At 46.0% G+C, this 60,948-nt stretch overlaps 3 protein-coding genes across 7 annotated transcripts; 2 read left to right on the forward strand and 1 right to left on the reverse strand.

Moving 5' to 3' along the window:
• The first annotated feature begins 12,470 nt into the window (after positions 1-12,470).
• Positions 12,471-38,219, forward strand: STEAP3 (STEAP3 metalloreductase). The gene is made up of 5 exons (XM_065841007.2): positions 12,471-12,759; positions 24,886-25,369; positions 25,843-26,370; positions 28,287-28,451; positions 34,860-38,219. Exons 2-5 carry the CDS (start codon positions 24,887-24,889, stop codon positions 35,148-35,150), a joined length of 1,467 nt encoding a protein of 488 aa, XP_065697079.1. The 5' UTR covers positions 12,471-12,759; position 24,886; the 3' UTR covers positions 35,151-38,219.
• Positions 38,220-43,901: 5,682 nt separating this feature from the next.
• Positions 43,902-57,057, reverse strand: C7H2orf76 (chromosome 7 C2orf76 homolog). 5 transcript variants are annotated; one of them, XM_071810794.1, is made up of 6 exons: positions 56,959-57,056; positions 55,075-55,227; positions 53,335-53,385; positions 49,716-49,753; positions 49,497-49,578; positions 43,902-46,504 (listed from the first exon to the last, which is right to left on the reverse strand). In XM_071810794.1, exons 2-6 carry the CDS (start codon positions 55,205-55,207, stop codon positions 46,428-46,430), a joined length of 381 nt encoding a protein of 126 aa, XP_071666895.1. In that variant the 5' UTR covers positions 55,208-55,227; positions 56,959-57,056; the 3' UTR covers positions 43,902-46,427. The 5 variants fall into 5 exon arrangements, with proteins under 5 accessions (XP_071666895.1, XP_071666891.1, XP_071666893.1 ...); XM_071810790.1 differs by lacking the exon at positions 43,902-46,504 and adding an exon at positions 46,514-47,953 and having other exon boundaries at positions 56,959-57,057; XM_071810792.1 differs by lacking the exons at positions 43,902-46,504; positions 56,959-57,056 and adding exons at positions 46,514-47,953; positions 56,706-56,876.
• A 147-nt stretch (positions 57,058-57,204) lies between these two features.
• On the forward strand, positions 57,205-60,738 carry DBI (diazepam binding inhibitor, acyl-CoA binding protein). The gene is made up of 4 exons (XM_065840395.2): positions 57,205-57,363; positions 57,501-57,618; positions 59,451-59,513; positions 60,444-60,738. The coding sequence occupies exons 1-4, from the start codon at positions 57,355-57,357 to the stop codon at positions 60,515-60,517; spliced, it is 264 nt and encodes an 87-aa protein (XP_065696467.1). The 5' UTR covers positions 57,205-57,354; the 3' UTR covers positions 60,518-60,738.
• Positions 60,739-60,948: the final 210 nt, after the last annotated feature.

A 60,948-nucleotide genomic window follows, 5' to 3' on the forward strand; every position in this document is an offset into this window, starting at 1 on the left:
GGGCTGCTGCAGCACCTGCAAGTGATTCCAGCAGAACATGTTCAAGCAACAGCATAGCTGCACAGTGGTACCCAGAAAATATTCAAAGTCCTTCCTTGTCCCTCATGCCAAACTGACATTTCAGAACCGTGATATCAAGTCATTTAAATAATGACAGTTTATGCAGCATCTCAGTTATCCTTTAACAGTATACTTACTTTTTTTTTTTTCTAAGGGAGAGTGGTGTCTAATCATGTCAGGATTTTCTTAAGTAATTCTGCCTCAGGGTAAAGAGTATTTTTTTATACAACAGCAATGGATCTATACGGCTTTAAGAGGCAGATTCTCCTAACACTCAGGGCCTGGCTTAGAGGAGGCTTCTGAACTGATTCTGTCAAAAAGTGTTTGCATTTTCTTCAAGGCAAGTTAGAAAAGGGAAAAAACCTAAATGTGTTTTGACATTTGTATTTCGAGTGTTCTCTGTCAAATTTGCCAGGTCCAGATCACAAATTTCCTAAAGATTGTCGTGGCTATCCAGCCTATCAATAGCAATCTGGAGTTCATATACAATCCAGGCAGAAAGGCATATTGATAGAGTGCAATGACAGATATCACATTAGGATGGAGGAGGAATAGGGGGCAGCTAACAGCATTCTTTAAAATTGCACAGGGTCTTTTTGGTAAGTGAGATCTGACAGGCCAGTTTGCAAAAACCAGAGAGGAAAGAGAAACCAGAAGGTTGCCTGAGGCCATGGCTGTGCTACCTGGAGCTGATCAGTGGCTTCATGACACCAGGCTTTCGTCCCTTACGTTTTCTGCTGCTGTGGGCAAAATTACTCCCTGTGGGCAAAATTAATCCGTAGGGAGCCTTGACCTTTCACTTCCAATTTATATGTTATTTTGGAGAAACGGATCTCTTCCAGTCTTCATTTCCCTGAAACCAGCTGGGGGCAGGGGGACTACACAGAGAAAGGCAAGCAATGCCACTGAGGGATGCTGAGGAGCAGAGTCATCCCAGGATGGGCATCCCCACCTCCTGTAGAGCCCCAGCTTGGGACCAGCTGCAGCATCGGCCTGGTTACCTGCTCCGGCAGGACAAACAGCACTTACAGAGGACATCCAAGAGCAGCCTTGCACATGCCCATTCAAAATCAGTGCCAGCAGAGGACAGAGGCTGCTTGGATCTTACATTGCTTCATCTATTTAGTCCTCCAGGTTTGTTATTGATTCCACCTGTGACATTATGCAAAAGCCCCCATCGACTATAGCACCATTTAGGATGATTTCTGATACTTCAGCAGCATCAAATTAGATCTGCTTCAAGGTGATCTGCGAGCTCCACCTCCCCATCACACAGAGTAGCTATTGACACAGCACCCTATTCTAATACTCTGCTTTAATACCACGTGGAGAGGAGATCTGCAGGTCCCATTATTATATGAAATTAAACTTCTTTGTACTGGTTACATTCCTAGGTTTAATGTATTGGTACTGCCAGCAAAACAGCGAGAGCTCACCAAATACAAGATGCTGCGTGTTGGGTTAGCTACATTGATTCCTAGATGAGAAATGCACAAGTTGATGGCACACTGTACTCTAACATTACAATGAAAATGCCAATGAAAGGTAAAGCTGTGTAGAAATACATGAGCTGTTCACAGGTGTATTAATAGGCTGAGCTTGGGGGAAAAGGCGTTGGTGTGTTTGTTGCTGAATGTTCTTGAGATCCCATGTGACAAAACAATGCTGGTCTGTTTGACCACGGGTGACATTATCCTTACCGAGAGCATGCTTGTCCCAAGGTTTTCCAGGGATCGTCAATACCCTGAGTCCTGCTACAGATGCTGTCAACCATTTAATTATGGATGCTTAATCACTGGTGGTGGATTAGTCTCTGGTCTCCAAACACAAGCATGTACGTGCAGAAAAACACGAGTTTCAGAGCAGTGCGCTCCCAGGTAACTTCGATTTCCCATAAGGTTGTCCCTGCATGATGAATACCTTTCAGTCACATCCAGGTAGATGGGAATGGGCTTCAGAAGGTGTTTGCTTCTCACACAGTGAATCCTTTTCAGAGCCAGGGCAGGGACTGCAGGATATATTCTGCAGTGGAGTGTATTTTTACAGGGTTTGAGAGCATCCGATGAGCAGAAGGAACAGTTCCACATGCGATATTTCAGGAGGCACCAGGATTCCCCTGTGCCATGTGACATTGAGCATATATGTCATACGCATCTCACCTCCCCCAAGCTTTCTGTGAAAGATGTTCTGCAAAGCACTGAATCTTAAACCAGTTGACACTGAGAACCAGCCCCGCTTTTCCCTACCAGTTTAATTCCAGCCTGGTCCTGGTAGCTCCTGCCCTCGCAACCTGTAACTTACACTGCACACAAGCACTAAGCTTTCGTAATCCTTCCTCTCCAGTGGTTCAAGATATTAATCACTGATGCCACAAATGGGAATCATTGGCCACCACAAGATTGATGGAGTCCCCAAAGGATAGGTGGGAAGGCAAGGTGGTACACTGAATGACTCTTAAAATATAGCTACCATCTATTTCACAGTATTGATAAATTGGGGTATCAGCTGTGTACCTGTTATGAATAGTTTACTAAATTTAAGGGACTTTTAGTACCCATGTTTTAGCTGTAATTCCATTTTCCTACCAAAATTAAATGTCCTCTGTGTCATTGCTGGCAAAAACAGTTCCTGTTTTGACATTCAAAAGATGCAAAAAAAAGCCCATCAATAACAGGAGATATAAACGGTAGATTCATTTTTTAGCATCAGGATGCTGGAGTCAGGATATAGAAACAGATGCAAGTGCTATGGCACAGCCCCATTGCCTCTGCTCCTCGGAGGCATTGCCACAGAGCAGAATAGGAACATTTCTCTGATTTTTAATTGGGTTTGTTTGTTTGGTGGATTTTGTTATTGTTGTGGTTGTTTTGCTTTGTTTGTTTGGGGTTGCTTTGTTTTGTCTGATTGGTTTGGGTTTAGTTTGGTTTGGGGTTTGTTTTGGTTTGAGGTTTTTTTGTTTTGTTTTTCATTGGTTGGTTGGTTTGTATGTTTTTACTTTGGAATCAGGCATCATAACCACTGGGAATAAACTGTGCAGGGCAGCAAGGGGCAGTCCGGTGGCTCGGCGGGAGCAGCCCCAGAGAGCAGCAGGGATGCTTGCTGGAGCAGTAAGCCAGACTGCCCCGGGCTGGGGCAGCCTGAGCACTCAGCCCTGGAACAAACCTCAGCACTCCTGCTCCAAAAAAGCTCCCAACGCATCCCAACACATCTCGAAACCTGCACCTCCCAGGGCTGGCCTGACATCAGCCCAGCACCAGCCTCCGGGCTCACCTAAACAGACCTGCAAGATGTGTGCTGACCTCCAGAGAGATGTGTCAGCGATGAGGAGTGCATCCACAGCCTAAAGGGAAAATCAGGGCCAGGGCTGGGCGTTTTTGGACACCTCACTGTCACCAGACGTAAATACCATCTTCTCCCAGCTGCAGAAATGGCACCTCACCCAAGATCCTGGGGTGCAACCCCTGAGGAGCAGGGCTGATCCCGAAACTTCAGGAATTCCCTTCCATCAGAGCATCAAGCAGGCTGAAAACAATGCTGACCACCATAAATGTTCTGGGTGTCCTTTAGTCCAGATGCAAAAACGCACAACACGGGTTCCCTCCAGAGATGAAATCACACAAATAAGACTGCTCCAAAACCCTCAGCAAGGTCATCCCAGGACTTGCCATAACCACCTCTAGTCCCTTGCTAATGGGTTGGATAAAAATTTCAATCACATTTAGCTTTCTCACCAGCTGCTTGCAAAGCCCCCAGATCAGCAGGAAACTTGAGCTTTGCAGCCCACCATGGATTTACCAACCCGCTGGGCAGCACAGAGCTTGTTCCTGACAGTGGAAAGGAGAAGCAGGCACCACAGGGGATGAAGGGGTGTCCAGCAGTGTGCCAAGAGCTGGGTGCTCAGCACCCTGTGTCAGCACAGGACCAGCCTCGTGGGCTGGGACATGGTCCCTGTCTCCTTTGCCACTGCAGGGCTGAGCCAGGCACTCGCAGAGGTACTTTAGTATCTGCTTGAAAATACATTAAAGTCTTTCCTCTTGATGGACACATTTGCAGTACAAATAGTTATGTCCTCTTTATTTCACTCTGAGGTTTAATTAATATATAAATCAAACGCTTATAAAACTCACAAATGCTTGGGAAGATGTAAAATTTAATTAGTTTGCCCACACAACTCCATATGTCAACTGTTAGCTCAATTACTCTTTGCCATGAAATACTGACTGCACTTTCCCATATTAGTAATTTCCCTCTATCTCAGAGTCATGGTTAATCAACACCCTGAACTCAACACACACACTTGTGCTAAATTAAATATTGAGCACAATGAGTGAGAGCCTCCTTAATGAAATCACAGCTGGATTTTGCTCATAAATGAGATCCTCATGCAATAGTGGGGCAGATTATAATCTCTGGGGTGCAGAGCAGGTTATCACCCTGCTCTGGGATGTGCCACCAGACCAGCTCACAGGAGCTCACGCTCTTGCATGGAGTGCTGGAGGAAATACATCCTTGTCCGGGTTTTCTCAGAATGGGAGGTGGATGGAGCAGATGCCAGTTGGGCAGGGACCAGAGGAGACGAGGGAAGGTCAGGGATGAAGGATGTGGCAGGGATGGGTGAAAAGGGGTGTGGAACAGATGCACTGTGATCAGCTCATGCACGTGCAAAGTGCAGCTGTGCAGCAGTTAAAGAGGGTGACAAGCTTCTAGTGTATACATTGAATAAACATTAAAAGCACGTTTAGGTCAGACCCCAGTCTGGCAGCGAGAGTCACTACAAATGAGCACTGCCGCTGCATTTATTCCTATTTCAAAATTTTCAAGCGGCAACAAAATGTCAAAATTATCATCTGGAAAAGGGCCAGCAAACTCACCACCCCACATCCCACCAAGGTCCCCCTCCTACTCACCCCCATCCCTGGCACAAGGGCTCCCAAAGCCCCCTCCCCTCTCAGGCTTTCCCCCCAGCCACAGGGTGACGAGGGAGTGACCTTTGCTGGCTCGGCCACGGCACCTTTTGGCTGCTCCCTACACAGCAGCCGATCGATGGCATTGCATGGGCTCCTGCCGAGCCTGTCCTACCGAGGCTGGGCCCTGTCTGCCCATGGGAAGTGGGGGGACATGTCCGTGACTGTGGTACCGTGGTCAAAGGGACCGTTCAGTGGGGAGCAGGGTGCAGGTGGCAGGATGTGCTGTAGCACCAGTGGAAATTGAGAAAGCTGGTGAGGGGACGCACTAAACCACTTTCGGGCCATCAGGAGAACTTCCTTGGAATAAACATGTCTCTAACTCTAAAAATACTTTAAATTAAGCTCTTATTCTTCCCATTTGTACCACTTGCCTGTATATAATTTTCCCATTTGTGCTGTGAATACAGACTATTCATTTTCCCTGAACTATTTTCTTAGCCATTTTGCTTTCAAAAGCTGGTTCAGGAGCCCAGCCATGACTGCCATGCATGAGCCTCAGTCCTGCCGGCCCCCGTGGCTTCTGCTCAGAGCCATTTCCACTGGGCTTTTATGGTCCTGGAAACTTTCCCACCCACTTTCTTTCCCAAGTCAAGGGCCTGCTTGTCACTGACGCCCTGGTTTGCCCTCTGCAGTTTGGGTTTTTCTCCTTTCCCTGTAAGGGGGAGCTGCAGACCTTGCTGGGATGATGCTGGGAAGCCGTAAGCCTCGGATCAAGCCCACATAGTTTACCATACGTAGTTAAATCTCCCCTTATCCCATGAGATGAGATGAGAGTCTTATCTCCCTGTGCATGGCGACCGTCTCCAAAAAAATCATAATTTCAAGTGTAAAACCACTTTGGGGGTGTGGTTGTTGGTTTGGTTTGGTTTGGTTTTGTTCTTTTTAAGCTGTCCTGATGTAAACAGAACTGGAATCCAGATGCAGAATAAAATCATTTTCATTCTTTAACTTCTTTCTTCAGGCAACCAGCTTGTTTCTTTAATTCAACTTAGCTCTTCATACTCAACTCTCATTTTATTTAATCTTCTTTTTCAATTAAATTCAATTGTCTATGATCTTCTTAACTTCCTATGCTTTCCTGCATGCCTAATACAGAAAAAATTTTGCATTTGTTCCTTTCACTTTCCTTTTTTTTTCAAGCTGGTGACGTTTTGCATAATGAAACCATCTTTCAGCAGAGACAACCGGGTAAGAGCCACAGCTCTGGTCCTGAAGCACATCTGTGTTGCCCACACGCAAGCAGTGGATGCTACACTGGTGCTGCTGGCAGGGGGAAGGTATTTTCCACTATACAGCTGCCTCTGCTTGATGTCAGGGCGTTCATGCTCCCCATGGGGAGGGAAGAGCCCCAGAGCTGTGGGGTGGTGCCACTGGGGCAGGCTTCCCCCCTGCATCAGCCAGAACTGTGTTAGAGGAAATAAAGAACATCCCTCTGCTTTTTGAAGTGTCCCTTCAAAACACAGCCTTTATTTCTTTAGCCTTTCTAGAAGGATAAAAGTATTTCATGCAAAGCATGGTGTTAAACATGGGTTACAAGTACCCAGGGAATTCAGACCAGGTCAGATTCTTGATTTCAGGCGTCTAATATTCAATACAACACATGTGATGGAGCCGCAGGGTAGCTCCAAGCTACATATAAAGTGTTTTTTTCTTAAGAAACCCTTTCACAGAGCCTTCTCCAGCACTCCAGACACATGAACACAGCCCACCGTCCCGCAGTGGGTCCAAACTCTTCCCTCCTGCAAGCTGTGCACCAGTAGTGAAGTGCCACATGGGTCTCTGCAGCCAGATCCCACCCCTGGTCAGGTTGGGGGGACGTGAGGAAAACTGGGGCCATCTGCCAGAGAGGGAAAGCAGCTGGCAGCAGGAAGCAGAACTTTTGGGATAGTTTTGTCCGAGGCTGTGAAGCATTCAGGGAGCAGAGTGACAAGGTGATGCTGGGAGGCCCTTACCTTTGCAGGTGGTGAAGTTAATACCCATCAAGAAAATGGTTGGCAGCGGGCAGACTTTGGACAACACTTAGAAATGGATAAAGTCGATAAACCTGCAGGAAACCAAAGGATAAACCTCAACATATAAGGAGGTGATGTATATTGTCAGCCACATCTTTATCCAACCACTTCTCCGATGCAAGAGTGTAAAAGGCAGCTGGGAGCTTCCAGCCCTGCCCAGGGGCCACCAGACCCTGCATTGGCAGGGAAGATGCTCCTGTGGGATTTGCTCGGTTATCGCATTAGGGGTGTTTTGCTGCTTTTAGGCTGTAGCAAAGCCTGGCTGTTTCCCCATCGATGTCGTCATGGTGCTTTCAGTGCTTCTGGAAAGGTTACAGGAACCAGAGGACCAGTGAGCAGGTGAGAAACTCAGTTTCCACCATCTTTTTTAAATACTAATAAATGTTTAGTCTCTCTGGTTGTGATAAAAAGCTAGAAGCAGCCCCCAAGTGTATTTCAAAGATGGAAAGACCAGAAGGCAAAGAAAAAAGGCCCCAAATTTTATTATTTTGTATAACTGGAGAGCAGACGCTGTCTGTAGCACACTGCCACTGGGGACTCTGTATTTCTAATGAGAAATCCATGGGGGAATTAGATGCTGTTTCAGTGGTGTTGTGGCTGATTTACAAGGATGTACCTGGAGCCAGAATCCATGTCCCAAGCTGCTGTACTTCTCTGAAAGCAAAAAATTTAAGTGCCATTTGTAAATCCCTGCAAAAACTGGGTCTGCGGTGGAAACAGCAATAGTCTCAATTATAGCAGTGCTTGCAGGCACTGTGATAATTAGGAGTTTCTGGTGTTCTGGAAATCAAAGTGGTTTCTATTCTCTTCTTTAATTAATTCAGGGCTTTTATCTATGAAAGTGGAGATGAATTAAGGTTCTACTCTGGGCAAAGTGCAATGATTCTTGTGCAATCCCTGGCAGGGTGAAGTCACCAGACCCCAGGACTTGGGCAATATCCTTCATGCTACAGCATCCCCAGCCTTTGGTTCTCAGTATTTCAGGAAAATTAAGGAGAAAAGCCATAGGGAGATGTGCCCCAAGTACGACTTGCCACATCACGCGCATATCACAAGGACCTTCTGCACAGGGATGTGTGTCCATGTATCCACAGCAGAGGACAGACTGCCTGCCAGCAGGAATTCATGCACAGCAGATAAGAGACACCCTGCGTTATCATCTCCCCACACTGGAAAGGGTGAGTCAAGCTGGGTAAAAATCATAGGACTGGTATGAAATCATGACTTTTTTTTTGTTTGAAGCAAAATAACATCATGGCCCCCTTTAATTTCACCCCAGGAGGGGCTGATTGTGGAACCGAGGGCTGGGAAATCACATTGAAAATCCATGTTAGACGAAAATCATCATTAGATGGTGACAGCAGTGCAGAATTTATGGTAAAATCATGACGTATGACCAAAGCGTATGCCTTCATGACTTAAAATCACCTGCATGGATGACAGAGGAGGTTTTCAGCTGTAAGTAAAGCCTCCAGCTGATGGGATGACTTTGGTGCTGGAAACAGGAGCACATGCTGTTCACTGGAGCTGAAGGCAGCAGCCCAAGACAGCGTATTGCAATTAACACACACAGCTAATTAACCAAATCCAACCCTGACAATGTCACCAAGCAGCTGCCTGGAAATTATCCTTTTTGTGAAAGTCTGGTTTTAGATCCAATAAATCAGGATACATCCAGTGCAAGCCGTGCTTCAGTTCAGGATATCTCCATACCTCATCATTTCCCATACAGTGAATTCTGCTGCAGGTTCCCAAACCACAGGCTCAGCACCAGAGCCATGCCCCAGAGCAGCTTTGTGTTGGATTAAACTGTTTCAATACCCACTCTCCTTTTCGTTTTTGGTCTTTTTCTCCTTCTCCTACTAGATGGCGCTTGCATGACAGGCGGAGATGAGTCCGGCAGCGCCAGTGTGAAGCATCTCTACCAGGTCTCCTCCATGAAGTGCTGATAAATTACATTTTTCTCTGAAAAACCAAGCAGTTGTGAAAGTGATAACCTGCCGGGAGCTGATTAGCAGCAGGAAGTCGTTTTCTGGCAGTGCTGCATTAACTGTTCTTTCTGACTGACTTCACCAGGGGATGCTGCCAGACCCCCAGCAGGGGGCATGGGGTCCAGCCAGAAGCGGGATCTGTGATACTCTGGGTGTACATAAGCCCAGTACAGACACTTCCAGCCTGAGCATCCTCGTGAGCACTCTCCTGAGCACCCTGTGCTCAGCTGTGCTGCCAGGGTGCTCAGGAGGGTGCTCAGGAGGATGCTCAGGCTGGAGTGTCCAGCATGGCTGTGCAGCCACCCACACTTGGCCACATCTCACCTCAATATCCTGGTTCAAAACCCAGGCATTTCACTGGCATTTCTGGATCATCAGCATCAACTCCAGTACTTCCAGATAACCCCAGCAGAATCAAGGGACAACACGAGCTACTACTTCTTCACCCAACCCAATTGCAGCTCCCCCCATGTCTGTTTTTGCAGCCCCAGGCTCATTCCCTCGGCACGTGCCACGGGCCAGTCCGCAGTGCCGTGCTGGCAAACCCACCTGATGCTCCTGTTGTGCTTATAACCAAATTTCCCAACCCAAACAGAATCATTGGGCCCCAAGAAAGCAGTTTCTAGCCTAAAACACAGCTCTGGAAAGGCCAGAGGAGGAGCTATGTTTACTGAGAGCCCTGCCAGAAAAGTTTTGTTTGCAAACAATAAGTTTGCCACTTACTACCCCTGGATTTCAGGGGAAAGCAGAGTCATTCTCTTGCTGTGACATTGTGGGTGACAGGGTGAGATGGAGCCCCAAGACACAGCATAGGGGTGGGGGCTCCCCATAGCTCCCTGGCCCACCAGCCAGGAGGTGCTGAGGTTCATCTGCTTGTCCATGCCACACTGTGCCAGCACATGAGCACCGGCAGAGCCTGCCAGCCATGGTCACAAGCAGATCCAGAGCACTGCCTGGCCCCAGAGTGAGGGAAGCATGGGGAGGAGGTGGCACCATAGCCAAGAGGATGGCAGGGGCATGGCCAGCTGGGTACAGGGACACAGATGGTGCTACCAGAGAGCCATGGCTCTGGCCACCAAGTGATGAGCAGGAAAAACAAGTACTGGGAGAAGAAGGGTTCATTTGACACAGCGAAAATCCTTGCTCAGGACCAGCAAGGAGAAAGGGTAAAAAAAATAAAAAAAATCAGATAAATGGACAGAAACACTGGCCAAGTGCGGCACGAGCCTGGCACATTGGGTATCTCTGGGTAAGAATGAAATGAAGCCACCTCGCAAGCCCACATCAGGTCACCTCAGCAGGCAGTTCCAGAGGGTGTTTCTTGAGCAACAAATAAAGCCAGTAAAGGACCAGGAGCTGGGGAGGTTTTAGCTCCCTATTGAGACAGCTGCAGAAAAAATTGAGCTACAGGACTCAAACCATCCAGGAAACTTGTGGTCTGGACAGGACTGGCCACGTGTTTGAGAAGAGTGGGACAGGTATAAAATGGATGTTCATTTTGAGGTGCTTCTTTGTGACAGAAAGGTGAAAAAGTAGAGGATATTTTGGTGAAAATGATGGGGAAAACCTCCAAAGTTTGTTATTCTATGAAAAGGAAGTTAAATCTTTCTCTCTCAAAAAAAAAAAAAAAAAAACCACACAAAAACCCAATAAAGTGTATTTCAGTGCTTCAGGATAAAGGAACTCCAGAGGGCTGGTCATTACCCAAGGAAATGATCACAAACCCGTAACAGTAGCCTTGCCCCATGCAAGGGAAAGGTACAGAGGGAAACACACACTATGTAACCACAGTTTTATAGAGACCTGAAAGATCAAAGAGGAGTCACGCCAAATGAATCGCAATGACCAAGGCAAACAAGGCAACGACTATGGGTTCTATACATAAATTAAAAGGCAAAATTTTTCCTTTTACATAATGCAGGACTGCAGGTAACAAGATACAGAAACCACAGGAAAGTTCAACAATTTCTTTCCTTCTGACTCCACAGAGGGCTCATCGTGGTATACAAATTAAGCATGATTAAAATATGCATGAGGAGGCAGAGGCCACAACAGAGAAGAAGGGGGTAAGCAATAATCTGGGTCTCTCCTGGGTTTCTCGGCTGCATTCAGTCACAGATGGACTTCATGGAGGCATGATGAATATCCCAGCAATCCACCTTCTCCTAACCAAGCCAGTACATTTTCTCACCTCTCTAGTATTCCCCAATACACAGGCAACTCACGGCATCTCGAAGTTTGCAGCTTGAACCTCTGTAGCTTCTGAAGCTTTCTCTTATCCAAGGTCCAGCCACTGAGAGCCACCAACGCAAACTTTCCCCAGCAATCCCACACCTTTGCTGCAGCCTCCCGATGTAAGCAGGTTTCTGTATCTCTCACCCACGGATGTAATAGTGGATGTGAGAAGTGGTAGGTACCCTCCCTTGAGCCAGGACAGCCCCAGCTGGCAGCTGCATCCATTTGCAGGTAGCACAGAGGCAGCAGAGGGGGAACATCGCTGGAGGACAGCAGTGAGAATGGGCAGGAATGGTTAAAATCATGGTCAGCCCAGGAGAGGGGCAAGAAGTGGGGCTGGTTTCATCCTAAGAACACACATCCCATGTGCAAGGCGTGCACAGAGGGGATGGCAGTCAGCAAAGATCAGATTAGGAAAACTCTCCTAACTGCAGAGGCGGTGAAGCATATAAGGCTCGTTCAGAGGGGCTCCACATCCCTCCGTGCAGGCTTCAAAAAGAGGTTGCACAAGCATCTCCCCAGCTCTGCCTTGGTTCGGGGATGGATGAAACAATCCCTTCGGGTCCCTCCCCTCCGTGCTCCTCTCCTCTACTGAGTGAGCAAATCAAAGCTCCAGAGGGAGTTGGTTTTTTGGTTGTTTTTTTTTTTTTTTTTTCAGTCCTTGTGGGTTTGACCCAGTGTTTCTGCCTGAAGACACCACTTTTATTGCCAGGTGTCAGCAGCCTGAGAACAAACTACTGCTGGTCTATTGGAGCGGGGCCGCACGGCTGTGTTAGGGCTGGCTGCAACACGGCAACTCTTTCCTGGTCCGGGAGTAAGAAGCATTATCTGCTCCACGCCCCATTGCACAGCTTTTAAGAGCAGGTGCGCAGCCCCTGATAGCACAGGGAGAGGAACACCAAGCCGCACCCTCCTATTAAAATGAAACACTGGCTGGCTCTGAAATACACTTATAAATAGAAAATTAAGATCGGCCTTTGCCTCCTGCCTGCAATGGATACCGTGTCTGGTGCAGCCCCAGCAGGGACGCGCCCTTGCCCGTGTGTGTTTAACCTCGGCACGCCAGTGACACCCGGGCGGGAGCAGCGGGGAGCGGGGCTGGTGGTGGGGCCAGGGCTGGAGGGCTCCCCGTGGTCACATTTTCACCCCCATCCCCACATCTTCACCCCTGGGCAGGGGTGTGCTGGGCCAGACAGTACTGAGCCGGGCAAGGTTGTGCCAAGCCGTGCTGTGCCATGAGGTGAGCCTGGCTGTGCAGAGCCGTGCTGCGCCAGGCCTGAACGTGCCGTGCCGAGCCTGGCCTTGCTGTGCTGTGCCATGCCGTGCCACGCCATGCTGTGCCGTTCCGCCCCGTGCCGAGCGGCGCGGGTGCCTGCGGCCGCCGGCGGGCACATGGGCAGGAGGGCGGAGCCCGCGGCCTGACATCACTGCTGCGCCTCACCGCTACCGGACGGCTCCGCTTGCCCTCCCGCCGCCCGCCGCCGCCGCGCAGAGGTGAGCACCGCGGGGGGACGGGCGCAGCGGGATTCGCTTTGCCCGGGAAGGCGCAGCGGGGCCCGGCGCTGGTGGCGGGGCTCGAACCGGCAGCCCCGGGGCCGCGCCGGGCACACAGTGCAAAGCGGGGGCGGCTCGGCTTGGCACGCCGCGGTTACCCCTGCCTGGGATAACTGTTCGGGGTCTACCGGGGCTCCCTCGCTGCGGAGCGGTCGGCCCCGGGACCCCGTCCCACTGGCACCGCCGGGACCGGGGACCGGTTCCACCCCGCGGTCCGGTCGGCCCCTGGGCTCGGGCAGGGGGGTCCGGGACGGCAACGGGAGCGGCTCCCGGGGCGGTCTCGGTCGTGGCCGCCTCGGTGCCAGTCTTGGGTTTGAGGCTGGGGCCGGGTCCCGGTCAGAAATTTCCGAGGTGGCCGGTGTGTCCCAAATCCGGGCGGGCAGCAGGAAGAGGCCAGTGGGACGCTCGTCCCTGGCAGGTCCGCGGCGCTGCGGTGACGGGTGGTGCTGGAAGCACTTGCCCGTGGCTGGCGGACACGGCTGTGCAGGTACAATACATTCCTGGTACCGGGCACAAACCCTCCCGAAACGGGGCGGTTTTTGCTGTTCAAAGTAGGTTCGTGATGTGCTCTGCTCTAGCGCGGTGAGGTGGTGAGGTACAGACCGGGACACAAGTCAGGTTGTGTCCCTCAGAGAGCAGTTTGCGCTTAGGTTTCACTTTTTCATTCTCAGCTCTCCAAATGCTTTGGGAAAACAAGTGGCTTCTTCCAGCAGAGGAGAAATCAGCACTGAGATAAAACAAATCTTGGGGAAAATCTTGGCCAGGGCCCACAGTCCTGCAGAGGCGAGTGGGGAGCAGCCGTGTGATTCTTGTACCAATATAGGGGCTTGTAAAAGGTAAATGGGTAGGATGCTCTATGGGGGGACTTGAGCACTTAATTTCGTGTCAGAGTAATGGAGGGTGAAAGCTGTGAAGGAATTGGAGAGGTGAGTTTGTGGTACGACCATCCCACAGGTGATGTGACCTGGGGTGGGACTGTCCTTGTCCTGTGACCCTGCCCAGGGTGTAACCTCTGCTCGGGGGTTTGTGGGGCCTGCACCCCACTCAGCCGAGCAGAGGATGGACGGTTACTGAGGACCCCAGATCATTTCCCTCAGTATATTCTAAATGAAACCAGCGCACGGAAAAATACCTCCCATGGCAAGAAACCAAAATTGAGAGACAGCCAGAGAAGAAGGCCATTGCCTACAGTATCAATACTCCTGTGGGCTGAGGAGACAGAGGGCTAACAAGATTTAAATACTACATCAAGCTTAAGCTTTCTCCTTTTCTAAAATCACATTTGCTATGAAACAAATGTACAGTAATACAAGATCCCATAGTCACTGCACATATTTGATTTCCTCCATAATTGTAATGAAGTAAATGTTGATGACTCAACAAGTCTTTGTTTAAAAGAAACACACCGAGCCTCAGGAAAACGTGCTTTTTGAAAGCATTTTTGTTTGTTTGTTTGTTTGCTTTGCTTTTCATTTTTGTTTTTGGTTTGTTTTACTTTTTATTGTGAGGAAGTATGCTTTGGCTGTGACCTTGTAACATCACACCCATAAATAGAAGTCGGTTTAGATTCAGGGGAAACACATTTTTTCCGATGGTGGAAGAAGCAGGCCAGCGCTCTCAAGAGGTGGGAAAGGCGCTGGCAGCTGTGGTAAGAGATGCTACATACCAAGAATTAAAACCCACTAATTTGTTATCTCAAAGTTTACCATCACTGATTAGAATTAGCTTTTTGTCAAACCCATGATGGAAGCAAATGCTAATGTTTTCCAAATTTTAAGTTACTGCTTCTTTGGAGGGTAGTTTTCCCCACAGCTTTAGAGTGGTTTAAGTAGCTTCCCATCTTCGTCTAAGTGTAAGTGAAATGTAGCTTAACTGAAAGAATAAAACATTTTGAAAGCATGTTGGTGATGTGGGAGCTTATGTCCCATTTCCAAAAGCACTTAGGTACTTTGGAGCCTAAATCACTTGAACATTTTGAAAATTTTTCCCAGGGTCTAAGGAACTGAGACAGAAATTCCTCTCATCCTTTTTTCAGGTTCTCGGATTTTCCATTACTCTCGCTAAAGCTTTGATTGTGGTAATTCTTGAGTATGTATTTCCATTTAGTCTGTATTGAATACACCACTGTAGTCTTCGGGAAAAATAATCCTAAGAGCTCCCCATGGGCTGTAGGCTTCAAGAATCAGGGTCTGTTGATAGAATGTCCCCCACAAAAGTATGCTGATACCAACTAATGATCATGGGTAAGCACTAATAGATACCAATGTGCATCACTTCGGGTGCTTAGAATAAATTAACTTCTTACCGTGAGAGCGTGCTTGCCACAGGTGTGTGCGGGAGGCAGCACTCCAGCAGACCTGGCTTTAAAAAACACATTAAAGGCCATCAAAGGAGGATCCCAGATGGATGGAACTGACCAGGCAGGCAGCATCAGCTCCCACTGCAGCAGCCAGCATAGCTTAGCACAGGATGGCTCTCCTGAGCGGTGGTGAAATACATGGTATTTGTACTCATCCAGGACATGTGGGTCTCGCTAAGTCGTTGGTGACCTTGGGGGCAGGCGTGCTGTGCACACCGGCACGTGCACATACACACACCAGATTTCCCTCATCCTGGGGAACATGACACTGAGTCGGTACCTTCTGCTGCTGCTTTATATCAAAGTGTTCTCCTGCCCAGACTCACCTCCTGCCCATGACAGCTGCCCAGCAGAGCTGGAACATGCCCCCAGGAATATAGTGTGCTCAGGCAAAGCAAGTGCTATATTCACAAGGAAAAATGATCATCGTAGTCATTGTTCTTCTGTGATCCTTTCCTCCTGAAGCCACCTGCTGCCTTCTCCTCCTTTTATTCCAGTACCTCCCAGGTCAGTAATACTCCCTCTTCTTCCTTTCCTGTTGGCCTCATCACCTGCTTGAAGCAGTGCAGAAAAATAGAGAGAAATGTAAAACAGATGGCCAGAAAGGCACACACACAGCAAGGGGTTAGCAGCTCGGTGTCCTTCAACAGAAGGGACTGGGTGAATTCTCCTCCCTGGGCTGACCAGTGAGAGCCCTAAGCTCTGGGAACAGGCAGGGGAAGGCAGAATGCTGCGAGGTCTCGACATCTCAGGGCAGCAAGTGGCCTTTTGGTGGAGAGCATCTCTCCCACCCATCTGGATCCCTAAACGGGGGCACCTGTTCAGCCAGTCACATTTGCCCATCTCTCTGGGTGGCTTCCCAGAAGCTGCTGGGAAAGGCACATGAGGCAGAGTGTGGCCCTACACTGGCTCTCTTGCCTTTTCTGGGCAGAACACCCTGTTTTTATGGCTGTGTGTGTTCAGGGCTGGCTCAGAGCTGCCCCCGGGCACTGTGTGCTGTGCCTGGGCTCACAGGGAGGAAAGCAAGAGATCAGCAGGAGCCGGGCTGACCCCATGCCATCAGTTGTGTCTTCTCCCCCAGCTGTGGTCCTGCGCATCCTCTGAGTCACTGGGAGAGGCAAAATCAGAAAAGCAATAGAGTGCTGATCTTGGAGACCCTTCTAACAGGCACCACAGAGCGGGAATAGCCAATGCAAATATTTTCATGCACACACAGCACAATTCCTCCGTGTCTTTCCTGGAAAGAAATAAAGAAGTTTTAAACAGCGGAAGCCTGCCAGCTCCCTGCGGTGACTGCTGAAGTCAGGTCTCACCATCTCTGAAGTGCTCAAGTTCCCAGCAGAATAGCACATGCTGCCTGGAGAAGAGGGGAAGAGAGTTTCCCCGGCTCATTTCAGGCAGGAGAACCTCCTCCCATCATCTCTGGCCAGAGGGCATTATTAGATCTACCTGAGAAGCTTCCACCACCCGGGGTTTTGGCTGCTTCCCACACTTCCAGGAGGGGAAGGCTCAGACATGGATGAGTCATTGTGAAATAGTCATTAACTTGGTAAGAGCAGCAAGTGAATTAAGACCCCCCGAAAAAGCCAGATAAACCACATAAGACTTAAGTACAGCAGCTAAAGTTGTTGTAAACCACCTCTTTATGTTACTTAAGAACTGTGAGATGATAAACAGCAAAAATAACCTTCTTATTCAGGGTCACATCATGTCAGCATCAGCACTGCTCTGATCAGCATCTGCACCCCATCTTGTTTCAGGTCTGCGTTCTCTTCAGTCTTATCATAAAAAACCTCCGGGCTTCCCACATTTTCAGATTCCCATTTTATGAAGTTTTACTACCGGCAGGTCCTTCTCAAGCCTCTGATTATCAACACAGCAGGCACAAGAAGCAAGATCTTTTTGCAAAAGAGCACAGGAAGCTCTTCAGACAAGGACTATGCTGCAGAGAAGGGGTAGCTGCAAAGCCACTTGCCTTCAGAGACAAATTTGGGAGAGTTTGGGGTTATCCATGGCAGAACCTGTTGGTAACTATGCTTAGAAGTACATAGTTTTGATGAAGAAAGGAGGCAAAGAGTTTTGTTTTCCAGTTCCGTATCGCAGGTGGGTGATTTTTCTGCTCAGTGTTAATGTTGCCTGCTTAACCTTGGGAAGGGATATTGTCCCTGTAAAGTGACCACAGGCTGATGTATTTCTATAGGATAACTGTAGCCAGAATGTCTGAGTTTGCCTGGGAAAAAGAGACTGTTTTGCCCTGGTGGGAAACTCTGGTAGCCCTTTCTCCTCCGCTTTCCCCTGTTTTGAAAGATGTTTTTGAATTTTGGTCACGGTGAAGAACATCCCATGGTCAGGGACATGCCTTTGGCTTCACCGCTAGCTTCCGAAAAAACATCCTCAGTATTTGTTAATGTTTAAACCGGAGTGTGTAGAGAGTGGGGATGGTCAGTGCCTGTCAGCCCGTGTTTTCATTAGTGGGTGATGGAGTTGGGAGGCACATACTGAATTTGTAGGGGACACCGAAGTGGGAGGAACTGGAAATGTTCTAGAGGAGAGACTAAGAATTAAAGATTGTGACAAATTGGAGAGATGGTCTGAAAAAAACAGGTTATGTCCTGTGTGGTAGACTAACTGACCATGTGGACACCAGGTGAGTGACCAGTCAGGCAGAGGCCATGTGGAGCCAGAGAACAGGGTGACAGGCACTGTGGCCCATGAGTCAACAATATCACACAGTTGTGCAAAAGCAAACAGTGTGCTGGGATGAAGAAGGAGAAGTGGCACATTGGGGAAGTGGTGTCTCTGCTCTGGGTAGTGCATTGGAAAATGCAGTTCTGAGCATCCTCCAAGAAAAATGAGAGCAAGGAAGAGAGGCTGAGTTGTTGGACACTCAGTAAATAGCAGCTCTGAGGAAAGAGTTGTGTTTCACTCATGCAGGAAAAACTCAAGGAAGATGTGAAACCTGTTCTCAAAATGCAGAATGTATCTGCAGAAAAGGAGGAGGCAAATTGTTTTCCATGACGTTTGGGGGTAAGAGAGGAAGTAGTGAGGTTAATTGGATTGAGAGGTAGACTTTGCAGGGGTTGTGGAAATGGTTTTCACAGATAAACACCTGATAAATGGAATAATCAGATAAACACCTGCCCTGGGGCAGGGAAGAGGACCTCTGAATGCGAAGTGCAGTGGGGTGGAAAGGTGGCAGGGGGACATGCAGCAGCTCCACGGGTCCCACAGTAGGTCTGAGGTCACAGCAACCCCAGGAGCCCACAGCAGGTCTGTCCCCACCACGTCGCAGGGGACAGCCCCAGCACCCAATGATGTCTGCTCGGGGCAGGTCCCTGTCCCACCTCCCCACCCCGGCAGTACGGGCACAGGGCAAACAGCCCCCGTTGCCCACCAGTGTTCCTTGCCCCATGGGCGAAGGGGCTGAAGGATGGCAGAGCAGGGAGACCAGTTCCCTGCATTTCCTCATTCTCACGGGTTGGCTGGCGTCCTGGGTAGGTTTGCAGCATGGTTTTTCTGGCTGAAGTAATACAGATGATTGATTTATTCCCCTTGCCAGTTCCTCGTTTGCACCAAAGGGAGTTAACTCTGCTTTGGAAGGAGAAAGGAGGGAAAAAGGCAGCAAACCGGTTTCTTCCCCTGCTCCTTCCCTTGCCTGCAGAGCAGAGGGGTTATTTCCAGACAGCCTGGGAAGGACTGAAAGGTCTGCTAGGGTTAAAGCAGCTTTGGATAAGCCCTTTGTGCTTGCTGTGCTCCTTGGTGCGACACTCTGGGTGTGAGAAAGAGACTTTAATGTTTTTTTTCCCTGGAAGCAAAATGTCTGTAGCCAAAAAGCGAGTATTTCTGCCCACAGCAAGTGCTGAATGGAGACTTCATGCACTGAATGCTCCTCTCCAGCTGGGGCTTCTCGATGGTTAACACAGCAGGAGATGCCGGCAGGCACAGCTTCTGCAAACAGAAGCTGGAGGGCTTCAGCTTTGTGGTTCAAAGGTCTCTCCATGCAGATGGAAAGTCCCCTGGGGGCAGAGATCACCCCGTCCCTCCAGTATGTGTGTTTGTGGGACCATGCTCCACAGGCAGCAGAGCCCAAAGGGACCGTCCTGGTGCAGAAAACAGGACGTTCCTCTGCAATTATTTGACCAAGGGCTCTGCTACATCATTTGATTCCTCATGTGGCTCACTGGTCTTTCAACCCATGTGCTCATTAGGAGATGTAGATAATATCATGTGCTTTATCTCAAATAACTCTCAACGCAGAAGCTGAAGCACAGAGGAGGCTTTGTGATGACCTGCACCAGCTTGAATCCACAGTTGCTGGAGACTCAGTTGTGGTCGGTCTGAACAAAGCCTGACCTCGGGGGAAGATACAAAAGTGGTTGGTTTAGCCAAGGTGCTGCTGGCTCAGACTCTATGTGGGGCTGAGCTCAGAGATGAGCTTTTGTGCCAACAGGAACAACTGCAGTTACACTGGACAGGACCATTACTTGGAGCTCCTTATGAGATTGCTGCCGTGTTCTTCGGCACAGTTTGCTTCAGAAATGTTTTTATTAGAGGGGTTTTTATTAGAATTATTGTAAAACTAAGTTATCTTTTATCTGATAAATCTGAATACTAAGGCAGTGAAATGAGTCTTGATTTTTTTGGCCAGAACTGAAGCCCATGCCTTCCCACCCCAGTTCCTCCTTCAGGGTTTGCAACTCGAACACAGCCAGACTGTGAGTCACAGGAACCAGCCAGTCTGTCCTGTACCCGAGGAAGTGAAAGGGGCCCCAAAAGATGGTCTCCTTGTTAAAGAGTCGGCCAAGGATATCTGGGCCTTCCCAGGCAAACTTGCTGGGGTCTTGTTATCGCTGATATCTGGGTTCCCCACGTCTGTGGAAGGAGGATAACAACGGAGCCGGGTCCCCGTTAGCGGTGGGGGATGATCTGCTGGGCAGATTGGCTCTGCTGTGAGCCCAGAGACACCTGAGCGGGTTCCTGCACCCCAGCTCCGTCCACAATGGCTGTCGGGCTGCCAAACATGAGCAAGGCTGCTCATCGTGGGCAGAGAGGCAGAAAAACCTTGTTTGCCTGGCGCTGAGCCTAAGCTAACAGGCTCTGCCAGGCCTCAGGTGCAAAATATGTCAAATTATCCATGTTTTTCTTCTGTGAGAGACCCTCCCACCCCTCTGCCTGGGCAACAGAAATTTGACTGCCTCGTTTCACCCAGCTTTTGTCTGTCTGATCCCATTCTTTGGGGCAGGAGTGGCCTTCTGGCCAGTTTTGGTAGGGTGCCTGGCAGAGGTGAGCTCCCCATCTTGCTCATTGCCCATCACTGCTGTTGTCCCGCAAATAATAGCAGTAATTGCAATGCAGTCAGTGAACTGCACAAAGGAATGAGCGTGCTAGAACTGGACATAGGATCCCCATGCAGTGATATAAAAGTGCGTTTAATAGACTAGCTGAAGGGCAACTTTACATTGTGTTAGATATTTTAATTAGGGAACTGCTTCCCAGCTAGGATTGAAGCTAGTTTTCTTCCATTAGACTGTGCTTTAAATCATCTTGTAGCTTCCTTGATAAGAAACCGATTTCCTTGAATTGCACATGCCATAACTCATCAGGAGTGCGGTTTCCTTAATAGGGAAGATCAATAAGTAAGGTTTATCTAAGGCTACAGCACACTAAAGATGTGTCCGAGCGCCGTGTTACTCGCTCTTGGCCTCCTCTGTCTCCAGGTGACTCCATGGCATCCTGGCCACAGCACTTTGCACTGGTGGATTGACCTTGCCATGAAGAATTAGCTTGTGAGGGGAGAGTTTTAAGCAGGTAGCACATTGTCCATAGGTGCAGAAAAAGCAGAGTGGACATGGAAAGTCGGGGTGGCGGCGGGAACTGTGGGTGGGTTTGTGTGCTCGGCAGAGATACAGGAGTGAAAAAACCTGTTGCCTAATCAGGCGCTCCATTTCCAGGCATCTACTAGGCAGACACCACAGCGTTTGTCTCAGTAAATTGCATTTACAGTGACAGTGGGATTTTTCTCCTTGTTCCTTGGGAGGATTTCAGTGTGTGGCAGTGACAGCAACATGACAGGGACCAAGCTGCCATCCCACCGAGGGCTGTGCAGCAGGGTGGGTCCTGTTCCAAAGCCCTGCAAGTGAGAACATGACTGAAATAATCACACCAAAATCCACATAAAACATTTTGAGGCTTCTTACTTTTCAACTATCCTGCTGACTTCAAAGGCCGTTTAATTCTGTCATCCTTTTAATCAAAATAACTGAAGACAGCAAAGCTGTTTATCTGCAAACATTGCCAGCATCTCTCTACATGTTCAGTGGCAGTTACAGGACAGAGAAAACACACTGCAAGAAAATCTGCTTGCAGCAAAATTCACATCCCAGTAGGAGCACAGAGAGAGCTTTTGAGGTGCTTTAGATCGATTATGAAATGAATCTGCAGGTAACAACTACTTTGTCACACTTAATGTTGATTTCTCTCTCCTTGGCTGAGAGCCAGAGATGTGTCTCTATTTTGGGATAACATTTTCTGTGTGCAGGTGGCGGAAAAGGTGCAGGGGGGTGTAGGAAAGAAAGCTCATTAGGCTGAAGAATAGCGTTGGTCCTAGAACAAATAGTTCTGGCCATTAATAAATTTAGCTGGAGCAAGAAGGTTTCTGAAAAGTAAAGCAGTGAGCTTTCAATAAAGCATCTGATAAGGAGGAGCTATGAAAAAGAAATCTTTTCAGGTAAAGCTGCATTACTTTACACTAACATTCTGTGATTCTGTGTGTGACTAGGGGTTTGGCAGCATGACTGGTTGTGGGAGAAGAGGATGGTCTGTCTGTATTGCTCTCCAGCATTCCTTGAGCTCCACTTGTGAAGTTGCTCTTCACCCCAGGTGGTCTCTTCTCCCTCCTCATTGATGTGTTTCTTTTCCAAGCTGACAGCCCTTGTCATCTCTCTATGACCCTCTTCTAGGTTTATTCCCTTTTTTTTTTTTCAGTGAATTAAGCAGAACTGCATCATATTGTTCAATATATGGATTTATACCATGGTCTAGTAGTGTTTTCTGTGTTGTTTTGTGCCTTTCCCACCAATTCCTGGAGGAAGCGTCCCAGTGACTGTGATATACATGGAATATACCTAGGTGACACAGCCAGCATTACCGCATCAGCCTTGCAGCACAGATCTGGAACAGAAGCATAAAATTTCAGAGTGAAGGATGAGTAATTCTGAGTTTAACAGGAATCTCTTGATCATCTAGAGCGTGAAAGAAAGTCTATTTGGTATGTGGGGAGTACAAGAAAGGTGTTATTAAAGGGGAGCAGGCAGCTTGCCTGCTTTTAGCACTTGTTTTCTCCTGAGAAAGCTTCATCCATGAACACGCATCTTTGGTCTCTGGGACAAGGGGGTGCTTGGTGAGAGGCGAGGAAATCAGACAGACCTCTGCCACAGAAACAGTATTGTCACTGAAGACATGATTTTTTTGTATCCAGGACAGGGAATTAGAGTTTCGAGGTCCATCTGCTGAAGGTGTTGTCCTCTTTCCATGCAGAGCAGGAGTGAGAGATGGTGGTTGCTGTGTGAGAGATCTCCCCCAGCAACTCAGGCTCTGTTTGATGTGTCTGCTAGGGAGCAACAAGCTGATATTTTCAGAAAAATGGGATCCCCAGATCTTTTTTTGTGAGTGCTTTTAACAAATTTACAGCTCATTAAAGTATAGGTATAGTTAGGGGAGGTTATGGCCATAGGCAGCACTTGGCATGTGTCAGTAGTGAACTCTGGTGCTCAGGCACTGTGAATGAGGAGACCCTACTGCAGATTCTTATCAATAAAGATTGACTGTCCTAAACAACCATCACCCACAAGCTCCATCTTCTCAGTGTTCACTCCCTTTCCCAGATCACTTATGAGCATGTTGAACAATACAGATCCTCAGGGAAATCCCTTGATAGCCTATTCCTGTTATGAAGATTATTTATTCCTTCTTAGCCTTTGTTTCCCATTGGCAACTATTGATGCAGAAGTGCCCTTCCCTTTGCACCACTACTGCTCCAAGCCCAGAAAAGCCTTGGGTGAAGGACATTTCCAAAAGGCTGTGGAAAACACAGCCTGCACCAGGGACCAGGTCACCGCTTCAGAGTGGTCACCTTCTATTTGAAAGACCTTGACTAGCTGTAAGGCAAACTGTATACCGCCGAAAACAAGTTGTTTTCATTGCCAATATATCACGAGTCTGCTAATTTATGGTGATTACTACAATCTCTACCAGTCTACCCAATAGAGAAGCCTGATGTCCTGGTATGTACGTCCCTGGGACACATCCTGAGCCCTTCAGAAAATCCACCCTTAAGAAATTTGCCATTCCTTAGGAGCAAATTTGCCTGAGCTGCCGGTGGCACAGCCCATGAGCAGTCTGGCAGTTCCCTGCATGAGTTTCTTCTGACCTCTGGGGCCAGCTGGCGTGCTGCCCCTGCATTTATCGATCTGCTCAAAACCTCTCCACGGCCTCAATATCCAATCTGGTACGGAGAGCCGGGAGTGTTACAGGGCAAAATTCATTAACGTTTGTAAAGCTCATCAAGATCTTTCATGAGCAAATCCCATCATGTTTTAATACATTTTTTAAATGTCACGAGTAAGTTTTCATTACTTGTTGAAGAGCTGAAGCAAACAGCACTTACCAGACCCAAATATTGGAATAGGCAAAGGCTGCAACTCTCGTCATTTACCATTTTTAGGACACTTTCATTTCAACTTAAACTCCCGGCATTGATTCTGCTCTTGCAAATCAGAAGTACCCCTTTGGCTTTCCCAAATGCAGGCTCAGGGATGCCCACAGACCCCCTGGCCCTGGCCTTTTCAAAAGATGCCATGGGTGGTCTGAGAGTTGCTGGTCCTGGCCACTGTTAGGGTTGCCCTGGCAGTGCAAGGTGCCTGCATAGGGTCCAGAGGAGGCCACAAAAATGATCAGAGGGCTGGAACAGCCCTGCTAAGTGAGGACAGGCTGAGAGAGTTCAGGTTGTTCAGCCTGGAGAAGAGAAGGCTCTGGGGAGACCTTATTGCAGCATTTCAGTACTTAAAAGGAGCCTATAAGAAAGGTGGGGGCAAACTTTTTAGCAGGGCCTGTTGTGACAGAACAAGGGATAATGGTTTTAAACTAAAGGAGGAGAGATTCAAGCTAGACATGAGGAAGGAACCTTTTACACTGAGGGTGGTGAAACACTGGCCCAGGTTGCCCAGAGAGGTGGTCGATGCCCCATCCCTGGAGACATCCCAGGCCAGGCTGGACGGGGCTCTGAGCAACCTGATCTGGGTGGAGATGGCCCTGCTCGTTGCAGGGGGTTGGGCCGGATGAGCTTTGAAGGTCCCTTCCAACCCAAACTACTCTATGAGGAACAGTAAAGCATGGATGAGTGCAGCCAGGAGGTGTCAGATCTCACAAACCTTCCTAAAACCCCTCACCTCTGGCCCAGCATGGTGTTTTGTCCCCCTCCAATGGTGCTTGTACGTTACTGCACACTTGCAGGTGGGTTTGGCAGATGCGTCCTGGGCTACTGGGACCCAATGCTGTATGTCTGTCTGTAGGTGTCAAGGAATTCCCTTCTCACCCAAAACCACGTGCACGTCAGTTCAAGTGGCCTAAATGGCATTTTTACCCATGTGGTCTGGGTCTCTGCGAGAGCTTCCCAATGAACCTGCATTTCCTCTTGTTTTTCCTGCCAGGATGTCTGGAGGAGACATGGCCAAACCCCTCCTGGGTCACCAGAGCATGGAGGGTGACCCCAGCATCAAGCCTGCAGCTGGCCGCACCATCGGGGTGCTGGGGAGCGGGGACTTCGCCCGGTCATTGGCCCTCCGCCTGGTGTGCTCCGGGTTCAAGGTGGTGGTTGGCAGCCGCAACCCGAAGCGCAAAGCCGGCCTCTTCCCTTCTGCAGCAGAAGTCACCTTCCAGGCTGAGGCGGTGAAGAAGACGGATGTCATTTTTGTGGCGGTTTTCAGGGAACACTACTCCACCCTCTGTGACCTGGCTGATCTGCTGGCGGGCAAGATCCTGGTGGACGTTAGTAACAACTCCGAGTTCAACCATCACAAAGAATCCAATGCCGAGTACTTGGCTTCCCTGTTCCCAGCTTGCACTGTGGTCAAGGGGTTTAATGTGGTTTCTGCGTGGACACTGCAGTCAGGTGCCAGGGATGGAAATAAGCAGGTATTGTTTTCTTCTGACAAGAGCCAAATCCCAAGCGTTTCAGCAGCTGAGGTCTGGCAGCATCAACAAAACAGCCTGATGCCCCAGGAGAAGGGGTCTGAGTGCTGGCTGGGTATCCAGAGACCACCCCATAGCTTCTGCATTTTTTTTCACTCAGAAATGAACTGCCCTCGCTTGCTTCATGCTTTGTAGTCTTTAAAACCTCTGCCTAAGTGAGAAGTACTATTTAATTGTCTGTTTATCTATCTAAACACAGCCAGTAAAACAAACTGGTGGTGCACACATGAAACGAAACCTGTCCAGAGAGAGAGGTCTTTGGCAGCCATGGTAAACCCCCATCAGAAAGCCGGCCAGGAGGCATGATGCTCAGTGAAATAATGTAGGCTCCTTTTAGCACAGCATCCCTCCTGACACACTCCTTCCCAGCAGCATGGTCTCTCTTTGCCCCACGTGTATCTTTCTGTTCCTTGCAGGTTCTGATTTGCTCAAATAACCAAGAAGCCAAGCGCACTGTAGCAGAAATTGCTCAAGCCATGGGATTCACCCCTGTGGACATGGGCTGCATGTCATCAGCTCGTGAGATCGAGAACATTCCCCTGCGCCTCTTACCAGCCTGGAAAATCCCCATCTTTTTAGCTTTGGGGCTCTTTCTTTGCTTCTTCACTTACAACCTGATCCGGCAGGTCATCCACCCTTACATCAGGGAGCAGAAGAACAAGTTGTACAAGATCCCAATCGAGGTGGTAAACACAACACTGCCTTGTGTGGCCTATGTCATGCTGTCTCTCGTCTACTTGCCCGGGGTGCTGGCAGCCTGCTCGCAGCTCTACTACGGCACCAAATACAGGCGTTTTCCAGATTGGCTCGACCAGTGGCTCCAGCACCGAAAGCAGATTGGGCTCCTCAGCTTCTTCTGTGCGGCTTTGCACGCCGTGTACAGCCTCTGTCTGCCCATGCGCCGCTCCCACCGCTACCAGCTAATCGAGATGGCCGTCAAGCAGGTAATGGGGGTGCTCTTCAGGTCAGCACCTGTAGTAATCTACACACATCCAGGTTTGGGTAGTGGGCTTAACAGCTTGGCTTTTGCAGTCACTTATAAAGCATGTATGGGATGGTGGGAATAAGCCATTATTTATACAGGCACTTCTATGAGGGAACAGCCTTTCAGTGCTTAAAATGTGCCCATAAGAAAGATGGGGACAGATTTTTAAGCAAGTCTTGTTACGACAGGACAAGGGATAATGGTTTTAAACTAAAGGAGGAGAGATTCAGGCTAGATGGGAGAAAGAAATTTTTTACACTAAGGGTGGTGAAACACTGGCCCAGGTTGCCCAGAGAGGTGGTCGATGCCCCATCCTTGGAGACATCCCAGGCCAGGCTGGACAGGGCTCTGAGCAACCTGATCTGGGTGAAGATGTCCCTGCTCATGACAGGGGGTTGGACTGGATGAGCTTTGAATGTTCCTTCCAACCCACACTGTTCTATGATTCTGTGAACTGCACACCACATACCGCACTGAGGAGTGCACTGCACGCCCATCCGCACAGAGGACCAGCCGTCTCGCAGGGTGCTGCCTGTGCGTTTACAGCCAGGGCTGGGGTCAAACTGCCCCACGCCATTGCTCCCCAGAAGCACAGACAAGCCTTTGAAGCCAGCCTTGCCTGGCACCTGCTGTGCCTGAGACTAGGGCAGAGGCAGGAAAAATGCCAGGAGGGGAGAAATCTGGTACTGGAGGGAGCAGAGTTCCCCTCAACTTTTCTCCTTAGACTTTGGGAGATCCCCATTTGCCCACACTGTTGTTCACAGTAGGTGCCCGCTGGAGTAACCACATCATAATCCAGGGGGTTTGTTTTGTAGATGTGTTCTCATCACAGTGTGCTTCCAGGAGTTAAATAAAGTAATGGTGAAGAACTGGTCATAGTCTAGGAGAACAAGGAAATGGAAAAGGACTTTTGCCTTATTGAGACTGTCGGCAGTGTTTATGCAGTGTGAGATTGCTACCTACAGGCAATTCAGCCAGCTCTGTAACTTGGCAATGCCACAGGAAATGTGATTCTGCCCTTCTCTTGCCCCCGGCTTCTCGCTGCTCCACCCCACTCCCTCCTGGGATGGCACAAGCCTTGTACAGCTGAGCGGGTAACCCGATAAAGGAATTGTCCTGTAATCAGTCTGTTTTCTGCACTGGGATATTTCCCGGGTGTTTCCAAATGCTTGTCCCCACACAGAGGAGGGAAGGGGCAGTGGGGAGTGGGACGGCTGCTTTCAGTGATGGTGCCTGTTCAAAGCATCCATCAAACCACATGCCCAGCCTCTCGGCTCCAGCCTCGAGCAGGTCCTTCTCAATTGCCACAGTCACACATTAATCTCAGGCGAGCATCCTGTGTTCATTTCCCCTCTACCTCCTGTTTTCTACCAACATCTTTGTTTAGTAAATTAAGGCCATTTAATGGGCTAAAGAGGAGGATTTTAAATGTTGTTCTTTGCCATGCAGCATAAAACCCATCTTCCCTTCCATTAGCATGAACAATTTCCCCCCTAAATGCACTTAAAATGGAGGTTATTAGGAGACTACTGCATATTCAAGCATCTGTATTTGTTTTCATGGCTTTAAACCGACTTCTAATTCTAATTACCTTTCCAAATGCAACTTTGGGGCTTGCTGCTGTGGTTATGGGCTGTGGGAGCTGAAAGCATTCAGCAGTTCTTCCCAGCAGGCTTGAGAGCTTGGCCAAACAGCAGTGGGATAAAAGAGCATTTCCACACCTCCCAAAATGCAGGGGCAAATAACACTGGAGGTGTGAATAGGACCCAGTGTTCATCCAGGAAAGCTGCTTCCAAAACCAAAACGAATACAGATAAAATTCAGTTCCTCTATTCCTAAGCACTCTGTTTTAACAAACCTTCATTGTCATACCAGGCTGTGGAGAAGAAGATGAATGTCTGGGTAGAGGAGGAAGTCTGGAGGATGGAGATTTATATCTCTGTTGGAATAATTGCCCTGGGCTTGCTGTCGTTACTTGCCATCACTTCACTTCCATCCATCGCAAACTCTCTCAACTGGAGGGAATTCAGTTTCATTCAGGTAAAGTCGACATTTGCCAATGCCAGAGAGTGATTTTGCAGACTCAGGCCCTCACGCAGACCACAGGGGCCAGAGGCTGACCTGCTATCCCAACGTGTCCCCACTCCGGCACAGCCACCACAAGCTGTGCCCCGGTGTCAGGGGCAACCCCTGCCAGTCCCCACATCCCCATGCACCCCGGAGCCACGGACCCCCCGCCCAGGAGGTGACATGGAGAGCAGCGGTGGGGATGTGGTGTGTCCCGGGGGGTCAGATGGCTCTTAGACAGGGCTCGCCTGGGCTGCTGAGGGTGCTGCTGTCTCGAGGGAAAGGGAAGATGTGATGTGTCATGGGCATCTGCTCAAGGATTAGCAGGAGGCTTTGCAGGAGGGAGTCTTAAATGTGTTGGCTGGAGTTCTTTCTCACCCTGCATTTAGGAGCATTAGTTAGACATGCTGAGAAAACACAGCCTGTGCTTTGCTCATGTGACACCCCCCTGCAGAATCCTTTTCCCCATCAGCTAAAAACCTCCTGAAGTCACACAAGGTGGAAAGGCAGAAAGCCTTGGGGTCATTTGGAGAGGGCAGGGTTGTTCCCTCGCGTGGGCAAGATCCCCCTTGGAGCCAGTCACGTGTCAGTCATGCATGACACGTGTGAGCTGCTGGGGGCAGTTTGCAGCAGGCTGCGGAGGGCAGGCAGGCAACCCACCGTGGAGAGAGCTGGCTGGGGAATGCAGGTCTGCCCTTGCATTTCAGGGAGAGTGAGCTTCTGAAAAGTTAGCAGTTAGGAAAGCACCTGGGAGGACTGTGCAGGGGTGGGTCAGGTTTGACAGAGCTTGCATGCACCCAAATACTGAATAGAGACTGGTTTGAAAAGTCGTAGACGGTTCTATAAAAATACCCAAGCTCAAGAAGCACAGAGAACTGGGTGGGATTTAAAAGAAAAGTCCATGTCTGATCCTAAAAAGTGAATTAGGAGTGTAATTTTTCTTTCTCCAAGATCATTCCGTGGCTTAGGAGCCTTCTTCCCACTTGCAGCGATGTCCAAGCTTCCAAAGGCCAAATGCCTGTCATGACCTGCGTCCACCACATGGGACAGTCACAAACCCCAAGCTCAGGGGGTGCAGCACTCTCAGGGATGCGCTTGGAGCCAGGCTTAGGACTAGTTAACAGGGATAGCAGGGAATGAACCTTCAAGTATTCCCTGCACATTAGTGCTCACTTTAAGGCCAAATTCCGCTCACCATGTCAGCGTTGTATCCATAGCCCTGAAACCCCGTGTTACCTGTGTTTCCTACATTGCTGCTGCATAGCATGTGCCAGGCTTCAAGTCCCACTGCAGTGACCAACGTGGCACCCCGACATGTGTGACCCCCCGTGGGACCCCGTCCCCCCACAATCCCCACTGCAGAGCCTCCCCTGTTCATCACATCCAACCCTTCAAAAGGGGAGGGCAGGGTTCACAGATGCAGAGATGAATATCTATCATCCAGCCTCTCCTGGTGAAGCTCTTCAGCAGCATATAAATAATTCAATATTCATTAGAGCAGGAGTTTGAAGCCTGTTCCCTGCTTCCCCCACAAGTGCCCTCGATCACCAGCCAAGCAAGTCAGTTTGTCTCTTTTTTTTCTCTCTTGCAGTGGGCTAGTGAGTAATTATTTACACTGAGTAGAAGAGCCTCACCAGGAGAGCCTTACCCCAAGAGATTGTCCCTCAGGGAGAAGGGAGACCTGGCTTTAAACCTCTCTTTCGGATCGGACAGCTGAAGCTTATTAATTCTTGCCATCACATCTCAGGGGAGGGCTGCAGCCGCTGGGACGTTGGATAAATCGATCCTGGCTTAGGCATCTCATAGCAGGCATCCCAAATGAAGGGAACAATTCCCTTACAGCCTGGAAGGAGGCTTTGAAACTCCCTACATTTCCCCTTGGCTCCCCAGGCAGCCTGGCAGCTGTCCTGGAGGGTGCTGGCGTTATGTCATGTAATATATATGTTATCGTGGCAGGTACTGCTGCTGTCTCCTACCAGCGCTTGTAACACGACTGTCGCATCTGCCCTTTGGGATGCCTTCCCGCGTTTTTCTAAGGGTATGTCAGCGCTGGGACCAGGCAAATATGTGATGGTCAGCTCCAAAATAGCTTTTGGCTGCCCCACGTGGGAACTGGCTGGCTTAGTTCCTGGAAAAATACACCTATTTCTGTCTGTGTGGGATAAGGCACGATGGTGTGACACGAGCTGATCACATGCAGGAGAGGCACGGCTGGTATTGTTGCCCTACTGTGGAAATACCATGTAAAAAGAGCAGGTTGCAGATCTCTTAGAACATTAGCTTCCGTTTATTTTTTTTTAAGGAGGACTCTCTTAAATTATTTACTCTTCAGTAAGTTGGTGATGCCTTTCTTGAGAAAATTGAGAGCAAATACAGCTACCCAGGCTCCAGCAGTTAACATGCACATAGCGTGATATGATCTTCCCTAAATTAATGCACAGCAGCACGATGTAAATACAAGAGGTGAAGCGCGAGGCTGCTTCCTCAAATATTTGGGATGCCTAGCACTTGGCCATTTACAGTGCACCAGACGCATCGTGGCTTCCTCTGCCTGGCAAAAGTGAAAAGACAGGGAAAGTGGGGAGTGCTGCCATCCCAGCCCAACGTGTCCCAGAAAATGCAGCAATTCGTTGCCATCTCAGTTGAACTGGCTGGTGTATTTGAGAGACGTTGCACCAAAAGCCGTGTTTGAGAGAGGGCTGAGCCTTGGTACAAATCCAGGAGCCACTTTAGTCCCGTCCTTACCTGGAGCTGCCCAGGTGTCACATTTTCTAGCAGCAGGGTGGGCACCTGTGTTAGTGTCATGGGATACTGCCATGCTCTTAAAATACACTTCTGTTGCCCCGAAAGGCTGAAAATCCCATTTGGATTGTTGCTAAGGCTTTAGGAAAAAAAAAAAAAAAACAACAAACCAAACAAAAAAATGCACACACACAAAAACCACAAAATAATAAAAAAAAAATAAATAAAAAACCCCACAGTTAATTTTTTATAGTAGTTCTTGCACATATATAAAATTCAATTAAATATAGTTGAATTGGATACACAGTTCCCTTATATGTCTAGTTTTGATTAACAGAAAATGTATGGGATCTTGACACTGGATAACAGGAATGATTCATATGTAACTCAACTGTGATTTACAAATCAACTCTAATTGGCTGAGAAGTAAAAATGTATATGATTGCCTTTACCTTCCCACCCTGAGAAGTCCTCCTGGAGTTTGAAGGTTGAATTGACCTGGTTTCTTCCTTAGCTCATGTATTGCAAGGTACAAAGAATCTGTCATCAGACCTTTTCTAACCCTCCTGTCGACGAAGTGCGAGCCAGAGCCGCTTCCATGGAGCTAATGACTTCATGGGATGACAGCAGCAGAAGTCAGAAACATATTTGGGTCAGGAAGGGGTTGTCGGCTTTGGGCACTGCTCAGACTTTTCTAAATGAGCCACAAGAAACCGAGTCACCTTTGCTGATGCATTACAGGGAGCCTCACAGACACCAAGGTGATGAGGGAGATGTAAGAGTTAATACAAAGCAGAAAACAGATGCAAAGCCTGCTTTAGGAAGATGATACCATCTTCATACAGCCGTCTTTCAGAGAGCTTTAACACCTTACAGGGGTGGTGGTCTTACATTCCCCATGCTGTGATAGTGAAGAAAAAAAACCACACAAGCACAAAAAAACCCCAACCAACCAAAAAAAAAAAAAAAATCCACCAAAATAAAACAAAATAAACCTGCCACTGTTTAAAACAAAACAAATAAGAAAAAAACAGTTGCATAGCTAGAAACTGCACTGAGAGGATAAACAAGAACAGAGCTTCAGAACTTAGTATGGTATCAGGGATCAGCACGTTGGCAATTCAGCCCCTGTGGGTGCTCAGCAGGCTCTGCATTGTAATACACTGAGCAGATGTTGAGCTGTATATACTGAGCCAAGCTGTGATCAGTGAAACTTTTGTTTTTCGTGCACTTACAGACCAACCTGTGCCCAGGTGACAGCTTGTCTGGTGGGTGCAGCCACGGGGCCCTGCTGTCCACAGGTCCTGAAGCCAGCATTGGGACCCCCCAGACACCCCCAGCTCTCCCCAGACAGCCCCTTGTTTGTGCTGGGAGCAGATCAGCCCATTGCTGCGGTCTGAGGAGCTGCCAGCACTGTTTCCTGCCACTGATGGCTTATCTGTGTGTTCTTTTGCCAATTAGCCTTTTTATTTCATGGGCCCCACTGTCTGCACGCAGAGATGGGTCACAGAGCACCTGTGATGGTTCATCACCTTTTGTCCTACTAATTTGCACTCCTGCTCTCCCCTGGTATCAGCAGCAGTTGAAAGAAGAACAAACTAATTATCTCCAGCTCTGGCATCACTGCGGTGCACAGAGCCCCACTCGGGCTGAGTCTGGAAGCCCCCTCTGCCCAGGGCAGAAAGTGTCTGCTGCCCTTGGACGTCATCCTGTCCCCTTTGCCCCTGCCCTGCTTTACTTCTCTCCTCTGCCAGATGAGTCTCAAGCTGGTACTCCCAACCTTTTGCCACCCAGGGGTTTTATTGCCTGCTGGAGAGAAGCTCAGCATTGGTAAATGACGGATGAGCGACAGGTAGGGTCCTGCTGTTAAGTTCCACTATGATCCTGGCATATTCCAGCAAACTCATCCTTAATTTTCCAAGTGAAACTTATCTTGACCCTATTTGGTTTGCTGCTTATTACCTCTTTGGCTTAGGAATCACACGTGGCTTATTGTAAGAAGGAGGGCTGTCCCTGAAAGCAAGAATGGATGTGGGGATGCAGGCAGGACTGAGGTTCAGTTCACAGGTCTGGTCCCAACTCCTGGCTCAGCTGTAAGACAGAGAAGAGTTCCCCAGCCTGACTGGGTGTTACACGGGTGAAATCTTGGCAGGACCCAGTGACACCCGCATGACTGCCAGATAGTGCTGTAAAAGGAAAGTACCTGGATCTGGTAGCACATTTTGGAGCATTCCTTCCCTCCCCTGCCAAGTCCCCTCAGCTGCCTGAATGATCTGCTCTGAAGGTTAGAGGAGCCTTGGTCTAGTGAGTTGGTAACGATGTGGTACATTTTAAAAAGTTGTCCGGGTTTTTAAATAGTTTCCCAGCAATCAAAAACAGGAAGGGATGCTTTGAATTAAATAGTTTTCCAGCTACAATTATTTTTTCAAGAGAAAATGATGAGTCCTTCCTCCTGTCTTGCCCTGGTCCCTTATTTCCCTGCTATGTCCTCTTTCCTGGATGTATCTTCAAGAAGACCATGTTTCTTGCCAATCTGACTAGCTGCACCAAGCCAGATATTTTGGCTTGCAAAAGCTTCCTTCCCTGTGTTAGGGACATCAGCTGGAAAATTTTCCCTGTCTAGGCACCTTGAAATGTGGCTGTTATCGCAGGCTTACACCAAGCATTTGAAGAAGGGCAGCAGAGCATTATGCTGCACCCGTGCTCTTCTTTGAAAATACAGCAGCAAAGGCTTGTACTTGAGATGCCTTCAGGAGTGAGGGCCCATGGGCAGCGGAAGATACAAGCTTGGGAGCCACCACCTCTGATCCAGGCAGGAGACCACCAGTGAGGGGACCACAGAGTAAAACCCCTCTTAAGAGCAGCCCTCAGAGTAAGCTGGAAATATTCAGGGAACACATCGTCTCTGTGAGTGCTCAGGAGCCACGATATCAGCTGAAAATGGGAGTTCTGCTCTGCAGAACAGGGGCTGGGTTCTTGCTGCCTCCCTGAGTGGATAAAGGGACTCCCCATTTCAGGGACTTAGTCCATCATGAGGTCTGGCTCACAAACCAACAGAGACAGAGAAGGAAACCCTTTAGGGCTGGTGCTCACCTCAGACCAGAGCACTTCTCTCTTCACAGTCTCATTTTTCCTATATATGAGGCCAGTTACCCGAAGGTGTCTTTGCTCTGTGTGAAGCTGCAGCTTCACCAACTTGTGTTGGTGCCAACTGCTGGTCCAAAGTCACCATGCCAATGCTTCACCCCACCACCAGCAGCCTCTCGGCATCCAGGGAGCAGCAGGTGGTGGAGCCGGCAGCTGCAGCTGGGGAGGAGCGTTTGGGAGCTGCCGACAGTGACATGCACAACAGGGGCCAGGGGCAGGAGCCCACCCCTCAGCCGAGCTGGCAGCATCTTCTGGGAAGCTCCTGCTGGGTTTCTAATATCACACTTAACCTCTGATTAGAAAAAGAAAAAAAGCAGTCTGGCATGCTACCCAGGAAAGGTTTCCAGTCGTGTTTTGTTCTGGTCAAGAAACGCAGGAATACTCATTGCTTTCTCTGTGCCGTGTACACTCACAAAACAGTGTAAAAAAATATAGCAAAATAGCCAGGCACAAGGTCCTCTGCTAACTGGCGTGTGTTTCTCTTCCTTTCAGTCCACCCTTGGATTTATTGCTTTGGTAATCAGCACGCTGCACACGCTGACGTACGGATGGTCGCGGGCTTTCGATGAGAACCAGTACAAATTCTACCTGCCCCCGACCTACACCCTCACGCTGCTCGTTCCATGTACTGTCATCCTCGCCAAAGTCATCTTCAGCTTGCCCTGCATCCAGCACAGACTGCTGCGAATCAGGAGGGGCTGGGAGAAGGGGCGATACGTGAAGTTTGTTCTGCCCAGCACAACGGAGGAATATTCAAGCGGGGAGACCTCTAGCAATGTCTAACAGAGCCCCAGCTGTGACAGAGGATTTCAGAGCACTATCAACATTTCTAGAAAGGTGTTTCTTTTTCTTACATATATGTATGTTTTGGTATAATTGTATTGTGGGTAAATAATAAAATTTGGCGACTTTAGAAAATGGATGATCATGAAACTAGTTTAGACAGCAGTAGTTAAATTATATTGCTGATTTGCTAGGACAATTATTGCCTTAAAAATGACTGTGAAAGCCAAGCTAGCAGCACTGATATACATGGGAAAACAATGGACTATGATGTTAGTCAGAGCAGTCACTTGAGGTCCTGGCTGGCAGCTCCCTGGACCACTGTTTCTTGGTTGCTTCCCTAGCTGCTCTCATAAGTTTTTCATTTGAAGTAGCACAGATTTCCTGTTTTTTTTTGTGACAGCAAAGATATCCTGCCTCTTCAGTGTCTGGATCAATCACGGCTGTGAGGTTTAGAAAGACGAAGTGTCACTGGTTTTGGTCTCCTCATTGAACTCTATGAACAAGTAAGAACAGTACTATCCATGTTATGCAGCATCTGCAGGTTCTACTAAAAGCATCCAAACCTGACAGCAAGTCCAAGTATCCCTGTTCTCTCAAATACAGACAGCACTTCTGGTCCTGTAAGCCGTGCCTGGTGCACATTTATAAACTATGGAAATAAAGCACATTTTCCAGCAGCATAAGAGCATTTGAAGAGAGAGATGTCCCTGTCATCACACGTCTGGTCTGCACTGCTGGCTCTGAGATGACAGCCACTCCTGCTGCACGTTCTCTGTTCTACTAAGCCAAAGTTTCAACCAGGATTTGATGGAAATAGAGTGAAGATAATTATCGGAAAGACCCACTGCTTCACAAAATTGCATGGAGAAAACCAAGGCCTTCCAGCTGGTGTTAGATCAAATAGCAGGGTGAAGTTTGTAGAAATCACTGTCACCTGAACATGCCCAGTTACGCAGACAAAACAGCAGCTCTAAACCCACTGGTTTCACTCACAGTAATATGAACGGTCTTACAAAGGGAACAGCAAGTCTTGACCACAACATGAAAATACAGCAGTCATAAATTTTGGGCACAGCCCTTCATTGCTTTGCACCTCAAAAAGTCACAAAAGATCACAAAGCAGGTTATCAAATGCTCTTCTGAATTCACAGCCACTTTGGACAAGGTACAGGGCAATGATAATTTCTGTCCTAATTTCTTTTTCCACCTGTCATGTTCTATCCCTTCAAGCCCTTGATCAGAATAATTCTTTAGGTTTCGGATATCCAAATGACCAGAGAATGGACAGCCATCCACAAAAGCTCAGTTGGGATGACACAAGAAGACTACCTCAGGTCAGGTACAAGGCCATGGCTAGAATAGCCTCTTTTTCCTACAGTTAAGTAAAAGACACCACTCAGTGTTGCTTTGAGAAACAACACCTGTCAGCATCAAATGAGGTACAGTTTGTGGGACAAGAAAGTACTTGCTATTAGACCAATTAATATAAATGGGGGCGGGGGGGGAATGATCAACTTTGGGGCGCATAAGCCCTTCTTAAAGGCACTATTGCTTCTGTAACCTGGATGATTTCTATACAGAGAATCTAAAGAATTCCCTGTTTAGCCTCAAGTAACTACAGTGAGTAATGTTCTCCAAATATTGCTCACAGTGCCAGTAATGCTATTGAGGGATTTCAGTTCTTGCCTAAGGCTTACAGGAAAGTCTCCAAACTCCACTTCTTTTGACTGAATGGAAAGAAATCAGCATGAGGGAAATGCCTAGATTTCATCAGCTGCTGATTTTTTTGGTTTGTATTTTTTTGGCAACACAGGGAAGGTACCATTCTTTCCCACTGTCCTCAGAAAGCTGTGGTTATTCAGGTTTCCCCATCCACCTCCACAACCCAGCCCACATCAGCACCTGATCACATCACCCACCCAGAACTACTTATTTGTGGTTGAATGGTAGGTTAAGATACCACATGCACTTGAGGCAGTTTCACTTGAGTATAATTCCACCCGCTCCAGTTTATCTCATCCTTGACGGAAAACTGGATTCAGCAAGTTTGTTCTTTTAGTCTTCTCTTCCGTTTCATCATCAAGCAAAGTCATCATAAAAGCACCAGTTTACACAATTTCTGGTTACAATTCCAATGCCACTTTTTCCCACCTAAGCTTCTTTTCGTGTCTTTAGGTCAGGCAAGACTTCTGCCTGGTGGTAAAAAAGAAGAAGAAAAAATATTATGAGGCAGGGAAAGAACATTATACAGGTTTACAGGCTTTGCCTTCAAGGGGAGAGATGCAGTTTTACTGTAACTCGCTTTTCTGCTCAGCAGAAGCAAGGTTTGCGCCATGGCTTTGTTCAGGACTTTGACGCCCGCATACCCTTTCCCACCCATGGCAAAGGGACAGTTTTCATGAGCAGAATCAGGCACCTGGGCCTACCCGAGGAGCTGGCTCCGTTACTGAGTCAGCACGGTGCTTTTCAGATGGACACAAGCCCAGATGGACAGACGAGCAAGCTCAAAACCCCCACAGCTACCGCAGCTCCACAGCATCTCAAAAAAGGCTGGTCAAGTGTCTCCCGGTAATGCTTGTGCCAACATCCTGACCAGCCAGGCACCATCTCTTTTAAAGACTGAAAACAATTCCTAGAAATGCAAAACAGTGCTTCAAAAGGTGCGCTCTATAGGCATCTGGTCCTTCAAGCCTTTGACACAACTGTTTAATTTCTTCTGATTCTGGAATGCTGAAAAGTGAATTGAGGAATTTTTCAATTATCTTTTTGCTATGATTTTTTCTTTTAATGTGGATGGGGGGTTTAGTGAGGTTAAAATTTACCAGTTAGCTGGTTTTGTACTTGAAGTTTCTGTCTCTGTATATATGTACACACACATATATATAATTGCAGAATATATAGCTGGAATGTAAATTCTCTATATTTTTATTTTCTGTATTACCTACTATGTGCCTCTGGGATATGTAAGAACCAACTGAAAAGCTGTAAGATAAGGCCAGTTTTAATCAATGGCATCTGTAGTTACAGAAAAGATATTCTTAACAGGTCTATATATTTACATCAGAACTTGTTTGGGTCTTTTTTCTCTCCTCCCCCTAAACAATACCATTACTTTAATGGCAGTAGTAGTGTGATTATCTAGAATTAACCACTAGGAAATAAACCCCACTGCAGTAAGCAGCTGTTAGAGTCTCCTTAGCAAGGTAATGTCTGAAAATTATCACCACTGCGACCTACAGTGCCAACTCTGTGCGTGTGGGAGGGCACAAGTGTGTACATACATTTCATTGCAAGAGGGCAGTGATATTACACAGCAGTTGTAGTACAGAATCACACAGAATCACAGAATGTCAGCGATTGGAAGGGGCCTCGAAAGCTCATCCAGTCCAATCCCCCTGCTGGAGCAGGAACACCCAGGTGAGGTTACACAGGAAGGTGTCCAGGTGGGTTTGAATGTCTGCAGAGTAGGAGACTCCACAACCCCCCTGGGCAGCCTGCTCCAATGCTCTGTCACCCTCACTGAGAAGAAGTTTCTTCTCGTATTTAAGTGGAACCCCTTGTGTTCCAGTTTGTACCCATTACCCCTTGTCCTATCATTGGTTGTCACCGAGAAGAGCCTGGCTCCATCCTCGTGACACTCACCCTTTATATATCTGTAAAGATTAATGAGGTCACCCCTCAGTCTCCTCCAAGCTAAAGAGCCCCAACTCCCTCAGCCTTTCCTCATAAGGGAGATGCTCCACTCCCTTAATCATCTTTGTTGCCCTGCACTGGACTCTCTCCAGCAGTTCCCTGTCCTTCTTGAACTGAGGGGCCCAGAACTGGACACAATATTCCAGATCCGGTCTCACCAGGGCAGAGGGGCAGGAGAACCTCTCTGACCTACTGACCACCCACCTTCTAATCCACCCCAGGATGCCATTTGCCTTCCTGGCCACAAGGGCACAGTGCTGGCTCAAGGTCACCCTGCTGTCCTCCAGGACCCCCAGGATCAAACAACCTCAGTTCAGTAAACAAAAAGTGCTGTTGATAGAGAGTTCAAGAAGAGGGAGTTACAGATGTGGGTTTATGAGACTGGAAAAAAAAGTTTTAATACTATCAGTTTGTTCTCCATTTCTTAAGTTACTTCTTCATGGAAGTGGCATGCCAGATCAACCAACTTCTGGATCTCTGGCGTTGCATTTTAATGAGCTAATTTGTAAGCTGATTTTAATGAGTTCATTTAAATTCCTGTGCTGGAGATTAACCTCTGCAGGTACAGTTCTCTCACTTCTTCTGTTTCATAATACAAGGCTTTTAACAGTGCAGTTGGTTTCTTGCTCTTCAGGGATTTACTTACAAAGTGATATGTCAGAGTACAGTTGAACCTTTAGGGAGATGCACTTGCTTCAGCACCTCTATGCAATGTATTTCCTCCAGTCTCTGCACAATGGCCAACGCAGCTGCATGGCCTGCTACAAACAGCAACGCAGGTTCGGTGTTACCCTTGACCTTGAAATTTCAGGCACTGAGCTAGTGGGATCCACAGACTGTGCCTCAGGTTTGAGGAATGAGATCTGTTACACTAGGACAGTTTTACTTTATCTGTTTATTGTGGCTTAATAAGCAGCATCAACTTTGCAGAATTTCTGCACAAGTTTTTTTTAGTGCAAATCAAACCCATGCTTATCTTAAAGCTGAGCATACAATAGGAAGCAGGAAGATACTGTCTGTGATTAGGGACAGTTCTTGTTAGCAGAGCGTGCACGGGACTTTCATAATCAAAGATTAAAAATAACTGTTGTGTGTGGCCAGTCAGGAGGATGGTGTATTACAAGCCACAGTATTACAGGAATCTTTCGAAGACTTCAAGTGGCACTACTGCACTCCTCCTAGAAAGATAATCTGCTTTAGATTTAGAAACCTCAGCACTGGAGGATCCACTACAGCTGCTGTTCAGCTGGTTAGTTACTCTTGTTGTTTCCTATATCCGTTCTCCAATGAGCTACCTTCAGCTGCTGCTTCAAGAGCCAGCTCCCATCAGAGGTCTGCCTTTCAGTGCCTGCCTCATTCAGCCCTCCAGAAAACAAAGCTGCTGTGCAAGATTCACATCTGCTTTCTGCAAAACCAGGTTTATTGGCTTTGTGGGGGGAAGATGTGGCAGGGGAGTAGTGTGAAGAAATAGCCATGATACTAACTGCTGGGATATAAGCTTTTGTTTCTAGATTGCTGCTTTGAGTCTAAAACCAACTGATGTTCTCCAGCTGGATGGACACATACACACAGAGAGCCAACCGTGTCACCTCAAAGTAGTGTGAAAAACAGACTGATATAATACCTTCTATATTTAAAATCTCCGTTCACTGAAAGAAAGGGACTTCCCAAACTAGCCTTAAAGAATATGTTCCCTCAGCTTCTAGCTAAAAAGCAGAATTAAACCTTCTCAATATGTGAAATGAGAGCAAACAGCAGCAATTCTTATAGTACTTGCTGGCATTCCTGGTACATAACAATGTAAGTCACCTGCCAGAGATCAGAAATGGACATACCAAGGTAAATTCTTACATTAATCTGCCATACTGAACTCTTGAATGTACTCACTACCAATTGAAACACTCTTCTGGCTCGCTGCTTTTGGCCCACTACAAAGAATCTATGGCTATCAGAGAGAGAGGATGCTAGCAAACAAAAGGTACAATCTATATCTGATAAAAAATAAGGTATCTACAGGAAGATGAAAGTTCTATGCCACATCCTCTCCCACTGTATCACCAGCCCAAACACCTTCCTGTCCTCTCAATGCTCTGCCAGGCACACTGTGCTGCAAGAGGAGGTCCTGAGCCTCAGTGAAGCAGAACTGGGCGCTGTGCAGGAGGAAGAGAAGTGAGAATAACAGCTCCCAAACAACCTGCAGCACTATGCCAGCTGCACCCACGTAAGCAGCATGAGACCGCACAGCTGCCAGCTCCTGTTCCTCACCTCTGGAGTGCGAACGGTGCTTGAGGCTTACAGCTATAGTTTGGAATTAATAAGCAATTCTCATACCCAGGAAGCTGTTGTAAACCCCAAGCATGACACCAGGGCTATGAGGCCAGAAGAAACAGCTGAAAACAGAGGGAAGGAAGAATTTAGGTCACTCAGGCTCTACTCATCATTTAACTTCCCTCTCTTCAATAGTCGCCCCAGCATCTGCAAGCTGCTGCAAGAAAAGCGACAGGGATCTCAGCAGAAAGCTCCGTCACACCCTGTCCCTGTGCAACAACTGAAAATTACTCTTTCAACCAGGCAACATCTATGCACACTTCAATCATTCACAGCATAAAGCTGTGCGCAGTGCCTGGGTTTGGGATCCAAAACTCATGACATCCAATCTCATCGCAGCTCAGAAAGCATGGCCCGGAAAGCAGCGCCAGCTGCTCCTCAGACTTTGCACTACAAGCAAGAAATAGTAGGAGCTTAGGGCCAGAACCATGGAGAACACATTTGTTGTGTGTTTAAGCTGTGTTGCTGAAGATGTTTTGCTCTGCTTTGCATGTGTGTCTGTTCTGGGTGGTTTTCCTTGCGTTTAAAAAAAAAATAGGCACACTTAAAGTCTACTTTACAAAACCTCAGCAAATTAACACTGATCTTTTCCAGACAATTCTTCAAATGAATGTTCTGTAAATGCCTCCTCGCAGCATGCAAAGATTTAGATACACTGGAACTGATTCCGCAAAGGATGCTCTCTAACAACAGGAATTTAAGCGCTGATACCAGTTCAATTTGCCGCTTTTTGATTTTAATATAAAAAGAAATACTTTCTGCAAGGAAAGATTCAGCTTTCATCACCAGAACCCTAGTACAGACTTTGCAGGCTAAACCAATTCCCAGATAAGCACTTTTCATAAACATTACATATTTCTTGGCTTACAGAGGATCCCGAGAATGAAAGAACAGGCTGTGCTGACATCTGGTGGCTTTCTCTGCAGACAGTTCATGGCAATATGTCTTGGCTTTTCACTGCATTTTTTTTCCATTCTCGATGTCACTTCTCCCATTTCATTCCAATATAGAAAGTATTAGGATAAAAACATTTTTGTTTCCACTGACCAGCGGACGGTGCTGTCCTGTGCAAGTCCTCCTGTAAAGCGACAAAGGATCCTTTTGTTGTGCGCTATTAGCAATAGTGTAGAAAAGGTCTCCTCTTTATTTCAAAGTGTATTTCTTCATGAATAAAATATATATATATGTACATTACACAGGAAATGCTGCTGGTACATATCAGATGAGGTGTAGACCTAACCATCCCAGCACTGCAAAGCAGCAGAAGTGGCAGCAAGAAGCAAAGGGAAGCATCCAGGAAAGCACGCAAAAAACACGCCTGTTTCTCTAATTCAATTGCAAAGTAGGCAGTAGGGAAAAGTCTTTGCCCTGAGAAGATGAAAAGTAGTAAAATTCTCTTCTGGGCATCGTTACTTGATTAATTAATCATTTGCAAACCTGTGCCAAGCAGCACTTTGAAAAGGAAATCAGGGGAGGATTGGTGCCAACCAGCAAGAATGAGCTCAGCCCAAACTGTTCAATAAGCAAAAGTGCGCCCTTGCCATAAGCATTTGTAATGCCTCCAGCCCAATGAAGTTCCTCTGAAGCCAGGATCCCATTGGTCATATGAGATCAAGAATGATTATCGCATGTTCCGTTTTCTCACTCTTGATCTCTGGACACTCTGGGGTTCTGTGGCTATCAGCTTGCACAGGCAGGACCCACAGATGTCCTGTCACAGCTGGACTCTTACTTGCAGCTCATTTTTAAGTAAATGATGTCAGCAGATGTGCTGAATAGTCCCAGGGAGCAAAAACGAAACACCACCGCTTATAATTGATCACTGGATCACCTTCTAAGACAGAATGTTTATATCTGATAAAGCAGTTCCCCAGCTTTAACGGTAGTGCATATCAGATCTTTAAGGACTCCTCTAGGCCATCAGTAACTGTCAACATTTAACTCTGCTGTCCATGTCAGCAGTTTTCTTAGCTCTTGCTTCTTCAAGAGGCAACATAAGTACCTCTAGAGAGAAAAATACACAAAAACAGCTGCATGCAGAAAATATGACATGACAGAGCCAGGCAGAAAAAAAAAGCCTATTCCAGCAGTTTATGAGTTTAATTCCAAAAGTTATTAAAATGCACCATTTTCATACCTATATTGTTTTAAAAAGCAGCATTACTCCATTATTGCTGTGCCAAGAGTCTGTACAGTCAGGATTTTGTGTGCTTGCTCAGTTACATTGTTACCTCTTCTTCCTCTTCATGGTAATTCCTTTCCTAATTTCCTCTCTTCTCCTTTAGTAGCTATTCTTTCACACTTCCTAACAAAACCTCCAGTCTCTCTGAAGTTATTTTCTTTTCCCAAGAAACACCCAAGCCTCGCACACCCTTCGGGCTTCCAGTTTAACTGCCCTGCCCCTGCTACAGTGCAATAACCCAGGAGAAGCTGCATCTTATTTCAGCATCCGCTCTGGATGCTGTTCTTTTTGTTGAAAAAGAAGGGTATTGAAAGGCTCCAAGGACATCATACTGAAAGATGAATCCTTATTGACCCCACAATGTCTAAGAACACTAGCAAAGCTATATGATTTACCCCACTACACATTATGGAGAAGCCACCTTTAAGTAACAGTAATTGTAAACTGATGCAGTTCATGATCTCTGCCAGGATAACAAACCACGGTACCAACTCTGTAGGTGGTTTGCTTAAATAGAGGATTTCAGAACAACATGGGCAAAGACATCCCAGTCTTTAGCAATTTATTAGCCAGTGTTCACAGATTTCATTCAGTACTTGACAACCCTGGAATTAAACCTACTTTGATACAAGGGTATACCATATTCCACCAAAAAATGTTGGAACAGCATCTCTCTTAATTTCTCAGTTATTATCTATGGTTTTGGGGGGTTATTCAAAAGAAGCATTATTAAAGGTCCAATAAAAAAATTAAAAAACCAAAAAACACAACACACACACACAGAGCAGAAAAACACTTCAGGAAGAATCCAGTTTACAAGTGTGGTCATTGAGAACATTACAAAAGGCTCTATTGTGCTGCTGCAGAAAGGAGCCCATGAAGTGCCATTGCCAGAGCAACCAGAGCTCACAAAGCAGTCGAACAGAGATCACAAAGCAGTCGTTTAACTCTTCCCTTGGAAAGAGAAGCTAATGTGGAGTGCCAGACACATCATTCTGGGATACTGGCATTAAAACATTTATCATTTTCTTGTTGATGCTATAAAATTGCTCTTTCACTGTGCCACACTTGATGTGGCACCAAACATTTGTAACTGTGCTAGCCCAAAAAAGACAACTGTTAAAATTTGGTGGGAAAAGAGATCACAAAACCAATCCAAATCTCTCTGAAAGGGCATATTCAAATCCCCAGAACAGGAGGAAGAGAATGACAGTATTTCCTCAGCCTGAGAGTGCTGATGGATATGATCTCAGCGTCTTGGTAGGACAGTCTGAGACTCTGAGCTCTCCAGTGTGCCATCTGCTTCTTACAAAGTTACCTTCATGATTGTAAATTTGGCTGAACAAAGCTGGTGGACTCCAGAGTGTAATGCATCAGCTTAAACTGTCTGCGGAGAAAGGTACAAACTCACACTAGCCAGATTAATCTGGCAAACCTGACAGACTGCCTAAGAAGGTGGCTGAGACATGGGCCCAGGTACCAGCATCAGAAAGGTGGCCTGGGCAGAAAGAAGAGGCAAGTGGTAAGTTCTCACAAATCCATCAGAGCATGTGTAACAGCATCTAAATCCCAAGAACACAGGTGGCTTCAGTGACACAGGACTCCTCCTTACAAGATAAAATACTACCACTCTTTTAATCGCGGATGAGAAAGTGATGCAGTTTCACAAGAAAATAAAACTCTGTTGAAAGCGAAGCTGTTGGTGAGTAACACCAGCTACCGAAACCAGCCTAAAGCAGAGCGTTGTCAGGAAGGATGAAGAAAATGAGGTGGGAACAATACATAGAGGCTTCCTTGGCCCTACATCTAAAGCAAAGACAATTTTTATTTAGATACTCACACATCTGTTTTCACTATCATATGTCAATTTAAAAAAAAAAAAGATCAAAGCTCTAGTAAATGGTAAGCTTATTTCTGTGGAAAGTCTCTAGTGGAAATGGTGTTGTCAGCTCTCACCCAGAGCTGAGGGTATATGTGTGGGTCTAAAGCAATTCCACATGAAATTTCATTTGATTTAACAGAGTCTATGCTCCAAAAGCCTGCTAAGGCAGAAAGCCAGTATCATTTCTATTTCAGTGAAGAGAGGCTTAAAGGCACAGTGTTGCATCTCTGTAACTCCTAAAATGCAGTTTCATCAGCAGTGTCTACACAAAGGTACTTTATTGCACACATTACTATTTCTTCATACTCTTGATTTGGTTACGGTAGTAGGAAAGCCAAAACTAACATATAGCAACAGAATATTTGGCTCTTTAAAACAGGAAAGAATCAACTCCAGTCTTGAAAACATGCGGCTTGCAGATTGGGTCTCTCCTTGCAAAAATGCAATCATTCAGGTTTTATTCTTAAAAGCGAAACCACAAGCTTTGCTCCATTTGGAAAAATCCACGACTCTTCCTTACGCACACTAATGTCCTGGTAGAACTCAGGTTCCTCATACATGAAGGCATCTCTGTGAAGTAAAGCTAGAAAGAGGCAAGCTGGTTCTTGAAGACAAAAGCCTCCCAACAGTCACTTGTCCCCATCAGCATGCTAAAGAGGGCTGGAAAATAGTATAAAGAAAAGCATTCACCAGTGGAGAGCATGAAACACTTGCCAGTCTGCACCATTTGAACAAAAGAGACCAAACATAAAATGAGAGGAGTAAAGCTATGGCTTGAAACAGAGAGATTCTCTTCTCGAGCTCTCTAAAACACCCAGTGATTTGGTCATAAAACATTTCCATTTTCATTAGAAGTTAGTACTCTGGTGGGATCTTACTGTGCATTGTATAATCTCCATATGTAGCTAATGTCTGCTGTAGGATCATGCCAAGAACGTGTGTCACAGGTCAGAGATTGCACTGCCTGCATCGCCAAAGGCAAGCGAAGGAAAAAAAAAGTCATTTATGTCCCCCAGTTTTCCTTCTCTCAGTCCTAGCATATTGACAGAAATTAATTTCTATAGGAAGGGAATTGCACTGTTTGCAAAGCAATCCTCTAGGATTTATTGATCTTTAAGAAAAATCTCATTAAGCGGAATAAGGAAAATTTACAACAGGTATGGGAAAACAAAACAATCTCTTGGGATCTTCACCAGGCTGAAACAGGATTAGCTTTGTAGTTTCTGTAATCTTCCTCACAGAAGAATGCTAATTCGGTCTCATTTGCTAGAACAAATGAAAAATTAAATATTTAGTACATCAGTAAATGAACCACCCAACAGCCAGCTATTTAGAATTTTAGAAGACAATTGGCAATTTTTTTGGTCAAAGACAATTACAAATCATCACACTCCTTTCTTCCACCCCCTCATATTTTTTCCAAAAATAAATAAATTCAGTATTAAAGATGTTGTTTAACATTTAACCTTGTTGGTGGGGGGGTGGAGGGGAAGTAACCTGAATATATAGAAGGAAATATGTACACAAGACCCCTCAAGATTTGTTTAACACAGCCTTCAGAATTGTTTGTATAAGCATTCAGCAAATTAAGCGATTTTATTCTAATGCCTTCAAATGTTAGAAAAATAACAAAGCATGCTTTTCTCTTTTTTTTTTTCCTTTGTGCATTTTTCTGTTAGGAAAGGTAAAAAAGAAACTATTTTTTCCATTAAATTAGCCTGTAGGTATAATAATTTAATACTTAGAGGATCAGTAGAATATTTTACAGAACACTTTACATTCTCCCTCATGACCCATCAAAATATGTGTCTGAAGAAGTTAATTTTTTGCCCTGCTGATGATTAATTCATGAGGCTTCAACAATATGCAAAGTGAAAGACACAAATTGGCTTCTCCAGCAATACCTTCAAATACCTCTAATTATTCACAGGGGATATGGCAGAGCTAAAGGACCCACAAAGGTTCAGAGCAGTCACAATTCTTTCAACCCAGTAGGTCAAGGACTTCCTCTTCTAAAACAATAAGTCAGCAACATTACTAATTCAGAACAGAGACAAATCTGATGGAAAGCCTTCACAATTATTAAACATGGAATTCTTTAAGTTGCTGAGCCAATAAGTTCCACATTCTTTTTTATATTAAATCTGAAGTTAATGAAGTCTGCCTGTCTTGTAAAAAAGAAAAAAAAAAGGGGGGTTTAGAATCTCAACCAGAAAACAGACAATACTGCAATGAATACTGAACACTTTATTAACATACACCCTGCTCTTGAAAAAAACAAACAAGCATTAACTTTGCTGACTAGATAATGGCTGCAATAATAATCACTACCACAGAGGCTTTCCTGAGGATACTTATCTAATGTCCTCATAATTTATAACTCTCTAGCCCAACCCTGTGAAGTGCCAAGGGCAATCAGCTGCACCTTAGGAAAAATGTTCTGCGTGTCTCCAAATTTCCCAGATTTCCTAACAGCAATTCTCTGTTTCATTCTAGCAAATCTTGTCCAGACTGGATATTGGAACAAGGTAATATGCCAACAGGAGATTTCAAATCTTCTTACTGATTTAAACCGTACAAAATGAGGACTAGTGGCATATGCTATCATACTTCCTTTGTTTACTCTTGTCCACTTCTTGTTGAAGAAGGAGGACTTCTTCAAGATTTTACTACAAAGACTCCACTCATAACTTACAAAATTTTCATCATCATAGCCTGGAACACATCAAAACGTAAAATGGTATAACAGCACACTGCATTCTACAAAGCAAGAGTTTTTCTTTTCTATTACAAATACTACATACTAATGACTAACTGCTGTTATTCTGGAAAAAAAAAAAAAAAAATTAAAAGCAGCTTTAAATTGTTTTCTGTCCTGAATAAGCCACCTCTCTCTTTGTACAGAGGACAGGCTCATCTATTCTGATGTCCCTTCAGTATAACATTTACTCTGATGTTTTGATACCTTTTTCAAGATCACATCCAGCTGTTTCACTGCTGTAGCTACAAACCTGGTTTCAAAGATGAATAATATATACAAATATTTACCAATACCTTTTTGAAAGAAGGCAGCTCTGGACAATGCAATTTCTAAGTCAACATTTGGCACTGTCATCAGTCCCTCTCCTGAACTGCATTACCTCTATGCCTTATGTAGATAAAATCACACTTATATGAATCTTCCGCTAACTAAATTACAAATCTATAAGACTTGAGTGCCAGTAATCCTTTCTAAGGAACCTTTTTTTTTTTCTCTAGATAAAAATATGTGGTTTAGTACAGTCAGAGAATAAGTATAATTCTTATTATAGGAGCACCCAAAGACCTTTAGGAAAGGTATACTGAGGCCGGTTGCAGTGGACCTGAGAGAAAAACATTGAAGAGACAGCCCAAGTCACTTCAAACCAGAAAGTAAATGTCAGGAAACAAAAAGCCAAGAAATCCCATTCACTAGCTGGGGAGCAATCAGAGGGCATGGGGAACAGAAGGGAGTTCTCTCTGCGACACCCCTGCACTTAAAGCGCAGGCAGTTATGGTTCCAGCCAGGCAAATCAGATTCGAACGAGTGAATGTCCATATCAAGGTGGAATAGAACTACATCCCTTAAGTACCTTGCTGCCACAAAGTCATTCAGCCACATTTATGAGAAGCCCAAAGGACAGCCAGGGACCATCAATTTTATCATGACAGACATTTCTTTACATTATTACCAAAAGACATGCCCTATATGTAATCCCCTGCCAAAATGTGAGAAATCAGGTCAAGTTTCGACTCTTTGCTATGTTCAGCACATTCTCTAAATGATACTGCTTGAGCTTTCCTGAGCAATCTGGCTATCAAGCACTGTATGCTGCACATTAAACAAATCTAATCTTATTTCATTATTCCATGCTGGTTCCACTACTTATATTTCTAACCAAAACATCAGTTTAAATGTTACTGATAAGAGTAAGCAGACACGGTACTAATAACCTATCTGTCAATCATTTAAAATTACTCTCAGCAGAATTATAAGCATACCCTCTAAAAATCGCAATTTGCATTCTGAACATTTGGAGTGCAGATACCTGCTGCCCTCAGTCCAATGATTTGAATGTACATTATCCCCCCTTCTTCCCTGAATAATTATCAAGTAGTGTAAAGAGCATCAGGAATAGCATTTACTTTTCAGCAGGCTATCCAAACATAATCAGCCAGTTATCAGTTTAATGACAACCACAATGAACAGCGCCTTCAGTCAATACAAATGTACTCCTACCTACTCCAGCTGCTTTCAGCGTACTGTCTTCTTTCAAAATCAGTTTGTCATCATCTTCCAAGCTCACTACAAGTTCACCAGTCTGCAAATCAGGGAACCAGAATACAAAGATAAGAACAAGAACTTACTGACTGTCTCTGCCCCAGCCTTATTTGACAGGGCAAAGATCTGCCTGCATTAAAGCAAGTAAAGGGGGAAGAATACAGCTAAAAATCATACCTTAGATTTGTGTGCTTGGTGAATAATCTTCATTGTGTCTGAAAGAAAATAGAATGAAGGCTTAATAGGTAGGTAACACTGAAAGCTGTACTTAGGGAAAGAGACACAAACAAAGGGGTAAGGTTCAAAATCTTTTCTTAACAACAAGTTTGTGTATTCAGTCTAAAAGAGGAGAAAACACATTAATTTCACAGCCCTGCAGCCACAGTCTTAAACCAGTCAATCCAGCATTAAGGTACCACATCCTATTGGGCTTCTGTCTGCTGGCTGAACTACATTAACTAATGACCATCCCAATTCCCAGTCAAAACGCATCAATTCAAATGCCAGTTAGGGTGTTTTAACCTAACAGGTTTTACACCTGCAGTTGGGGCAGGACAAACAGCATTTATGCACCTGTCAACTACTGCAGTTAAGTTGATAGGCAGGAAGTGATTAAGACACAGTAACCCGACCACTTTAGATCACTCCTTGAAATTTTCCTTCTCATGAAAAACCACCCATGTAGAAATGTTATTAAGTAAGTTCATTTTCCATTAGCATGTACAGCATCTCCTCTTTCTAACGCCAGACCCCCTTCAGTAATATTTATCTCGATATGTTTGTGCAGTGTAGGTCTTTAAGAAATTATGCTACACAAAAAAAGAAATATCACTTTCCTCTGGCAATGTGGGCAGGGCTTTGTTAAGAGAAGAGAAAAAACGAGGAAAATAATGTGGTCACTAAAGCAACCAATGAGTGCAAAGATCCAGAGGGAATGGAAGTCAGAAGATGCTCATGCAGCACTACAAAAAACCCAAACAAAACCAAAACCAAGCAAATAAAAAACTCCAAAGCCTCTGTGTTTGAACAAATTCAGAATAAAGTATCAATGCCTTCCCAGCAAAGAAGCAAAAAACAATTCTGTTTGCCTGCTCATTTTCTATTCTAGTTTGGTTTTATGCATTCACTGAGCACTATGTGTTGAAACAGTCTGGTAAGAGAAGCATGCAACAAATTAAATATAGGCTAAAACGACTTTCAAACTATTGAGAGCAAGTATTCAGATGTTCAGAATAACAGAGATCACAATCCCATTCAGAAATTTGTTTCCATTCCACTCTGGCCCATTTTGAACATTTTATTTAAAACATTACGGAAGGTCAAAACTACTCTTCATTTCCACTGCAGAGGTCACTGGAAAGGCAGTCTTAGCACTCTGTACTAACTGCAGCATTAGAAGCAAGACACACATTCAATTGTAGTTCCTAGATCCATCTTGCACAGAAGCATTGCAAAAAAGACCAAACAATCACAGCAAAAATATATTGCAATCATGAAACCTTTCTACCACAGCAAATCCAATCCTGTTAGTTTTTAAGGTTCTCCATCTACTTTGCCACATCCCCTTTTCTCTAGTCTCTGCTCATTCATTCTCTGAACTATTGTCTCAATTTTACGTCTTCACAACTCCACCACAGGCATCCATCCAGCAGTTTACCGTGTCTTTCAGCTATTAAATGGCTTCTCTAGCTCTGTTATGGAGATGAAACTACAGTCTCTTCGCATGCCAGCTAAAAAGCCTTATATCCTCTCGGTTGCCTTTGCAATTTCATCCCAATTTAGTTCCACTCATCATATTGCCAGATTCTTACCTTTCCTTTTCTGGTAACAGACCTTCCATGACAACAGATAAGAAACAACTTTCTAAGTCTGATTCTGTGAAGTATCTACCACATTGCCCCACATTCACGGAAAAAAAAAAAAAAAAAAAAAAAAAAAAAAAAAAAAAAAAAAAAGAAAGAGAAAGAGCTTATGAGACAAGTTGGCACCCAGGCTGCCATCATCAGTGAAAAGATGGCAATGACAGGGTAGGAAGATGAGAAGATTGACTGAGAAGAGTTCTAGGCCAAGGACAAGAATGATGTGTACAAAGAAAGGAAGAGAAAATGAAAGTCTCAAGCTCTGAGATGTGAGTTAGAGCGCCAAGCCAAGAGGAAAAACGTGATGGCATTATATATGATGTTGAGAGAATAAAGTGATGCCGAATTCCGGAGAGAAATAAGCCAAAGCAGGCAAGGTGAGAGCCAGCCAGGTCCAACTGAGATTTCTGGTGCTGCCAACCAAAGCAGAAGGAAAACTCTGACTAGCACTATTCATGCATAAGTCTCACTGCCCTTTCATCATCAAAATACAAGATAGTACAGCACACAGAGAAGCCAAAACCATGAACCTGGATGATTCACAGCCTGAGGGGAAGGTGAGGAACTTGGCTTTGATATTTGTGTGAAAATTTCCATGCAGCTAACACCATCCCACTAGAAGCAGGCCCTCACTAACCGGTATAACAGGTTTTAAAGTTCTGCAGTGTTTTGCACCCACATTATGCTCAGTCCTACACAGCACCATCAGGTGCTCAGCCACAGCATCTGCCTTAGGAAAATCTAAACTGATGCTCTAAATGATGAAAGGGGATGGGCAGCACCAGGAATACAAGTGACAGCAGCAGTCCCAGACAGGTCTCCCTCATCTGGCCAAAGCCACAGGGATCAGTGGGAGGAAGGGCACCTCCAAATTCAAGCTTACAGTTACTTAGATTTTAAGATCTTAAATCATGTATTTAAAATAATAACATTCAAATCCTTGCCACTGATGTATCATGGCTCTTCTGCTTTCATTTTGCACTATCTTTTCTACCATCAGCAAGAACATAGAACGAAATGCTTGGCTTTTTTTCTTTTTTTAAATACGCAAACAGAATTTATTACCATTCACATGCATTAAGTTGGTTCCTGATTCAATTCTTTGAATCACTGAAGAGGAGTTTGTCAATTCCAGGAACAAGGGAGACAGAGGAAGACTTACAGCAAAACTCCAAGGGAACTTCCAGAACTACTAAGCCTAGGAAAAAATGCTGCTGACATTTGAGTTAACAAACTCAAAAAAAGAAAGTCATTTAGTCTATTTTCAAAGTATATTCTGTCCCAAACAGATGAATTGCACATGTTCATGACAATCTTTACAAAAAGGAAATATACACTTAGCTTTACATTAGAGGACAAAGTCAGCCTAGATTTCACACCACGCTATTCCATTCCGTCAGCTTGTGTTTAGGAGGTTTCAAATCTACGATGAGCCAAGTAACCCTGTTTCTCTTACATTGTGTAAATTATTTAAGTGTTAAGCATTTTCCATTTACTGCCTTCAGCCCCCACTTCACCATCCTTTCTGACTTCACAATTAGTAAATAGATACTGGAATACATAAACACATAGAGAACTACAATTTCAAAGCCTTTAAGATCACAAGCTACTCACTAGAGTAAAAACAGTTAAAAGACTTTTATAAAAGCAATAAAAAATTAATACCAAAAACCATCAGTACCAATTAGCAAATAATGTATCACATGCAGTCTAATTCAAAGAATAATACAGAACTTCAAAATAATGGTCAGGTTCTGTAGTTGTGACCCCAGTGGCATAACCTCAGCTACAGGAGCTGGACAGATTGGCAAACGTAAGGAGGCACTGCCACCAGCATGACTATTCTACAGCAGTTGTCTTCTAAATTGTATAGAAACTGGTATAAAACATTATGTCTGCATTTTACAGGAACTAAAACAAGGAAAAAAATTACATACCATACTTGTAATTTTTGAAAGGAGGAGGAAGTCCTGTTCTTGAAGGCACATCTATTAAAATAAAAGCACCAAGTTAAAACAAAGTTGTCTTCTCAAAAGTATTTCCACTACTTTATTTTCCATTATTTTATGCATGCACCCTGGACATCCTTTACATCAAAATAAATCTACAACACAGGAGACTTGTTTGAGCATCAAATACTAAAACACAGCCTTTGGCTCAGATTCTATAGTTACTCCATATCTGATTAACTTCACTTGAGCATCAAGTCCCTCCGAACAAAACGACCTATGAGGACAGTGAGTCAATGCAAACAGGATTATGATCGCAGGAGTCTGATCCTTCGGAAATCTGCCAGGAACATTCTGTTAAACAGTTGCACAGCACTTCTCTCTACCTTATACAAACAGCTGACAACTGTCATTCATAACTGAATTGTTCACTAAACACAGCCATGCAAACCAGACACAAAAAGGAAGCCAAACTTTAGAAAATTAGCTCTTTAGCCACATGCAGGGCACATCCCATAAACAACTGCAAGACACTAACACCTTCCCTGGTGCCAGTGCTCCCAGTGATTTAACCAGGGCCTTGGAAGGTCCAGCCACCTGCAGGGTCAGTAGTTTAACAATTTATCTCAAATTCCCCCTTCAAAACAGACCACAGTAAGGGAGGGAACATGGCTCCTTTTGGACCAGGAACAGCACTACCCATCCATCTGTGGAATGAAGTTCCAAAAAGTCTCATTCAAGACACTAGCTTTGTCTCAAATAACAGCAAGTTGCAGCACTGCACACATCAAAAGTAAGTTTCTTAGCACTTTTTTTTATTTTATTCTTAATAACAGCAGCTGTACCGTATGTTCTGAAAGTGCTTGTAGCTTTCTAAAAGCATCCTAAGATTTTGCCATGTCTCTCATTGCGTAGAAGCAGGGAAGGTGATGAAAACATAATACAGCTGTGAGGCCCAGGGCAACATCCTAGGAGTTGCTCAAATGCTATCAGCTATAACAGTTCGAGACTTGTTTAAGCTGACTGCGTGCAAAAAAAATCACATGATGTTATTTGCACCCTTTGAATATCTCCATTCAGGTGTATAGAAATACACCTGCAAAAGTATGGCAAACACCCTAACTACTTAGTTGCTGCATGGGCTGGTCTACTTGAACTAACTTTTAGATAGACTGTCACTTTCAACCAGGCTTCTAAAACATAGATGAGTAAATCTGTACCACTAAACTCAAGATGGAGACAGAAACTCCTAAGCAAACAGGCACGGTGAGACCTCGGTGTCAAAAACAATATTTCTCTTCTCACAAATAGCAAACAGACTTGCACTCCCACATTCCACATATTGAGATAGTACTTAAGGATCAAAGGCTCTCTAAATTCTATTAATTTAGTCCTGTTAATTTACGAATAGCTGCCTGACAGCACCACTCAAGGAGCCTGAGGCACTGAGCCAAATGCAGAAACGCCCTCCTCTCTTTTTGACTAAACATGGGGATTTGGGCAGGGGGAGCAGTTTTCCCAAATTTTGGCATGGCACACTGACAATGGAAGCTCTTACTAACTCCAGACCGCTCGTTCAATGGAGGAGAGGACACGGAGGATGTAAACACAAATCTGGCATCTTTACCGGCACCATAGAATTCCCGTTCATTTGCTCGCCTCCACTCTCCCCTGCAGAGACAGCAACACATGGGTCTAAAATGAATTAATAAGACAACTGCACCTTACCCTTCCGCACAAAATTAATGAACTGCTTTACTGTCTGATCCAAGTTAACCCCATGATACACCACAGGTCTGAAGTTCCGGTGTTCAAAAGAGCGAACAAGACGGACTGTGATGGTTGAGCTTTCTGCTGACATGAGAATTAATTCTGAATAACCTGGAAAACATTAAAGAGAGGAATTATTGCTTTTTCTCTATGTACAAGCACCGCTTGGAAACAAGGTGCAGGTGGGCCTCATGCAAAGATTAAAACACAGTGATAAATTCAATAGCATTTTGTCTTCTGGGACTTCACTTTTTGTATTTCTATAGAAGCAGTAATAGGATCTCAAAACAAAGAGGGTTACCTAGTATATTATTGATACCGCACACCAAATAGTCCAGAATTTGTAGCTGTGCTGTGTACTACAGCACCAGACCCCTTACTAAACTCACAAAAATGTTACGGATAAATACAAATATGTTGTTTGGGTTTTAAGTGACTGAAGGTTTTACCTGCTGGGTAAGTAACATTGTCCTCTAAAAGAATGTATTAACATGAACAAAACCAAACTGTTTTTAATATGCTTATGTCGCAGAGAGCCTAATACCATGAAAAATGCCTGAGCTATTACACAACACTCATTTTCACCTACCTACAGAAAATGGAGAAACCTCCCCTACATCCACATGCATATAATTCTCCTGGTATACTATGACATAATTAAGGGGGATAATTTAATTTATAATAGCAGGTCTCTAGAATTGCTCTACAGGGGTTACTCTACTGTAATAGAGAGCAGAACCTATAATGGACTCGCCTTATCAACCCAAGCCACTCTTCAAACAAGCCCACACATTATTCCATTGGGTTCTTTCCACGGGAAAACGAGCTATTTCCTACCTCAGCAAACTCCTCTGTTTTTGGTGGAGGACACTCCTCAGCAGCCATGCTTTCTGGTCACATGCTAAACTGCTGTGGCTGCTGCAGCAATGAACAAAGACTGCAGTGGAAGTGCTGCAACATCAGTCAGGGGCACATTCCTTTCTGTTTTTTTTTTTTTTGGGTGATTTTTCTGGTGTTCTGTGGGGGAAATTATTAAGGCACCCCACCATCATGCCAGTACCTCCCAGTCTTTTCTATATTTGTCCTAGCAAATCCTGACAAAATAAACCAACAATATTTTCTTCAAATACTTTCTGCAGAATGGGGACACAGGCCTTCCACATCACAATTGCAAAGATGGGTATTTTCTTGATGTTATTCCACAAGGGCTCAAGAACTGAAGGGCACAGAGCAGAGGTAAGAAAAAGATGCACCATCGCCCAAGCACCATCAAAAAAATCACAGAATGTCAGGGGTTGGAAGGGACCTCAAAAGCTCATCCAGTCCAATCCCCCTGCCAGAGCAGGAACACCCAGATGAGGTTACACAGAAATGTGTCCAGGCAGGTTTGAATGTTTCTAGAGAAGGAGACTCCACAGCCTCCCTGGGCAGGCTGCTCCAATGCTCTGTCACCCTCACTGTAAAGAAGTTTCTTCTCGTATTTAAGTGGAACCTCTTGTGTTTCAGTTTGTATCCCAAAGAATGCCGTAGGGATACAGACTGGGGAAGGACAGTTAGAAATCCCCACTTTCCACGTTTTTTATACAGACCTAACAGACTGATCCCACCTAGGGCTGGGACCAACGCGGCAGATTCTCCTCAGGGCACTGCCCAGGTCAGAGGCGCTGATGATCAACACCTCTTGCAAAGAAGAACCTTCCCGGGGCCTAACCGGCCGCAGCACCAGGGCCCGCGGCGGAGCGCCCCTTACCCCAGAACATCTCCCCAGGACCGAGCGGCTTCTCCCCAGCCCTCACCCCGCCCCACCCAACAGAGACCATTAACGGCCTCGGCCTTACTAACCGACTCCCCGCCGACACTTCCGGGTGTCTCCTCGCCCCGCCTCACGCAGCCCCACCAATCACGTCCTTTCGCTGCCACCCACCGCACCGAAGCATTGGCTGCCAGGCGCTCTGTCACCGCCCCCTTCCTCGCGCCTCCGAGACGCAGAGAGGCCCCGCCCTCCGAGTCCCTCCCGTTGAGCGATGTCCTCAGGCTGGCGCGCCCGCCCATCCCGTGCCGCCCCCGCATTGGCTCTTTGCCTGGCCTCTCTCGGTCCCTGGCAAGCGCCGATTGGCTCCGTGTCGGTCGCGGCGCTGCGATTGGCCAGCTGACCCTCTGGTGAGGGGTGAAGCGGCCGAGCGGTGGAGGGGGCGCGGCAGACGGCAAGGGGGCCGGGATCGCGTAGGGGTCGTCGCCATGTCTGAGGTATGGGCTGTGCCGGTGGGGCTGTGGGGGGTTAGGGGCGGTGGAGTATCTCCCTCCCTTTCTCTTCTCTGTCTTTGGCGGCAGCAGCCCACGGGTGCTCACCCCCGTCCCATCCTGAAGCCTTTGCCCCCCTCTAGGCCGCGTTCCAGAAGGCCGCTGAGGAGGTGAAGCAGCTCAAGTCGCAGCCTACGGACCAGGAGATGCTGGACGTTTACAGCCACTACAAACAGGCCACGGTGGGCGACGTGAACACGGGTGGGTACCGCCTGTGCCCCGCGCTGGTCGGAGGAGTGGGGGCGGTGGTGTTTTGGCCTGAGCCAAAGTGCCTAGGCACTTAAGGAGGCAAAGCCTCTCCCCTATTGCCTGCATCGTTTTGTGCAATCCAGTGGCTTAGCAAAAATGACTCAATACCGAGTTGGCAGGGATTTGTATGCAGGCAGGCAGAAGCTGACCTGATAAGGGTTTTTGCAACTTCTGGTTTTTACTTGCTGTCTCCTAAATCGTATGGTAATGGTCTGAGGATCCTTTGTGTTTGCTTTTGTGCGAGTACTGGGTTTGGGATTTTTGGAGACCTCTGTCAATAGGGAGCTGCTTAGGTCACGAAATGCTGCTTTAATGCAAACACTTCTCAGTTGAACAGGCTTTAATAGCAAGGCAAACTGTATGAGTGTGGAATTGCAACACTTGGGGGGGTGAGGGGGAGAGTGTGGTTAGTTAAACTCAGTTGACTGCTAAAAATAGTATTGGAAAGCCAAAACGGAACAAAATGACACAGATGTGTGTAACAGGTGAACCTTTTATAGGAGCTGCAACTAAATATCATGTTTTGGATGCACTGTAGCAGAAATATCTCTGCAGATAAGCTGTGCAAAGTCTCTCCTGCTACTTCTGTTACTGGTGGCTCAGCCTAGGAGTAACATTTAGAACGAAGCTTGTCTCTATTGACCTTCTGCAACTTGCAACTCTTGAATAACTAGAGTTAGGAAGGAAAAAGGTCTTTTTTTTTTTTTTTTTTTTTTTTTTGAGCGCTGGCCTCCTGACCCAGTTGCTGTTGAAGTTTATTGGGTGTTGATTGAATTCAAAGCTGGCAGTGTTCAGGAAACGTGTGGGTGCTTGCAGTCTTTATTTTTTCCTTAGAATGGGCAGCCTGGATGGAGGAAAGAACTGACTTTGGTTTTAACATACAATCCTTTTGGTGTGGCTGAACATTAATAATACTAATGTTTGCCAAGGTGCAGTAGTGCTATAGAGCTGTTAATATAATAACGTTTTTGTAAGTTGCTGTGTTCTTGTGAAGCAGTAGCTAACAAGAGTTGGCTAGAAAAACAATCTGTATAAAAGTGAGCTATTAGGTTTTTTGTTGAAGAGGAGCTGCCAACTGGCTCTGCAGGTCACATTGCCATGGGAGCAACACAAGGGTATTTTTCTGGCTAATGCACAGGCTACTGTCTGGTTCTGTTTAATTGTTTATCTTAAGAGTTGTCTAAGGAGACAGGGAAGAAGTAAAATAGGCAGGGGACTTTATGTAAAGAATAACCATATACGTATCTCATTAATTTCTTCTCTGTTTGGCCACAACATAGCCTGCAATGAAGTGAGTTAGAATTCAGAGCTTATACCCCTGGATGACAGAACAAATGAAGAGTTACAGGTTAGAAACATAACATTAACTTGATGATAATAAGTTCTAAGCTATATGCCACTAGCTTTTGTTTTTATGTCTCTGCATGTAATGGACCTTAGGATGCTTCTACTTTGCTTTAGAGCTGATGTTTTTTAACAACATAGCTGTTGTATGACAGCGGTCTCTTCAGAAAGTACGATAAAACCAAATCGTGCTATTTGGTGCTCTTCTGCTCAAATGCTGCTGTCCTGAGGGAACTCAACAGACAATCTCTGCCACTAGTAGTGTTCCAACATGCTCCCTTGAGCTGACTTCATGACTACAGGTTAATAAGTAATAGCTGCAAAGATGAACCATTCTATTTTATCATAGTTAAGAGCTAAGTAGCCTTCAGGAAAGGAGTAGGTATTACCTACACCCAGAGCACACAAATTAATTCTGCTGCTCATCCTGCCTCTCTTAGACCGCCCTGGTATGCTGGACTTCAAAGGCAAAGCAAAGTGGGATGCCTGGAATGCATTGAAAGGTAAGTGTCCCCTTAAAATAAATAAATAAATAAAACCAATGCAAACTAGTCAGCAAATCATAGAATAGTTTGTGTTGGAAGAGACCTTCAAAGCTCATCTAGTCTAACCCACTGCCATGAGCAGGGACATCTTCACCCAGATCAGGTTGCTCAGAGCCCCATCCAGCCTGGTCTGGAATGTTTCCAGGAATAGGGCATCAACCACCTCTCTGGGCAACCTGGGCCAGTGTTTCACCACCCTCAGTGTAAAAAAATTTCTGTGTGGTTCAGAAAGAGGTAAAATAGTATTGCCTTATAAGACAAGAGTTCTAGGAGTTTGAAATGCTGTGATAATAAACTCTTATTTTTTATTATCTCTGCAAGGCAGAAATAATCCTTAAAAATGTAGCCTGTCTCAAAGGGAAATAAGGTGCAAAATGCCCAGCTGGCTCAAGATGTCACACAAAGGAGAACTGCAGCAGCAGCAGCAGAAACCCAAGTTTTTGTTTTCCAGGTCCTAGTACCCCAAAGACTGAGCGCTCCCTCCAGTTATTGTGTTTCTTCTAAAGCTTTCCTAACTGGAAGATACAACTGGGCTCTCTGCTCTAAATGGGGAGCCTAACAAGTGATCTAACCTGTGAAAATGAGCTTTTTCTGGTGTTTTAAGGAGTGAGCACTACATCTAAATGCAGTCTAAGTTGCTTGATGTTTTCCTGTAATAATTGTGAATGGCCTTAATAGACATTGTTTAGTTGCTGTTTATACAAGTGTAGCTTTGCTTTGAAACACTGTTTTCTTATGACTGCTGAATACATTTGTTTGAAACTTTAATACTAGATTCAGAGCCAAGTGATCTCGGCTTCTTTGCTCTCCAGGAGCGTGCTGCTGTGTGCAAGGAGTTGTGATTTGTGTGCAAAAGGTATCTTAATCTGCTTCCTGTGTGTCTTTCAGGAATGTCCAAAGAAGACGCGATGAAAGCTTACATAGCAAAAGTGGAAGAACTAAAGGGCAAATATGGCATCTGAGGAGTGGATGTGGTAGCCACTTGCATACCTGAATCATGCCTTATTTCTAATAATGTGGAAAACTGGTTTCTGATAATGGTTTTATATACCTAGATTATTGTAATCACTTCTCCTCATACCTGTAGCCCAGGGGAAGCTGTGTACCTGCCTAATATACTGACACATTATAAATTCCTTCTGGGAATAAAATCTGGAACTCATTAAAGTGCATTTGGTACTTAGCAGTTGTGATGGTCATCCCTTAGAGGTACTCTGACCTCATCCCTTCATTGCAGAGTTGCAGCTGTCACTCATGCTGTAAGGCGTGAGCCAGGCTCTCCAGTCGTGGTGCCACTAGAGGGGCTCAGTGATTCACTTTTTGTGCAGCACGGACTTGTGTTCAAACCTAACCGCTCATGTCTGATACTATTTTTTTCATGTAGATAAATTTC

This window comes from Patagioenas fasciata, chromosome 7, assembly GCF_037038585.1.
Source record: "Patagioenas fasciata isolate bPatFas1 chromosome 7, bPatFas1.hap1, whole genome shotgun sequence".
Taxonomy (NCBI): domain Eukaryota; kingdom Metazoa; phylum Chordata; class Aves; order Columbiformes; family Columbidae; genus Patagioenas; species Patagioenas fasciata.

Bases quoted from the DNA above. Each gene is read 5' to 3' on its own strand.
- STEAP3 (XM_065841007.2), top strand. From the start codon at position 24,887: ATGTCTGGAGGAGACATGGCCAAACCCCTCCTGGGTCACCAGAGCATG. The intron at 25,370-25,842 runs GTATTGTTTTCT...TGTTCCTTGCAG, and splicing joins CCAGGGATGGAAATAAGCAG to GTTCTGATTTGCTCAAATAA. The intron at 28,452-34,859 runs GTAAAGTCGACA...TCTTCCTTTCAG, and splicing joins GGGAATTCAGTTTCATTCAG to TCCACCCTTGGATTTATTGC.
- C7H2orf76 (XM_071810790.1), bottom strand. From the start codon at position 55,207: ATGTCAGCAGAAAGCTCAACCATCACAGTCCGTCTTGTTCGCTCTTTT. The intron at 53,386-55,074 runs GTAAGGTGCAGT...TTATTTTAATAG, and splicing joins CATTAATTTTGTGCGGAAGG to ATGTGCCTTCAAGAACAGGA. The intron at 49,579-49,715 runs GTATGATTTTTA...CCTGATTTGCAG, and splicing joins ACCAAGCACACAAATCTAAG to ACTGGTGAACTTGTAGTGAG.
- DBI (XM_065840395.2), top strand. The intron at 57,619-59,450 runs GTGGGTACCGCC...TGCCTCTCTTAG, and splicing joins GGTGGGCGACGTGAACACGG to ACCGCCCTGGTATGCTGGAC. The intron at 59,514-60,443 runs GTAAGTGTCCCC...TGTGTCTTTCAG, and splicing joins TGCCTGGAATGCATTGAAAG to GAATGTCCAAAGAAGACGCG.